This window comes from Eulemur rufifrons, chromosome 16 (assembly GCF_041146395.1).
Source record: "Eulemur rufifrons isolate Redbay chromosome 16, OSU_ERuf_1, whole genome shotgun sequence".
NCBI classification, from domain to species: Eukaryota; Metazoa; Chordata; class Mammalia; order Primates; family Lemuridae; genus Eulemur; species Eulemur rufifrons.
The window spans coordinates 42,410,273-42,480,118 of record NC_090998.1 but is presented as its reverse complement, the minus strand read 5'-3'; the positions used below and the strand labels follow the sequence as shown (position 1 = coordinate 42,480,118).

General features: G+C 52.5%; 1 protein-coding gene across 2 annotated transcripts; it reads left to right on the top strand.

Moving 5' to 3' along the window:
* Positions 1 to 17,043: 17,043 nt before the first annotated feature.
* Positions 17,044 to 23,602, top strand: SMUG1 (single-strand-selective monofunctional uracil-DNA glycosylase 1). Of its 2 annotated transcripts, none has more exons than XM_069489586.1 (3): positions 17,044 to 17,091; positions 20,856 to 21,157; positions 22,155 to 23,602. In XM_069489586.1, exons 2-3 carry the CDS (start codon positions 20,867 to 20,869, stop codon positions 22,680 to 22,682), a joined length of 819 nt encoding a protein of 272 aa, XP_069345687.1. In that variant the 5' UTR covers positions 17,044 to 17,091; positions 20,856 to 20,866; the 3' UTR covers positions 22,683 to 23,602. The 2 variants fall into 2 exon arrangements, with proteins under 2 accessions (XP_069345687.1, XP_069345688.1); XM_069489587.1 differs by lacking the exon at positions 17,044 to 17,091 and adding an exon at positions 17,838 to 17,858.
* Positions 23,603 to 69,846: the final 46,244 nt, after the last annotated feature.

Below are 69,846 nucleotides of genomic sequence, written 5' to 3'. Positions count from 1 at the left end.
ATGTTTCTGTAGCTGCGTCTATGTGTCTCCATGTCCACTTGGTCTCTCTGGGCCCCCTACTCTCTGAGGGGTGGTACAGTCCCCATTTGAGCCCACTGGCTGTGTAGCTTAGGAACTTCTCTGCCTCATTCCCCGTCTGTAGGATGGGGACTAATGCTAGTACCTATTTCAGAGGCCAGATGAGGCAATATCTGTAAATATCTTAGGACAGTGCCTGGCTCATATTAAGTACTACCTAATTGTCTGTTAATTTAATAAATATTAGCGTGTCTGTTTATTCCTGTTTCTCTTCCCTGCAGAGGGATCCAGGTCAGGTGATGGGCTTTCTTCTACTCATTCCTTCTCACAGCCTTCACGTGGGTCCAGGAAGGGAGGCGGCTGGGTGGGGGGACTCTAAGGCAGGGTGAACGCTGGACATCCCACCTCCCACGAGGCCGGGCCCCCAGCCCTCGCTTTGCCGGCCCGGCCGCCATCCCTTCTCTCGCCAGCAGGGGGCAGCAGATGCCCGGCCTGAGATGTACAGGGAGGGCCGCGCTGGCGCTCACCTGGCCCTGCCTGGAACAGGGGCGATGACAGCGCCCTGGTTGTGTTTGCCTCTGGCGAGGCCGGATCACTTCCCAGGTGCCTTGTTCCTGCCCCTGTGCCTCTATGTGTGTGAAGGTGAGGTTGTTACTCATGTTGTGGGGCAGTTGTGTGTTACTCATGTGTACGGGGCAGTTGTGTGTTTTAGAATGTACCAGAAGCACCAAACCAGCATCTTAACGGCCTAAAGGCACTCAGCGAGTCTAATGGTCCAATCCTCCTATCTCCAGATGGGGAGGCTGAGGCCCTGAGAGTCAGCTGCCTGTTCTGGCTTGCTCTTGCTGGTGTGTGTCTGCGTGTGCGTGCTGTTCCATTCAGAAACTCAGGCCTCACAAGTGCCTGCTCTGGCCCCACCACTGGGGCTGCCTCCTGGGAGGGGGCTTGTCCTCCCTTTCTCTGGCTTCCCTGTCTCTGCCCCAGCCTCTCCCTCATGGCCCAGCTGAGCAGCTGGATGAAGGATATTTACCTTCTTCACTAGAATCTAGGTGTCTGGAGATTGGGGCTCTTGTAATAATAGCAGTAAAAACTACTATTATTACTATTACGGCCAACATTTCTGGGTGGTTATTGCCACATTCATCAGATCATTTAATTAATCCTGCAACAATCTTACAAGAGAGGCGCTCTGGCTACTCTCATTCTACACGTGAGGAAATTGAGGCACAGAAAGGTCAAGGGCCTTGCCTGAGATTGCACAGCCGGCAGGTAACCAGGCTGTCCTAGCCAAGCAACACGTATGAAGCATAATGGATCCTATACAATGGTGCTAGCCATAGCCCCGATAACCACTTTGACTGCTTATGGAACACTCCCCACGTGCCCAGCACTGTGCCGAACACTTCTCGTTTGATCTTGGCTCTAATCCGTGTGATTGCCCTGTGACGCCGTTTTGTTATGTCCACCTCACAGATGAAAGAACAGAAGGGTATCGGTAAGCAGAGGAGCCAGGCCTCTATCTGAGCTCTGTGTGAAACCACGTGCTTCCCCAGCTGCTGGTGCGGCACTCTCAAACCTCACATCCTTGGCGATCTTGTCAAGATGCAGATTCGCACGCAGTAGGTCGGCGGCAGGGCCTGAGATGCTGCGTGTCTATGAGCACCTCCTGGGGTGCCAACACTGCTGGTGCGTGGACCACACTTTGAGCACTAAAGGTCTAAATCTTCTTCCAGTCCTGGCACCATGGGGCTTGTTCTGGCCTCAGTGTCCTCATCTGTAGAATAAGAGGATCCCTGGAGTCCAGGTTCTGTTTAGCCTTTTTCCATCTCCCTGCCGTCCCCAGCACCACCTTAGGCCATCTCTAAGTACTTGGCATTATGTTCTCTTAGAGTAGAGCAGATGGAGATGATTTAAAGGCCTCCTAGTGTGCTCCCAACATTTAACAGCTGGGAAAATCAAGGCCCTAGTGGGGTGGGTCCTTTTTCACAAAGCACATTAGGGGCAGATACAGATCTAGAACCCAGATTGCTGACTCCAGTCAGGTGCTCTGTGCGCCTCCTGAAAGGGCCCTGGGTGCTCTAGGAACCCACAGGGAAGCCCAGCCGCTGGGTTGGGGAGGGCTGGGGGCTCCCATGAGAGGCTGGATGACGGGGCCTTGTTGTGGGCAGTAGCTTTGAGGGGGAAATTAAAGCACATAGAAGCACATACTCTCCTTTCCTTGGCCTCATCCTATCTGCCTTGGTTTCTTCCTCCTTCCATACCTTCTCTGCTTCTTGCTATCTCTACTCTGAGTGCTGGCATCTCATCCTATCCTTGTTCTTCTCTGGTTGACTCTAAGCCACCTGTCCTCAGCCTGCCAGGACTCAAAGTGTGACTTCGAATAGTCATTGAGCAGTTTGCATGGCCAGCTCCACTCTCCCTTTCTGTGGCTCAATCTGCTCTTCCCATGGTCTGTGCCCTCCTGGCTTTCTGTATCAGGAGACCTTCAGGGCAGACACCCCCCGAGGCTGACAGAGGGGACCTCCCTGTCTGAAAGGGCTAGAGCAGGAAGAGGGTCTCATCCAGGCTGGGGGGATGGACCTCTCCCAGAATTGTACCCCTGTGTCCAGCATTCAGAATGATCCCTGCTGGCCTTCAGCTGGGCATGCAATGGAGTGTCCCTAACCCTTGGTCTCCTGATGCCACGGACACTGCCTGGCCTCCAGGGGCGTCTGCTGACCTCATGCATTTACCTGGAGAATGAGCTGCTCACCAAGGCCACCACACCACAGAGCCGGTGTGCAGAGCTGGGTCCTGTGGCTCTCCTGGCCCTGGGTGGGGCTCAGGTGGCTGAAGAACTTAGAACCAAGGTATCCTGGGTCCCAGTTCCCTACAGGACTCAGACTGGAGAAGACAGAAATGAGCTGCTCTTTTCCTTGCCTCTTCCCAGGGATTCTAGGCAAGTTCCTGCTCCCTGAGTTGTTCCTCCCACAAATGCCTACTGTGCACTTCCCATGTGTTAGACGCTGGGATGGACATCAGGTGCTTGGGCCTAACTCAAAATGACTGAAAGAAGAGGGGTCTGTACATGGGCCAGAGAGGGGGAGGGAGGCCCCAACAGCATCAGAGCCGAGAGGCAAGGTCGGGAAGACCTTTCCTGGAGTCAGGGGCTAAGGAGGCACGGAGGAGAAGTGAGACGCCCTCCCTGCCTGCATGTGTGGGGTCCAGCCTGCAGATGGTGACCTGGGAAGTTTGCTCTTCCTCTCCTGGCTTCATTTCCCTATGCTGAAAAGTGACAGCATGAGGCTAAGCCAGGAGTTCTCAAGAGATGACTTAGAATCAGCTGGCAATGCTAAAACCCCAATTCCTGAGGCTCTGGGATCCAGGAGCTCTGGGGCAGGACCAAGGGTTGTTTCCCTGAGTCCTGCTGGATTCTGGCAGGCAGCCCGGTGGGGGGTGCTAGAGGTAGAAGGCAGGGGACCTCCTGGAGCCTCTCCCAAAGGCTAGGGGGGCATCCAGGGCCCTTCCTGCTCTGATTTACTTGCCTGTGGTTTGGAGGAAGCCCCTGCGTTTGCCTTTCTACAGTGCTAGGCCCCGAGTTGTGCTCATTTAGACCCCAGACGAGAAGGAACAAGCCCAGAAAGGCAAGTGGAACAATCCAGAGCTTTTTCTATTTTAAGTCCCCACCACTTCACATCTACAGCTTTATTCTCTACTCTTCTCTTCTTTTGATGGGCAAGACACTTTCTTTTTTCATCTCCTGCCCTCTCACCTACCTCTTCCTCTCTCTCCCTATCATCTCCAGTTTCTAATCTAAAATCTTTTCAGAGATTGTTCTCATCCACCCTTTTCTGGGAGCCCTCCCTGTTATCTGTCCCAGGTTTTCCCTCCAAGGGAAGTCTGAATACCCTGGCCCTTCCTCCTAAGTGGGGAGGAGAGAAGGTCTTGAGCATCACCCTGTCACCTGTTCTACCTGTCTCCCCTTGCCTCCTGTCCCCTCCCTCTCACCCATCACCAGTTTTGGCCCTTCCTTCCTCTTCAGGGTATCAGAATTGTTTGTTTTACGACAGAGGTAAGAAGCCAGAGTAGTCCTCTGGGAGAAATCCTCTCCAATCCCAGCAAGAAGGCTTGAGGTTAGATGCCTGGAAAAACTTCTAAATAGCCAAAGAGTAGTCCTGAAAAAAGGCTGTGGTTCCAGGGGGTGAGACTAGTCCCCATCCAGGCTTATAACCCTCTTCCTCTCCCCAGTCCCTTCTGTTGATACCTCCAGCCCACCGCTGGGGTGATTTCGTGCCCATCCTCTGGCCTCTTCGTGAATGCTGGCAGAGGGGTCAGGGGTTCTGGGATCCTCAGGGCCCCACTGATGCTGAAGGATGGGCTGGGGTGCCTCCCACCCTGGCCCTGTGCATGGTCCCTGCTCTGGGACCTGTGCCCTCACTGGGCACTCCAGCCTTCCCTCATCTTCTCAGGATGGGGCTGACGGAGAGTCTAAGGGAGCCATGTTGTGCTGGGGGAGACCTGAGTGGGTGTTGGGCACATCTGGGGAGCCAGCTGTGTGTGCCTGTGCATGGGGGTGTATGCATGCCTGGGTGTCCCTTGGCCCTTGCCCAAGCCCCAGAAGGCCCCTCTGGTCTCTGTCCCGCCTCTGACCCTGGGGTCAGGGGGTAGGTATGTTGGGTTTGTGCCTGCACAAACCTGGAGGGGGAGCACTGGCACCAGGAGGTGGGCACACTGGCATCCTAGGCTTCCGTGACGTCCCGCTGTACACCCTGGGGTCCCAGGCCAGCTATGCTGTCCACTGTTTTTCTAAACTGGTCCTTACCAACCAGTCCCACCCTTCTGAAAGCAGGCATTGGTGAGAGGGTTCTACGTCGGGGACCTTTTCTCTCTTCCTTCTGAGGGCTCCTAGTCCCCTCCCTCTAGATCATGAGTGGCGGGTTTAGAGAGGGGCAGAACCCATCCGTTCCAACCACACCCGCCATTACAAATTTAGAATCCCCCTCTCCACCTATTTGAAGAAAAGTCTTAAGAATGATTCAGAATTGTTCACATGCTGAACATTATTATTGCATTTGGTTCTTACCATGCTCCTGTAAGGTAATAGTGGGCCAGGGGGAGTTTTTATTCCCTTTTAACAAATGAGGAAACTGAGGCTCAGCGCGGGGAGGTGTGCCCAGGGTCACGTAGCTGGAGAGTGGCAGAGGAGGAATGGAATGGGGTTAGCCTGCCTCCCCTTCTAGTGCTCCCTCCGGACCCTGCTGCTTCCTGACCGGGTGCTGCTCAGGCTGGGGCTGCGGATTGGGCCTCACGCAGAAGGGGGCCACCGGGGCTGCCTGGGCCGGGGACAGTGCCCTCGGGGACCCAGCTCTGATCGCTGGGGTGGTGAGACCAGAGCTGCCTGTCCTGCCTCTGCAAGGCCACAAGGGGGCTCTGGAACCAGGTTTTTCTCCTTTCAGCTGGAGCCCCAGGGATTCCCAGCAGTCCCAGCACACCGAGCCTTTCTGGAAGTGCTGGCCACCCTCCTGCAGCTGCCACCAAAGGGTCTCTGCCAGGCTGGGAGGCCGCCAGACGGGGCGCAGCATTTGCACTTTATGATCCTATTCCAGAAATCCCTCCCTTCTCTCAGTTAGGAAGTTCTTCCAGTTGTCTACCCTCCATTTCTACTGCTGCTAGAGGGGAGAGAAAGGGGCTGAGTGAACCACTCTTCTTTTATTGCATTACCACCCAAGGCTTGAAGTGAAGTGCTTTATCTCTTCCCTATTCCCTGACTGTTAGAGTTCAGATCCTGCTCTCCTGTCACTGCTGAGGACTGGATAGACAGCAGCAGGCAAGATGTAAGCTAGACATCAGGAAGGACTTCCTGCCAGAGCGGGGCATGGGCCACTGGGCTTGGGTCTGAGGGAGGCTGAACACAGGGAAGGTGACTGTTCCTCTGGGGTAAGGCTCTGGTTCTGTAGGGTTGGGGAAAGTCCTCTGTGGTCCACAGCCCTTACCTGTACTTCCCTGTGGGGGGAGAGGACCGGGTGCAGTTTCTTGCCACTGTGCATCTCTAAGCCTCAGAGAACCATGGGCATTGCTGGCTCCTTGGGCTTTGGGGATGGGCAAGAGATCTGTGTGGGGTCTTTCGGAGGGGAGGATGGTAAAATACCTGACCGGCTCCTGCTGGCTGCTGACCCGTGGCAGAGGGGAGGGTGAAACGGGGCATCAGTTTTCTGCGTCTGCTTACGTGTGTCTGCAGAGCCCCAGTGAGGTCTTCAGAGTCTCAGATCGAATATCATCAACCTGCAAGACAAAGACCGAGTAGGTGCAGGAGGGGCCCTTCCAGGAGCGGGAGGTGACACCACAATTTCACACGCCTCCACGGGGGTGGAGGGGTCTGGCCTCTCCCTGTTCTCTGCACCTTGGCTGTCCAAGTGGGACGGGAAATGTCCTCTGCCTCTCTTTCTTGCCTGTCTTCAGTGCTGAGAGGGGCTGGGGCCCCAGCAGGTGCAGGATTTGGGAGTCAGAGCCACCTCATGGAGGCAAATGGCTTTCTGGTGCCTGCGTCGGAAGGGAAGGTGGGAACGACGGGGCTGCTGGGAGACGGTGTATGTCAGAGGAACTCAGGGCACATGGCACAGCAGGTGCTCCCTGCCCAGCCTCGCTTGCTCCTGGATGTGTCCACTTTCCAGACAGGAAAATCGGGGCAGGAATGACACTGAGGCCCAAGGCCAGGACCTCTGCTGGACATGCTTGGAGTCAAAAGCTTGGCCTCTCTCCTTCCCCTGGCTTCCTCCTGTTTCTCCCCTCCCTCTCCCTCATGCCTTGCCGGCTCTTGTCCTTTCTGGCCTGCACCTACCTTGTTTCTGCCTTTTCTTTGTTCTCCCTCTCTTCCTTCCTCACTCATCCCCCTTAGGCTCTGTTTCCTGTTTCCTCTGTTCCTCCACCTTCCTCGCTCCACTCATGTGTTCATTTACTAAGCATTAAGTTAGGCAGGTATTACTTAGGGATGATATAGAAAATAAGTAATGGACATCCTGTACCCCTGGGTATCTCCTGAGCCTTCTTGCATATTTCCCCAGCATCTTGGTCTTCCTTTTCGACCCCAGTAGGTTGGTGCTTCTGTTCTGTGGGCCTGGGAAGGGGAAGGAAGGTGGTGAGGAAGGTTCCATTAAGTAACGTGTGCTATGTCTGTGCGTGTTCCGGGACAGAGCTGACCAGGACATGGTGGTCCCTGCTCTTCAAGTACTTGTGGCTGGTCCATCAGCAGCAGTGTGACAAGTGCTGCCTCAGAGGTTTAATATGGTGCTGGGGAACTGAGGAGGAAATCAGGAAAGGCTGCGCAGAGGAGGTGAGAGTTGAGATGGGTTTTGAGGGATGAGCTGAAGTTCATCAGGTTCATAGGAGGGTGGAGAGAAAGGCAGTCCTGTCAGAGGGACCGCCATGGTCAAAGACATGCTGCTAAGAAAGGGCAAGGAGAATTTAGGGAACTGCCAATAGTTCCGTATGGATGAAGCCCAGGGAGCTTATGGCAGACTAAAATCCCAATCCAGAAGTTGAGCCACGGTACCTAACGGTAAGCTCACCATGCAGAACAGGGCGTGGCTCTCTGCTGCATGAATGACAGGGGAGGGTGGGAGCTGGGGACGCAAAGAGTGCCCTGGGCCTTCATCTCCTCCCTCCCTGCTGGCTGTCCTGCCCTGCGAAACGTACATGACTGAGCCTGGGCCTCTGTTGCCTCATCTATAAAATGGCGATGGTGAAGCACCATGGTCCTGAAGACAGGTAAGGCAGACTGTGGTTTCTAGAGGTGCCTTCCAGCATTGAGAGCTATACTTTTATGATCACTCTGAGCTAGTGTGACCAGGGAAGGCTTCATGGACAAGAAGGGCTTGGTGCCTGCCCTTAAAAGATGGCTAATACTGAGCAAAAGAGAGAGGAGTCGGGAAGGTTAGGGGAACCAAGGGGACAAAGGGCAGAGGCAGGACAGTGAAAGTCATGCTTGCAGAACAGCGTGTCTAGCTGGCTCTTGGGGTTGAGAGGCTGGCTTTAAGGTAGGAGAGAAGGCACTGTTTGGCAGGGCGGAGTGTGACTTGTGCTATCAGGAGGTGCATGGCAGACACTCACGGGTGTCAGTGTGTGAACCCCCTCCCTACCCTGCCCTGTCCTCACTCCAAGCCTCCTGCGGCCAGACTGAGCTGGCAAGAGCCTGGAATTGGAGGGCCGGGGTCTGTGGAGATGACTGGTAGTCAGGAACATGCAAACAAGACGCAAACGGCATGTAAATCAGCCACACCCCTGCAGCCAGTGCTTGGAGGCTGTTTTGTCTGGGGCTGATCCACGGGGCCCCTTTACCTTCCCCACCAGGGCTCCTCTTGCCTGGTTGGCCGAGCCCGGCTAGACATGGGCACACGGTCCTGTACTGGTGTCTGCCTGCTCCAGGGCTGGGCACTGCCCCACAAGCCGGAGCCCTGCCCCTGCTGTCTGTCCCGGGGGGCCCGGCCCAGTTCTGGTGGGAGCTTCCCAAAGCCCACAGGAAGTGCCTGAATTTCCCTGAGAGAGAGAGTGAGGGACAGGTCGGAAAGGTGACCTGAGACAGAGGGAGTGACTGGGATGGGGCCACAGACATGGAGACCAAAGGGTAGGGGACAGCGTGTTGAGGGTCCTGAGGAAAACAGAGATTCCCATGCAAATGGATAGATGCAGATCCAGTGAGCGAAAAGCGTCCTGGAGACCCTGACAGGCACATTCCAGCAGAGACCCTGAGTGACAGAGACAGACGGAGCGAGCTGTTCTCACGTGTGCGGCCCCACCAGTGCCTCTGCCGGCTTCCTCTGCCTGTCGGCCTGTCCCCGGCTGATGGTCCCTTTGTCTGTCTAGCTCTTTGTTTGTTTGTCTCTTTGTTTGCCTGTCTCCCTCCCAGTTCCCCCTTCCTTTCTCCTCTGCTGTCTGTCTGTTGGTCCAGACCTCTCTATCTGTCATTGCCTCTGTCTGTCCATCTCTCCGTGCAGAGAAAACTGCCTCCTGGGAGCCTGGCCGGCTTCCTGGTTTTGGATGGGTTCCTGCCTTTCCTTCTCCTGACTTTGGGTCTCAATTTCCTCCTTTCTAGGATGGCTCCAGCCTCTGACTCCTATCGTGTTTATAAGTCTCAGGAGTGTGGAAGAGTGACTGTATTTATGATTGCTTGGACATCCTAACAAAGGGTTTAATGCATTTGAGGAATAATGTTGCCCATTAACCTTCTAAGCACAAAGCAAAAAGAAAATAATGACTGCAGCACGAGGCACAGTGGTTAGACATTCAGAGGGACTTCCCAAAAGGGAGGTGTTGAAAATATTAGAGCAGATCAGCAGAAAGGTTAAACAACCACTTTCATAATCTCCTGTGGAGGAGCCCCTTGGCAGGAGGATGGGCAACATGACCTTCCCTAGTCCGTGCAGTCTAAGAAAAGGTCTTTTGATGTTGTGAGGTAGCAGCAACTTCCCTAAGGAGGCTAGGGTACAACCCTTGCCGTCATCCATCCTAGGATCCCACCTGCACAAGCTCTCCGGTGGCTGGGGAGCGGGCCCTGAGGGTAGAGGGGTGTGGAGGAAGTGCTATCTATCTCTCCACCTCCACCCTGTTTCCTCACAATCTTCCAAGCTGAAGACCACCCCGCCCTCGCCCCCCGACAATCCATGAGAGATGGCTGCTGGGGACGGAGTGATGTATGTAATGCAGATAAAATGTCAGCAATTCTAAATGGGTCCGGAGATGCAGCCGTTGGGGGGTGGGGAGGGAGAGAGGGCGGAGCAGGGGGGAAGAGAGGAAGGGAAAATGAGATGTGGTCCTCACCAGGGATGGCAGCAGGGACAGACACCCTCCTCCCCCCAGCAAAGGCCAGAGGAGGGGTGGGCCCAGGAGGCAGGAGCCCAAATGAGATTTTGAAGAGGGAGCTAGAGGGTGGGGGGTGGAGGGGAGGAGGAGGCGGGCGGGGGCAGTGGGGCCGGAGCTGCTGATGTATAGCGGTTTCATAACTTCCTCAGTATTAAAGGCAGGTTCATGGGGAGGGCAGCGCCATTAATCACCAGGCTGAATGGGGCTGGGATTTGCTGAGAGGCGCGCTTGCTGTCTGCTGCGCCTGCCCGGCTCAGGCAGGGAGGGGGCAGGCAGGGATGCCCCTCCTGAACTATGGGGTGAGACCCCAGGACGCTATTTTGGGTGTTGGGCAAGTGGGTCCTTGCTGGTAGAGCGGGAAGCTGGGGTCTGGGGATGCTGGCAAGGAGAAAGAGGATAAGCAGGGTTGCGGCAGGGGCTGGGAGAAGAGGGTCAGGGGCTCAGGGGAGAGATGGGGGTGCAGAGGCTGAGGGGACCCTGGAGGAGAAAAACCGGGGAGGGAGAATTGTGCATTTGAACATGAAATTGATCACATGTAAATATAATGCAAATGACATGCAAACGAGCCCAGGATTTCTCTGGGTCCACCGCTCAGGCATTCTCTTTCCTGGACTGAGAATTCAGGCCAATTTGCATCCAGTTCTACACCCAGTGCCTTCTTTCTTTCTTATTAATATTTTCAGAGGGAGAACTCAGGTCTCACTTGTTAAGGGGGTGGTGGAGCCAAGGTGGGGCTGGTCCTCTGGGCTCCCTGGGAAACGTTGAGTGGGAACATCAGGAAGGTTGACATGTCTGAATGACAGTGAGGGAGCTGAACTCCTGGGCCATTTGTCTGAATTGACGAGGGTCAAAGAGGTAGAGGCTCAACAGTGAGGCAGAAAGATGGAGAGAGACAGACACATCCCCACAGCCTATGTGACAGACCTGAGCAGATAAGATGAGAACGTGTCACGTGTCCTGCAAGGTAGGCATTGCCATCCTCTCTGCCTGGTGAAGGACGGAAAGATTGGCCCAAGGTTCAGAGAGGTAATGATCTTCCTGAGGTCACACTGCTGCTAAATGCCACATCACCAACTCCAAGTTTCTTTGAAAGTTCCATGCTCCTTTCAGCCTGCTCTTAGGGCATCCCTGAGTGACACAAAGCAAAATAGAGCAGATATCGTGTTTTCCACAGGTATTATTGAGCACCTAACAGGTACAAGGCAGCCACCTGTGCTCAGGAGAGAGAAGTCCAAACACAGTCTAGTGGGGCCATAGGCATTTTAGCAAGTGAAACTCTTAACAGTTGGTGACAAGGGTCACCAGGGAGGTACAAGCAAAGGGAAGATCAGGGAATGCTTCCAAGCGAGGTGGCATTTGACGTGGCCTTGGGGAGGCATAGAATGTATTTGATGGCAGAGATAGGGTGGGAAGAATATTCCAGGCAAAGGGACAACGTGGGCCATTGTACAAAGGCAGGAGAGGATGAGTAAGTCCAGCTCAACAAGGTGCTCGGGAGTGTGTGGAGAGGTATGAGGGACAGCAAGCTGAGGTGGTCAGAACAGGGGAGGGCTAGGAGGTTGAGCCAGGGACGTGGTAATTACCAGGAGGCTGGTGGGAGTAGGGGATACGGTAAATCGTTCATTCAATCATTGATTCAGTCAACAGACATGGTACATCAGCCCTGCACCAGGGCTCTCCTGGCAGCTCGGATGCGAAGACCAGATGTGGTCCCTCTCTTCAGGAAGTCGTCAGTGGCAGTGTCCTCATCAGCAAAATGGGGATATACGAGTATGTTCCTCAAAGTGTTGCTGTAAGGATTAAATGACGGAATCTACACCACTTAGGGTGGCATCTGGTGTGGACGAAGCACCCAGTAAAGATCAGTTATTGTTGTCATCCTTATCACTGTTCTGGAAGGGTGGGAGAGGGGTCAGCAGTCCATTGCAAAACCTGGTGAGAGACGAGTGAGGCAGTGTGGGTGGGAAGGAGGGGACATGGGCTGCAGGAGCAAGAGAAGGCAAATGACAGAGCCAGGACAGGGGCAAGGGATGTTGTCTGGGCTAATTGCAGGGGGAGGAGCAGGGCTCAGAAAACTCATCCTTGGTTCAAGCTCCTGCTCTGTTGCTGGTTCCCTGGGGTGCAGGGCAGGGGAGGGCAGGGCAGGGCAGGGCCCGAGTGTTGAGCAGGTTGGAAGCTGGGATCTTTGGGTCTCCTTCCCACTCGTTTACTTGGCCCCTCTCCCAGACTCATCTTGATTTCTCTTCCTAGTTGCTTAATGCAGCTCAACCTGTGGGAGATGCTCCTCCCACTCTGCTAAAAGTCTACTTTCCATCCTTCCTGCTCCAGGTCTTGGGGATCAGTCCAGGCCCCTTGGCTGTCTGTTTGAGTCTGTGTGGTCCCCTCAGGATAATTGCTCTGGACAACTCTAACACCACTCAGACAGATTGTGTGGCCTCCTGGCCCCGACATCTCCCACCACTGCATCAAGCCAAATTACTCAGCACCCCCCCAGCCCCGGGCTCTGGTGAAATCCGATTAGCGAGAAGAGAGCTGCGCTGAGCTGACAGCTCCTCCGATAATTGCTTCCCAAGTAAGTGATGCAAATCAGCCCATCTAGCCTGTTCCTGCTCCTTTCCTGGGGACCCAGGCATCCAGGCCCCAGGAGAGGAAGGACACCTGAGTGGGGGAGACTTGGAGGCTATCACCTGTCTCTAGCTAAGTGGGCATCAGCCCATAAAGCTGGGCTGTGCTGCTCTGGAGCTGAGCCAGGTACCATTGGCTCTGCATTTCTGTCTCAACTGAGAGGGCATCGCTCTGCCTCCTGCTCAGCCCTTGGAGAAGAATCCTTTGTGCCCATTTCCCTGTAAGATAGAAGGCAGAGATAGAGACAGAGACTGGGAGATAGCGCAACCTGTTAAGGAACAAATGGGTGAACTCACAGCCTAGCTCCCCTGGTTCTCGGTTCTGGGAGGGAGATGGGAGTGGCACCTGTAGGACCTGCAGGTGGCTTTCTCTATTTGTGAGCCCCCTCCCCAGCTGGCTGCGGGAAAGACACGGGGGGTTTAGTCCCCACAGAGGTGGAATGTGGCTGTGATACATCTCTGGATGCTTGAAGAGTGTGATCAACCCTTGAGACTTGTGCCTGGGCAAATGACATGTCCTTGGGATGCAGTGGCCCTAACTCACCTCACACATCAAGAACCTCTCTCCCCTTCCCTAAATCAGAGCACTTTAAGGGGCCTGTTAATGCCTATTCCTTAATGCATTCTCTTCCTACATCTTTACCTCAGATCCTTTCTTTCTTTCTTTCCTTTTTTTTTTTTTTTTTTTTTTTTTTGACAAGGTCTTATTCTGTCACCTGGGCTGGAGTGCAGTGGCATCATCATCGCTCACTCCAACCTCAAACTCCCATGTTTGAGCAATCCTCTTGCCTCAGTCTCCCAAGTAGTTGGTACTACAGGTGTGCACCACCAAGCCCAGCTAATTGGCTAATTTTTTTTTTCTATTTTTTGTAGAGTTGGAGTCTCACTTTTGCTCAGGCTGGTCTCTAACTCTTGGCCTCAAGAAATCCTCCCACCTCAGCCTCCCTGAGTGCTAGGATTACAAGTGTGAGCCACTGTGTCTGGCCTCAAGCTCTTTCTTTCTCTAACCCTTCATCCCATCTCCTGCTGATCTTGGAGACTGAAAAGTACTTTCCTGGCAATCCTGAACTTCCAATCTCTAACCTAGCCCTGTATGCGGGTCATTGTCTTTGTTGAAATCTCCAGGGATAAGTCGCCCAATTTTGTCCTCTGTGCTTGTGTGTCTGATATGGCTCTACAGCCTGGATCTTGGGAACTCAGACTTGTATCTCTCTGAGACCCTGGCCATGGTCATAAAAACTACCCTTTATGGAACACAAATCCTGTGCTAGGCACTATATTAAGCACCTTATATAAATCATTCAATTATCACAAAAGAAGAAATAGATTGCAATGATTATCCCATTTTACAGCTGAGATAACTGAGGCACAGGAATTAAGTAACATGCCCTAGGCTGCTACTAGTAAGTGGCAGAGCTGGGAGTCACATCCAACAGCCTGATTCCAGAGCCCACACTGCAAAGTCCTCTGCTGTGCTGTCTTTTCTCTCCAGTGCTCTTTCTATGTTTGTTGGGCTGACTGAGACAGGGTCCAATGTAGTGGAGCTGGGGAAGGTGGCTGCACCAAAAGGTAAACACCAGAATCCCCTTTGGGGTTCCCCAGGTCGGAGGCAGTGAGTGGAAGCTGATCAGGTGACACCCGGTACCTAGAGAGAGGGAAACCTGGCCTTTACCTTCTCCACTTCCCAATCTTTGTTTTCCGAAGTTGGAGGCCTTGCAGCTAGACAGCCCTTCTCTAGGAGAAGCACAGAGGCAGGGGAAGGGCTGAAAGATCTGTCTAGAAGCCCAAGTGAGCTGGGAATCAGAGCTAGGACTGTCAGAGGCCGATAGATGGCGCTCATGGCCCAACACAGCCCCAGCAGCCGAAGGAAACCGAAGGAAAACAAGTGAGCAGGTTAACTCCTTCCCGCCCAGGCTCAGGTCAGAGGAGCAGGCTGGTGGGCAGCCCAGGGCCCCACCCCAGGCCAGGTGACCCAGATCTTAAGGGTCTTACCTAGGCCATAACCTGGGTCTGTTTCTGCTCCTGGCCCACAAGGCTCTATCCATAAATCACCGGCAGCCAGCACCTTGAAGACTTCCCAGAGGACCAGGACACTAAGAAATGGACAAGGCTGGTTGGGAGGGCTACACCCAATCCCGTGTTTCATCTCTCGGGCTCTTTCTTTTGACAGTCTCTGGGTCTCTGTTTCTAAGCATGCCCAGTTCAGGAGATCTCCTCAGCTCCATCTTTCCTGAGAGTGACTTACCAGTTGAGGAGGAGCAGCAGGGACTCTAGAAGGCACCTAAGTCCCTCTGGGGTCAGCTACAGGGACTCACTGCAGGCCACCTAAGCCTCAGTTTCTCCTCATATCTGGACTCCCTCTCTCTGGGATTCCTGGGATAGGTGGACTTATAGGCATAGAAACAGCTATCCAATTCTTCCAGGAAGTTGAGCTTGGAGGGTAGGAGTCCTGCTTGCTTGCCACTCATATCACTCATTGCTGCCCTGTCAGAAGCAGACATGGAGTGCAGAGGTGCTGCTGAGATGAGAAACTGGAAGTGCTGGGCAAGCAAGGGCAGAGGGGTGGGGTGGCCAGGAGGTTGTTCATGGAATGGTGGAGATCCTAGAATTTGTAAGCAATGAGTTGACACCACAGTGAGGTCTCCCTCCATCTTATTTTTGGTCAGAAACACACAAAGATACATGGAGATGGGGGAGCCTGTTCTAGAAGCTCAGATGTTCTCATTTCAATCATTCCAGGGCAAGAAGCAGAAAAAAAGAAATGTACACAGAGGGAGACACAGATACAGAGAGAAAGCTGTACAAGAGATTAGAGATAGAGATAAATTTACATAGGCAGAGAGAGGCAAATTAAATAGGCAGAGAGAGACACAGAGAGGGAGAGAGTCTGGTATGAATTAAAGCTCAGGAAATAATGGGCTTCATGAGGTGGATGATTAATTCAGTTTCCAAAGTCTTGGAAGCATAGGGGTGGTTCTCACCTTCGATGTCAGAGGGTCACTGCTCACAGGTCCCTGAAACTCTTGTTGTACCCATTAAGTTTTTGTTGATAAGAGACCAGGCAGGCTGGGGAAAGGGATGGCATCCTTGTTCCCTCACTTCTTCCTGTTCTGGGGTTCATTAGTCTCACTCCCTATCACCTACAGAGAGACCTTACTTCTTGCTTATGCCCTGGCTGTGCTCAGTGTTTGTGCAGGGGGTAGGGGTGGGATGAATCTAGAAGATAATTAGCCTTAAGGGTTTTCCAGTCTAGTGAATGTCTTAGAGTCAGGACATAGAAACAGATCCAGATGGAGAACAAGAACAAAACTAGGAATAGGACAGCTTTGAACATAGGTATTGGGATGGGGTGGGGTGGGGGAATGGACTGTTAAGTGTAGCCATGGGTTTAGGATTGGTCAGGGAAGACTTCCTGGATAGAGTATTTGAGGGGGAAGATTTGGAAGGATGGGAGGTGTGATGGTTAATTTTATGTGTCCACTTGAGTGGGCTGAGGGACACCCAGACAGCTGGTAAAACATTATTTCTGGATGTGTTTGTGAGGGTGTTTCTGGGAGAGTTTAGCATTTGAATTGATCCACTGAGTTAAGAATATTGCTCTCACCAATGTGAGTGGGTATTATCCAATCCCTTGAGGCCCCAAGAGAACAAAAATGTGGAAGAAGGGCAAATTCTCTCTCTTTTCGTGAGCCAGCACTTGCATCTTCGGCTTTCAGACATCATTGGAGACCTGGTCTTTCAGGCTTTAGGACTCATAGCAGTCAGCCCCCGGCGCCCCTTTGGACTGGGACTGAATTACACCACCTGCTTTCCTGTTTCTCCAGTTTACAGACAGAAGATCAAGCAAAGTGTGAGCCTTCTCAGCCTCCATAATCCTGTGAGCCAATTCCCACAATAAATCTCCTATAATAGATAGATAAGTAGATACCCTGTTGATTCTGTTTCTCTGGAGACCCCTGACTAATACAGGAGGTTATAGGGCTGGGCAGATAGTAAGGCAGACGAGGGAGAGAGGTCAAAATGGTGAAGATGTCAGACGGGCTTGGACAGAAATAGGGGGATGCTCTTGCTAAAGGGTTGTTAGGAGATGTCAGAAATGCCTTCATGGATGTTCTATACACAGTAATGGCCCTTGGAGGGATGCAAAGGAGAGCTCTTTTATACCTGGGGCAGTCTCAGTTTCATATCTAAGAAGGTTCTCTTGAGCAAGTCATTTAACTCTCTAGAGTTAAATGGTTTTACCCTCAGATGGGGAGGGATTGGAGGTGGTTGAGGCCTCCTGATTAGCAATCCCTTTGGGAAAAGTGTTGTAAATGAACTTCGGGAAGGGTCATACCTTTTAGGGCTAGAACCTAGGGTTTTCCAGGTCTTTAACAGACTCTGGCCTCTCACTTCTCCAGATTTCTTGATTTAGCACTGATGGAAAAAACAAACTACAACCCCCAGCGTCACTTACGGCAAACTCAGCACGCCTTCTGGGGATTTGAGCATTTCCGGCGGAAGTGGCCACGGCTGCGCCAATCTCTTTCCTTAAATAATGTAGACTACGACTCCCACTGCCCTTCGCGCCGGGGGCGGGGAAAGGAACCGGAAACAAGATGGGGAGCTGGACCAGGTGAGGAAGTAGAAGGCTGGGAACCTGGGGGCACTGGGGCGAGCTGAGGGATCCCGGGGCTCTCGGGGCTGAGCCGAGCGCGTAGTCAGAGTGGCTGTGTGCGGGTCCCCTTGTTCCGTCTGGAGCTAGAGCCAGTGCGGGGGTGGCTCAGCCTACGGAACCGCCGGCGTGGCCTGCGGGATCAAAGCTTTCCCGTTGGGCGGAGCCAGCGGGCGCAGGCGGAGATTTTGTGTGGTGCCTTAGTCGTCGGCCCCCTCGGAACCAGGAGAAGGGATGAAATGATCTTTTTGAGTCCGCGCCCTATTGTTACTATTATCATTAGTTTAAGGTTTTTTTTTTTTTTTTTTTTTTTTTTTTTTTTTTTTTTTTTTTGTTGAGACAGAGTCTCACTTTGTTGCCCAGGCTAGAGTGAGTGCCGTGGCGTCAGCTTAGCTCACAGCAACCTCAGACTCCTCGGCTTAAGCGATCCTACTGCCTCAGCCTCCCGAGTAGCTGGGACTACAGGCATGCGCCACTATGCCCGGCTAATTTTTTCTATATAGATTTTTAGTTGTCCATATAATGTCGTTCTATTTTTAGTAGAGACGGGGTCTCGCTCAGGCTGGTCTCGAACTCCCGACCTTGAGCAATCCACCCGCCTCGGCCTCCCAGAGTGCTAGGATTACAGGCGTGAGCCACCGCGCCCGGCCGGTTTTTTTTTTTTTTTTTTTTTTTTTTTTTTTTTTTTTTTAATTGGCTAGGCGCGATGGCTCACACCCGTAATCCGGGTGCTTTGGGAGGCCAAGGCGGGAGGATCACTTGAGGCCAGGAGTTGGAGGTTACAGTTAGCTATGATTGGCCACTGCATTCCAGCCTGGGCGACAGAGCGAGACCCTGCCTCAAAAACAAACAAACAAACAAACAAACGAAAAACAAAAAGAAGAAGAAGAAAAAGGATTTTGTGGATGCCTCCAAGGAGCAAGGGAATGGATAGAGTGTTTTCAGTTCCTTCTTCACTTACTAGATTTGATGTCAGACTTTGGTGGCCAGACTTATCTTTAGGTCATACTGTGGTGCCCTTGTGCTTAATGTTATATGACACTGTATTTTATAAAGTATCTACATTTCTTAAGCATCTGGCTCTTGGTGACTTTAGGTAGAACTTCCAAGTTCCTCCTCCTTTGGGCTCCCGTAGTGTTCAGGATATTAAATCTGCAAGCACACTGTATTACAGTTAGTTGTGTATCAGTGCTCTCACAGTAGTTTATGAGCTTACTGAAAGCCTGGCCTACATTTTATTCATCTTGCATTTCTTCCCCACCAAGAGACTCATAAATATTGAAGAAAATAAATGAGTTAACAGCTGGTAGTAGGTTGGATGGGATATGTGATTTTCATAAAGAGGAGAGTTAAATGACTTGCTCAAGAGAACTTTCTTAGAGATGAAACTGGGACTAGAATTAAAGTCAATTGTCTTCTAGCCTGTAGCTCTTGTTGTCAGATCAGGCACTCTGAACTCTGGAACACTGAAAGTAAGACCTTGTCACTCTTCACGTACCCCAACCTTGCTGTCTCCAGCACAGGTCTCTAAATGTCAGAAGTGACCCAACTTAGAACTTGAGAGAGATCCTGGAACTGGAGCAGCCAATCTCCTAATGTTGGTGCTACATGGGGTAATGCAAAGCGAGGTTCCTTGAAACATCTGAGTTCTCCACAGCTCCCTTCTCAGCTTTCATATGAGCCCAGCTGGTCCTGGGTAGCCACCTGGACAGATTAGTTAAAACTTCTGAGATCAGTCTGGGGAAGGACTTCCTAAGTTTGGCCTTGGATTTTTTTGTTTTTTCTCTCCCACTTCCCCTAGGCTAAAGTTAGAGAATAGTTTAATTGATTAAGCTGTTGTGTTAACACTGAGGTCTCCTTTGGGGGAAGAGGTCACTCTTGACCTGTGCAAGTAATTGAGAGGGAGGAAGAACACTGGTCCCTGCCCCGTGGGAGGCTCAGAGGTGATGGAAACACACTCAGAGCCTGCCAAGCCCTGGAAAGCAAGCAGAGTGCAAAGTAGGCAGCTGAACCTTGAGTGAACTCAGGATACAGAAGTGGAGAGGAATCCTGATCAGGAATGACTCCTTGGTAGAAGAGTAGTTTTAAACAAGATTGAGAGGCCAGGTGTGGTGGCTCACACCTGTAATCCTAGCACTCTGGGAGGCCAAGGTGGGAGTATTGCTTGAGGTCAGGAGTTAGAGACCAAGCCTGAACAAGAACGAGACCCCGTCTCTACCAAAAATAGAAAAACTTAGCCAGGTGTGGTACATGCCTGCAGTCTCAGCTACTCAGGAGGCTGAGGCAGGAGGATTGCTTGAGCCCAGGAGTGTGAGATTGCAGTGAGCTATGATCGTGACATTGCACTCTACCCGGGGCGACAGAGCGAGACTCTTTAAAAACAAAAAACAAAAAACAAGATTGAAAAAGAAGAGATGGACAGAGCTGAGCAGGTGTTTGTTGAGTAGTTAACAATAGCCAGGGCCTTGGGCTTATGGAGGGAAATTGAACAGGGCTGGCCCCTGATCTGCCCAAGTCTAGTTGGGGAGGCAAGGTGTCAATTCATGAAGAAGTCACAACCAACCATGGTGACAGGCAGTGCTTCTCAGCTTTCACCAACCATCGGAATCACCCGAGGAAGCTTGCTTAAAATGCAGATTCCCTTCCCCCTTCCTCTCCCCTTCCTCTCCCCTGTTCCTTTCCACTTCCCCTCCTATTTCTTCCCTTTCCCCTCTTCTTGCCCTCACTGACACATAACATCTCATTCCATCCTTATATCAACATTATGAAGTGGGTATTATTATTGTTAGTATTTGGGTGAGGAAACCTGAGACTCTGGCCATGGTTGCATAACTTGCAAGAGTATTCTGAGTCTGGTGTTATCTTACTAATCCTTTTTTTTTTGTTTGTTTGTTTGTTTTTTGTTTTTTTTCTTTTTGCTAATTGACTTTTTATTCACTATTCTTGAATGTCAGGAAGAAGCAGGGCTGGGGTTAGGGGATTGTAAAATTAGTGGGGTGGCTGATCAAACCATCTAAGGCAAGATGGTGTGGGTGACTAAGAGCATAGCCTTGGGCCAGATAGATTGGGTTCAAATGCAGACCTTCATTGCTTGCTAACTTATGACCCTGGACGGGTTGCTTAATCTTGCTAAGCCTCAGTGTCCTTACTTGTAGCATGGGAGCAGTAATACCCACCTCATGGGGTTGTTGTGAGGATCAATGAGGTGTACTTGGTGCAGAGCAATTGCTCACCACCTGGAAGCTATTGTAATTAGTCGTCCGAGGTCCCTGAGCTGTGGCTGTGCACCTGTGTTATTCTTTAGCACTGTGGTTTCCGGGACACACCCCATCCTGGCTAGGCTCTTTTTTTCTTTTAAATAAGGATGACATTAAAGGTGCTGAAAGGATGCCACCAGTAAATGTTTATGGAGAACCTACTATGTGCTTGGCATGGCCTAGGAACTCGTGACTCAGACCTATGCCTGATGGAAAGGAGGTTTGGAGTTGGGGGTGTTTGGTGGTTATGGCTTGTCATCTCCAGGTCATATGTGAAGAGCAAGTATACTAGAAGTGGGGAGGGGAAGGACCTTCATTATCAAGAACTGAGATGAGTTCAGTCCTACTTGGCAGTTGGTGGATGACTGACATGGTCTCTCAGGGTCCTTCCTCAGCCCAGGAGATGGAAGTAGGGGTACTGGGTCTGTGGCTGAGGGCTGATGAAGTCTCTGTCTGTCTCTTTTCCAGGTGACAGCGGCATGGCTGTGCCCCAGGCTTTCCCACTGGGGTCCCTCCAGGAGCCTACAGGTGCCTCGATGGAGCCCCAGCCCTGCCCTCGAAGCTTGGCTGAGGGCTTCCTGGAGGAGGAGCTTCGGCTCAATGCTGAGCTGAGCCAGTTGCAGTTTTCAGAGCCAGTGGGCATCATCTACAATCCTGTGGAGTATGCGTGGGAGCCACATCGCAACTATGTGACTCGCTACTGCCAGGGCCCCAAGCAAGTGCTCTTCCTGGGGATGAACCCAGGACCTTTTGGCATGGCCCAGACTGGGGTAAAGGGCTTGGCTTCTCCAGTGGGTATAGTGTGAGGCTGCAAGGTGGATGCTTGGCTGGGTGTGATGTGGAGGAGGAGCACGTGGACATGTGTGGGTCTCCCCGCCCTAGCTTCTCCCAATACGTACTGGCTCCTGTGGTCTCAGACTTTCTCCTGGCTTCTCTCCCCATAATTAACCAAGCACATTAATGGTAGTTCCGTTTTCCCTGTGAGCTGTCCACTAATTGCCTCTGAGAGCCCTTCCTTCCGCCAGCTCCATCTTTACCTTACCTTGCCGGATCTCCCCTGTCCCTAGGGTGTGGTTGGGGTCAGAAGAGGGACTGGGACTGCTGGAACGTCAGAGACTGGTTGACAGGGGTGGGTATGTAGGAGATGCAGGGCATTTTGGCAACCTTAGCTCTGTTTCAAACCAGAGCCAGCCTCCAGGGCCTGCCTGCTTTCCTTTCAGAGCTCGGATGAGTGACTGACCCTCAGTGGGGGTGCTTGGCAGGGGGGAGGGGAAGAGGCTTCAGGGCAGGAGGCTCAATCGCTTTTATTGACCCCGACTGGGTGATGAAAGGTGATCAATAATGATCGATGGAAATGACAGCCTGAGGCCTGGGGCTGAGAGGGCACCCAGAGAGCAGTGGTCAGCCCTGCCCTCGAACCTCCTTTAATTCCGGCTGCCTTTCTGTCTCAGGCCATCTGTCTGTCCCTAATATTAACCATGAAGCCCTATGTAGGGCTAGATGTCTCGATGTACTCCCTGTACTTGGTCCCAAATGCTAGTGAAGATAGAGGTAAACAGAGATTCTTTTGGACTACAGTCCATAATGAAACACTGGAGAAAGATGGACAGGCTCAAACCACAGGGCCAGGAATCCTCGTCTCAGGTGGAGGTGTGGGTGGATGGGTCCCGGCTGGATCCTCAGTGAAGGTGCGTAGCGGTCAGTTGGTCCAGAGCCCAGGCATCAGTTCTCCGGTATGAAGACTCATGCTTCTCTCCTTCCTCACAGGTGCCCTTTGGGGAAGTGAGCATGGTCCGGGACTGGTTGGGCATTGGGGGGCCTGTGCTGACCCCTCCCCAGGAGCACCCTAAACGACCAGTGCTGGGACTGGAGTGCCCACAATCAGAGGTGAGCGGTGCCCGATTTTGGGGCTTTTTCCAGAACCTTTGTGGACAGCCTGAGGTCTTCTTCCGTCACTGCTTTGTCCACAATCTATGTCCTCTGCTCTTCCTGACTCCCAGTGGGCGCAACCTCACCCCTGCTGAGCTGCCTGCCAAGCAGCGAGAACAGCTTCTTGGGACCTGTGACACAGCCCTCTGCCGGCAGGTGCAGCTGCTGGGGGTGCGGCTGGTGGTGGGAGTGGGGCGACTGGCGGAGCAGCGGGCACGGCGGGCTCTGTCAGGCCTGATGCCAGAGGTCCAGGTGGAGGGGCTGCTGCATCCCTCTCCCCGTAACCCACAGGCCAACAAGGGCTGGGAGGCAGTGGCCAAGGAAAGACTGAATGAGTTGGGGCTGCTGCCCCTGCTATCGAAATGAATACCCCTGGGGCCTGGCATAGGACATATTCAAAGCTTCCCAGTCATTCTTGGGCAAGCAGATGACAAGACACGTCCTGGATGAGAGCCAAAAGGTCCTGGGCTCCCCGGTTGCTGGGAAACATGTTCTTTGATCTGTTGACTGTCTTCCAACCTGCCGTGGCAGTTTTGACACTACTCCTGTTCGCCCTCCCCACTCCTGCTTTCTTCACCTTCCTTTGAGCATTGCCCCTTTTGTGGTATCTGACTCCACAGAGAATCGGCGGAAGGTGGGCTCTGTTGCACTTGCGGACTGCTCTACCTCATTGTTTCCTTGGGAAACGCTCTGCAGCGGAGAGTGATCTAGTCAGTAACTTCTAAGGTCATATTTGCTGTTTCAGAGGAAATATCTTGCCAGGATCCCTACCCATCCTTATAGAACAGCTTCCTGCTGCTGACGCCTTTCCTCATAGGGCCAGGACAAAGCATGGGACATGATATTAAAAGTGAACTTCTTATGGGAGCTGAGGCTGGACCAGAGGGAGAATTCAGTGTGGCGGAGTGGGAAAGTCAGAAGACCTGGATTTTCATCCCAGCTTTGACAGACTTGTGAACTTTATGATGGACAAATTGATTAGCCTCTCTAAGCCGCAGGATTCCTCGTCTGTAAAATGGGGATGCCTACTCTTGGGGTTGGTGTGAGGATCAACTGAGATAACACTGGAGGGTGCCTTGCATAGGCCTGGCATATGGGTGCTCATTATATATTCTTCTCTTTGCATTCTTGCCTCTGGGTTGGGGTGTCACTGCACTGCACTACAAGGGAAGCCCCTGTCCACTCTGAAGACCTTGCTGTGTGGGAGTCTGGGTTTCCACCTGTGGCCAGGGCGAGGGGCAAATTCTTGCCCTGCCAGAAATGGACCAATGACTTTATGAAAACACAGCTTGGCCGGGCGCGGTGGCTCACGCCTGTAATCCTAGCACTCTGGGAGGCCGAGGTGGGCGGATCGTTTGAGCTCAGGAGTTCGAGACCAGCCTGAGCAAGAGCGAGACCCCACCTCTACTAAAAATAGAAAGAAATTATATGGACAGCTAAAAATATATAGAAAAAATTAGCCGGGCATGGTGGCGCATGCCTGTAGTCCCAGCTACTCGGGAGGCTGAGACAGGAGGATCGCTTGAGCTCAGGAGTTTGAGGTTGCTGTGAGCTAGGTTGACGCCACGGCACTCACTCTAGCCTGGGCAACAGAGTGAGACTCTGTCTCAAAAAAAAAAAAGAAAACACAGCTTGTGATTTTTTTCAATTTAAGCATTAAAAGCTCCTAAACCCTTTTGTCTTGGTACTTTTTTCCCCGCTCCTGCATGTCAGGGGTGGGAGGTGGTTTAGATTTTCCCCTCTTACCTCTTCATTGTTTGCAAAGGGTTCTTTTGGGTAGCTGGGATAAGGATGTAGCAGATATCTAGTTGCCTTACCAAAGCTGCATGGTCTCTGTTAGGGGCCTGCCCAGTAATTTGTATGATACGCAGGACACTATGAGGAGCAGGTGATGAGGCGGATGGGTGCCTGTTTCTAGCTCATTTTTTATGTCTGCTAAATGGCTAGCTGGGTGTGCCGTTGGTAGGGACTGGGAAAGTGGACCAAGTTGGGAGCAGAACAGGTCTTGAGACCACCTCAATGAGGAACACATGGTCTACTTTCCATCTCCTAGGACACAGATGATCTATAGTTTTCAAAATTAATAAGATTTTTAGTATAAACTCTCTCCCCCTTCATTGTATAATAAAGAATTTGCTTGGCCTTTGTCCTCAGTTACTGAGAGGGAAACTCTACTTGGAACTTCCCAAGTGACAAGAGTGTCTTTCTTATTCATGGTGGATCCCTCAAACCACACCTGAATTTATGTTGAGATTTGACCTTAAACCACACCTAAGTTTATACTGAAATTTGATCTCAGACTACACTTGAGTTTGTGCAGAGATTTGACTGACGGTGGAGGCTGACCATGCCAGAAAGACCAGCCATGTGATTAGACCTTGAGCTGGGTGATGTCAGCTTGATCTCCAGGGAGGGAAGAGGGGTTAGAGATTGAGTTCAACCACATGTCCCGTGATTTTAATCAATCATGCCTATGTAGTGAAACCCTAATAAAAACTCTAGACACTGAGATTTTGGTCAGCTTCCTGGTTGGTGAGCACATGGATGTGTGGGGAGGGTGACCTGTTCTGATTCTATGGGCAAAGGACACATATCTCAATTTGGGACACTCCCAGACCTCACCTTAATTTCATGTGGCTGGTCCTGATTTGTATCTTTTATAATAAAACTCTAATCGTAAGTATAATGTTTCCTAGTCATTCTAGCAAGTTATTTATTGAACCTGAGGGGGTTGTGGGAACCCCTGAATTTGTAGCCAGTTGGTCAGAAGTTCAAGTGGCCTGGGGACCCTGAGGCTTATGACTGGCATCCGAACTGAGGGCAGTCTTGGGGACTATGCCCTTAAACCTGTAGAGTGTGCATTAACTCTGGCTGGCATCAGAATTGCATTACAGTATTGTACTTTTGCGTGCCTGAGACTCCTTTTCCTCTCTGCTGTCAGTGCTACATGCTAAGTAGGGAATCATAAGTACAGAGCACTGGATTAGACACTGGAGTAATTGCACAGAGATAAAAGCCATTGTCCTATTACATACTGAACTGAGGTAGTCAGGGAAAGCTCTCTCGAAGAGGTGGTATTTTAGGTGGCCTTAAAGACTGGGAAGGTTTTGGAGAACTTAGAGAACAGTATTGTTGTATTCAAGGGGGTGTCCAATAGATTAGTATTGGCCCAGTTGGGAGAAAAAGCTGGAGAGGTAAGTCGAGGCTAGCTTGTGAAGGGTCTTGATTGCTAGAATAATCTTTGAGAATTTAAAGCTCAGTGGGGGAAGTGAGATGCACAGAACACACACTGAAAACACCCAAGAGGAAGAAGCCCACAGGAGATGAAGGGGCAGGCCACGCAGGAGGCAGTGTGGATGCAACAGGGAAAGAAATGGGAAGGGAGGGGATCAGCTTATAGGGAGGACACCCTAGGGCCGTGGCAGGGTCTGTTTAAAAGCCTACAGTTGGGGTCTCTAGGTCATGCACAGAAGTGCTTGGACAGTAGTGACAAGGATGGTGACTTGAAGGCCTGGGTATGGCAGAGTCACTGCTGGGTCTGGCTTCTAGTGGGGCTGTTGCCATCAATTGCCGAGGTGCATCTTGTCAGGGAGGGCCTGATTAGGGTCCTGGGCCAGCCTTTTCCCAAGGGCACTATATTAGTCTGCCAAGGCTGCCATAACAAAACTACCACAGACTGGGTGGCTTAAGCAACAGAAATTTATTTTCTCACAGTTCTGGAGCCTGGAAGTCCAAGATCAAGACAGGTTTGTTTTCTCCTAAGGCATCTGTCCTTGGCTTACAAACAGCTGCCTTTTTGCTGTGTCGTCCCATAGCCTTTTTTCTGTGTGTGGACCTTCCTGGTATCTCTCTCGTCTTAGAAGGACACCAGTCACATGGATTCAGGCCCCACTCTTATGACTTCATTTAACCCTAAGTACCTCTTTAAAGGCCCTATTTCCAAATATAGTCATACTAGGGCTTCAACATGTGAGTTTTGGGGGGACATAATCTATTACAGGTACCCAAAGTCATGTCACTGTTTTTTTTGTCCTCCCCCAGTGCCAACCTCAGACAAACTTAGGAGTGCCTTCTTTCCAGTCCAGAGGATTGGAAACTGGTCTTTAGCTAGCTGATGGGACTTAATCCCACCAGATTGGCCTTTACCCCTAGTTCATTCTAGAGTAGTTTCTTCAGTGCAAATGAAGTGTCCTTGGCGAAAGGAAGTTCCTAGTTTCTCCTGAGCAGAAGGAAATGGAGACTTAGCAGCTACAGTATTGTGAAAAGTATTCTAAAGCCAAATTGAAATAATTTGGAGACATTTAGAGTTTTGCAGACCAATATAGTAGTCACTAGCATGTGTGGGTGTTTTAAATTAATTAAAATTAAGTAAAATAAAAAATTCAATCCCTTAGTTTACTAGCCTTATTTCAGGTGCTCAATAGCCACACATGGCTAGTGGATACGGAACATTTCCATTATCACAGAAAGTTCTCTTGGACAGCACTGACCTAGAGATCAGTGGCTTACAACTCTGCCTGTGAATCAAAATTAACCTGTGGAACTTTAAAAAAATGCAGGTGTCTAAGCTCCACTTCAAGAGATTTTTGATTTGCGAGGTCTGAAGTGCATCCTGGTATTTTTCTTTAACAACATCTCTTGGTGCTACTGGAAGGCAGTCAAGGTTAAGGCAAGATTGCCCTCAGTGCCTTGAAGGCAAGGAGAGGGTCTCTTACCTTCCTTTCCTCAGGATGTAACCCTACACCTGGCACAAAGTACGTGTTTGGGGTAAACATACAAGTAATGCATGAGTCTTGTTTGCGAGCTACCCCAATGTGCCCATCCAGGAACATTAGTTTCTCTGGAGTTTGTTGCTTTTGCCTGGTGATGGTGATTTCAAGTTCTGGTTCAGAGGAGTGATGGAATCTCATCCCAACACACACAAACTCACCTTGGTAGAGACCAAGGCTGTGCTTGGGTGGGGACACTTCCTTCTGAGAGGTAGAGTGTGTTGGGGAAGAAAGAGAATATTCTTACCTCTTTTTTCCTCCTTACTCAAACAGGATGGCTTAGAGGAAGATAGAATCTTGAATTAGACCACTGTGTGGTTTCTCACTTTCATTTTTCAATTCAATAAACATTTATTGATGTCTGCTGTGTGTCATTCCCTGTGCTAGGCACTGTAGGGAGGGACAGAGGTGAATTAAATGATTCTTTGCCCTCATGTTGTTCACTGTCTAGTGCTGGGAGATACAGGCATATAATTATAGTATAAATCAAACTGAAAGCATGTTGTGAACAAGTTACAAATACAGCACTCCCGGCACACTGAAGAGGAAGTGATTAGCTCTCAGAGTTTGAGTAGGAGGTGTGTACCTTTGAGAGAGGGCGGTGATGTGAGATTTCTTATCAGTTGCTAAATCTTACCACCTCCATGGAGTGAATATTCGAAAAATGAGACTACTATGTCAGATATGTCCAAGAATTTCTCAGCCCCAAATGCAAGGGGCTCTGAGGCCAGGAATTAGGCAGTAGCCAAGGGTTGGGCGGGGTTCTGTGGGAGATGGGAAGTGGAACTTCCTCTCAGAATAGACCTATAGTCTGTTAACTTCCAGGATGGAAAACTGTAGCATATTATTTCAGGGAAGGCCTAGGTACTAGATCAAAAAAGACTGGAAATGCAGCCTGGGCATAGCTGGGGCGGAGAGGCTAGTGGTGGAATGGAAGAAGGGAATAGAGATTGTGGCCTATCCCAGGTTAAGTTTTGGCTCTTTGAATATTCTTGTTTAGGAGAATACAGGGGAGCTCTTTTCCATTTTTTCCTAGTGTCCCAAAGAAGTAAATAACTTCAACTGGAGCATGAGACATTGAGGTTAGACACACGGATAAACTTCCCAGCTTTGACCACCAGGTGATACAGAAATTACTTTTGCGGAAGACGAATTGCTTTTTTCTTCAGGGGCCTTAATGCCAGGCTGGCCTGAGCCCAAGCTGACCAGTCAAGGTTGAATTATAATGTATTTGGGGAAGCTTTCTCTCCCTCCTTGTTTTGGCTCTCACACTCTCACAAACAAGACAGAACAAACAAAACAGCTGCAGTAGAATTTTCCTGCGTGTCTTCTTGCCCCTTTTTCTGCCCGTACATCCTGCTTAAGGATCTTCAGCCTGATGTCAGTCTCCAGGCTGGGATTGCAGAGGGGATGGCCGAGAGCCCAGAACAGTCTTCCATGGTGGCCTGTGCCAAGCCAGGTTGCCATTTCCATTTTCATTAATTGAAGCAGCTTGACCCTGATCATTTCAGGCCAGCAATTTCCTGTCTGCTGGTTGGGAGTGTGTGGAGGACATGCCTTTGCAGGTCATTCTGTCCTTCCATCTACCTTGATGGTGCTAACTCCTCAACCAGGCTGCAAAAATGAGCATCCTATTGCAGTTCATGGGGAGAAGTCCAACCTCATACAAATGCCCAGCCTCACCTCTTGGGATCTCACACTTTTTGTCTTCTTAGGGAGGCCTTGGTGTCTACCCTCCAGCCTACCTGTTGTAATTTTGGCTTAGTTTTGGTTTTTTCTTCAGGTTTTAGGAACTTGCTGACTAATGCAGTTGCCTCTCAAAACCTCATGTGATGATACTTTCTGGTGTGGCCTGGGAGAAGAACAAGATGTCTTTGAGGGAAAGGTTTTGCTTTGGAACCCTGGAAAGCCACACAGTTGAGGGATCGGGGCATGAAGGCGTTGCTCTGAGCATGAAAGTGAATGTGTTTTGCTCCTTATCTAGCTGTAAGGAAGGTCCATGTGTCACCCTGTGAGTCACTGAGTTAGCATCATTTTGTTCCTCTATTTGGTAGTGTCACTTTGTAAGTACTATTCCAAGCAGTAGGGTAGTGTGTGCAGGTCTCAGTGTATTACATGCATTTGTGTACTTTTGTGATTCATGGGATCTTTTTTGTCTTTACATGTTTTATTCTTCCAGATGGACACTTGTGTAATTGAATGTGACCCATTTTTGCTGCTGTGTGTCTTTGTGTGTCTGTGGTATTCTTGTGTAGCCTCAATGTTTTCGTGCATTTTCAGGGGGCTCGTGCCTTTCTGAGTGTCCTCTGGCTCTGTTTGGGCGGGGGGAACAGGAGAAGGAGCCCATGGGGGGAGTGTGTTGGGAGGGGGTGTGCTGCAATCTGTGACTCGGAAAACAGATTTACAGAGGAGGCGAGCAGCCCGGGCGTGCGGAGCGTGCGGGGCGGGGGCGGGGGGCCGCTCTGGCCCCCAGCTCCTCCGCAATCCAATTAAATAACATTTAAATGCATAACCAGCCCGCGCGGCGATGAGGCTGGAGATTGGAGCGGGCTCGGCGGCGGGCCGCGCGGGCGGCGTTTTGTGGAGCTCAGCGATTCTGGCGGCAATTTCCCCGCTCGACGCGGCTTTTACGAGCCCGCTCCCGGCGCCGCGCCCGCTCCGCTGCGCCCCCCCCCCGCTCCCGCCGCTTCCCGCCACTCCCCGCCTCACACTTTCCCTCCCTCGCCTTCTCTGCAGCCTTCTGCTCTGGCCCTGTGCGTGTCTCTCCCTCTGCGACTCTGTGTCTCCATCTCGTTGGGGACACCTGTCTCCCTCCCTCCCTAACTGGCTGCTCCTGTGTCTCTAGGCCTCTTCCTTTTGGTCTGTCTCTCCGACTCCCTCTCCGTCCATTTATGCGTCTCTCTCTGGGTGTCTGACTCTCTCTTGCGCTGCCTGTCTCGGGCTCCTGCCATCTGTCAGCTTTTGCTTGCCTCGTTGCTGTTGCTGCCTCTGACTTTGACCCCCTTTTTCTGCCTGATGCTATCTCCACTTCTCTCCGGATCACCGTCTCATTACAGCTTCTGTTTCTCTTTGCTGCATCCTCCCACCCCCAAACCCTTTTCCCATGACCCAAAGACCTCGCCACACCAGTCCACCCCGCCACCACCCCCAAATCCTCAGCCTCCTTCCATGCAGGTGCCGGTGCGGGAGGCTTGCAGACTGGGAACAGGAGGAAGGGCGCAGGAAGGAAAGGAAGCTTAGATTAAGAAGACGTGGAGGCCGGGCGCGGTGGCTCACGCCTGTAATCCTAGCACTCTGGGAGGCCGAGGCGGGTGGATCGCTCAAGGTCAGGAGTTCAAGACCAGCCTGAGCAAGAGTGAGACCCCGTCTCTACTAAAAATAGAAAGAAATTATATGGACAACTAAAATATATATATATATATACAAAAAATTAGCCGGGCATGGTGGCGCATGCCTGTAGTCCCAGCTACTCGGGAGGCTGAGGCAGTAGGATCGCTTAAGCCCAGGAGTTTGAGGTTGCTGTGAGCTAGACTGACGCCACGGCACTCACTCTGGCCCGGGCAACAGAGTGAGACTCTGTCTCAAAAAAAAAAAAAAAAAAAAAAAGAAGACGTGGAGAGGGTGCACTTACTGTGGGTGGCCCTAGGCCCAGGAACAAATGTGTCATGAGTGAATGACGATGACAGACCCATTCTTCCTTACATCCTTTAAGAGTAGAGCAGGGGGCCGGGCGTGGTGGCTCACGCCTGTAATCCTAGCACTCTGGGAGGCCGAGGCGGGTGGATCGCTCAAGGTCAGGAGTTCGAGACCAGCCTGAGCGAGACCCCGTCTCTACTAAAAATAGAAAGACATTATATGGACAACTAAAAATCTATATAGAAAAAATTAGCCGGGCATGGTGGCACATGCCTGTAGTCCCAGCTACTCGGGAGGCTGAGGCAGTAGGATCGCTTAAGCCGAGGAGTCTGAGGTTGCTGTGAGCTAAGCTGACGCCACGGCACTCACTCTAGCCTGGGCAACAAAGTGAGACTCTGTCTCAACAAAAAAAAAAAAAAAAAAAAAAAAAAAAAAGAGTAGAGCAGGGGATTATCGACAGAGTGGAGTGATTTTTTTCAGGAGGTCCACAGGAGTGCTAGGGAGATGTGATTCCATCAGGGCTTAAGGCTTTTTGGAGGTTAGGATGGAGAGGGGTATTTTCTGCAGGCCCCCAGAAGGAGATCCCCTGAACTCCTGACACCAGGTGCAGAGGAAGACTGAGGACGCAAGCCATTTTGTGGCTTGTGCGGGACCTGACTCCCTTGTCTCCTCTTCCCTTCACTCCCTTTCTTATCCCTGCTCAGGCCCCCCAACATATGGAGCCTGCCATTTACCAGATGCTACATGCCCGTGCAGATTTCTGGAGGAAAAGCTTTCCTAGCAAAGAGAACAGCAAGGGCAGAGGCCCGCACGTGAGCACGGCTGCTGGTTGGAGCAACAGCGATGAGGCCGATATGGCTGGAGCAGAGAAAGTAAGGGAAGAGAATAAGCGATGAGGTCGGAGAGGTTACGGGGAGCCAGATCATGCAGGGTAGTAAGTTGCAGTACAGCTCTAGCTTACACTGCGAGTGAAACGGGGAGCTACTGGAGGGTTTCCAACAGGGGAATGACACAATCTGCCTTGCATTTTTACAGAAAACTCTTACTGCTGCATTGAGAACAGATTGAGAAAACAAGGGCAGAAGCAGGGAGACCAGTTAGACGCCTATTTCAGTACCAGATAAGAGGAGATGGGGGCCTGGTACCTGCGGCACCAGGGAGATGGCAGTGGAGGTGGTGACAAATTCTGGATAGACTTTGCAGAGAAAACCAAGGGATTTGCCGATGGGTCAGATAGAGGGTGTGAGAGAAACAGAGGAGCCAAGAGTAAGACCAAGGATTTTTGGCCTGAGTGACCAGAGCAATGGATTTGCTATTAATTGATACAGGGGAATACTGCAAGGGGAGCTAGTTTTGGGAGTAGTATCAGTTTGGACATGTTAGATGCCTGTTAAGCATCCAGGTAGAGGTGGTTAGTAGGCAAATAGATGCACAAATCTGTAGTTTAATGGTCCAGGCTGGAGATCGGAATTTGGGCATCATTAGTGCCACTGGATGAGAGTCCCCAAGGAGTGAATGCAGATAGAAAATGAAGGACATCCAGTAACAGAGTCTAGGCACTTCAATATTTAGAAGTTGTGGGGGTGCATTAATCTGTCATGGGATTAAAAAGAAAAAATAAAGAAGTCATGAGGGTACATATATGTGAAAATGCTGGGACATCAAGGGAGGAGGATTTGAGGAAAAGATGTGGCTTGATCATTCTTCTTCATTGCCAGCTGCCCTGGTGGCTAGGCCCTCAATGGCTGGTAACTAGATGGTCCCAGTTCACTCACAGGGCCACCGCCTCATTCCACTCCAAACTCCACACAAAGGCCAGGCTGACCCCATCATGCCACCCCTGTGCAAGAACCTACAGGGATTCCTGAAGCTCAGCATTCTGGTCTTAGGGCCAGGGAAAGAGAATTGGGGTTTGAGGAGACCTGAAGATCTTGGTTCACCTTTACTGCTTTGTCAGTAGGGGAACTGAGGTCTTGAGAAATAGTGAATTTGTCCCAGGTCCCTCTACCAGGGCTCCTAAAACAGTTGAGTGCTATTTATACCACACCACACTGCCTTTTATATTGCCAACCAGCAGCAAATGCTTACTGAGCACCTGATTGTACCCACCATGTACAGAATGGCAAGGGAGGACTCTAGGGTGGCCAACAGAAATGGAAGATATGCTATTCTTGCCCTCAAGAAACTCGAACTAAGTACTCTTAAATAATGTTCCTATTCTTTTCCCATCTCTTTGCTTTCATTCGTTATGACTTCCCAACATGGACATTCCTCTTTCCCACTCTATGCCCTAGGTATTTCCTTCACTGCAAACCTTACTCTGACCCATCCTTCCAGAACCCCTTCCCAGATCACCTTTTGTTACCCTAATCCACCAGGTAGCTCAGGCCCCAACCCAAGCCTCAGTTGTCATCTTTTCCTCTCTCCCTTGTCTCATGCCCAGTTCATATACAAGTTCTCCTGGCCTTATCATCAAATATATCCCAGCTCTGACCACACCATCTCACAGTCCTGGCCAGGTCATTGTTTCTCTTGCCTGTGCTGCTGACCACTGTAGCCCCCTAACTTGTTTCCTCTGTTTGTCCCCCGACAGTCCATTCTCCACACTGTCGTCATGTCCGCCTGAAGCCTCAGCATTGAATCCAGAGTCTAGGTGCTTCTGACCACTCTTATGTCCTCTATGCAAGTCCCTCTGCTTTTTGGTCACTCTTCCCCCAGGTGTGACCTATCTTCTCCCCTCTCAGACCCTGGGGTGGAGGATGCTGGAGGGGCCTGGGTTGTCCTTTGTTGATAGAGGATGGCTGAGGACCGCTGTCATGGGAGGCATCCCAGTGGGAGTTGGGGGGGGGGGACATTGGGCTATCCTGGAGGTGGCACTTAATGAGGAAGTCCAGAAGTAAGGTTGACTAGGTTTCTGAAATGGGGGGACATTCGGGGAGTCTGTCTTAGACTCACTCTTCCTCGTTTCCATCTTCTGTTTCTTTCTGTTCAGCATTCTCCCTTGTTCTCATTGCTTTTTCTCTTCTGTCTCCCTGACTGTCTTTGCACGGGGCGTGGGGTGGGTGGGAGTAGAAAGGATCCCTCACCAGCCTCAGGGGCTTGAGAGATTCTCCAGCCAAATGCACCCCTGTTCCTGACCCAAACCTCCGTCCCGCTCTGGCAGCTGGGCTGAGACAGCCCAGGTGGGGAACATTCATCTCATCCTCTCCAGCCTGGGCACCTTGTCTGAATTATTTCCCATTTTATCCCTAATGCCTAGTATAGCACTTTGCACACACCAGGTACTTATTAAATATTGAGCCAGGTAGAGTGGCTCACCTGTAATCCCAGCATTTTGGGAGGCCAAGGCAGGAGGATCACTTGAGGCCAGGAGTTGGCACCAGCTTGGACAACTCGGTGAGACCCTGACTCTACAAAAAATAAAAAATGAGCCAGGCATGGTGGCACGTGCCTGTAGTCCCAGCTACTCAGAAGGCTGAGGCAGGAGACTCTCTTAAGTCCAGGAGTTCGAGGCTGCAGTAAGCTATGATCGCACCATGGTACTCCAGCCTGCGTGAAAGAATGAGATCCTGTCTACATTAAAAAAAAAAAAAAAAAAAAGGAAGAAAGAAAAAAAATACCCAGCTCTATGGTATCAGGAAGCCTAGAAGCACCTGCAGCGTCTCCCATGACAGTCTCTCTCTCAAAGGCCCCATCCCTGACTTGGGGAAGTGGGACTCTGAAGGTGTCAGCCATCTCCCTATCCCTGATTGGCTCCTTACTCCTGGGAACATGTGAGTCACACAAGAGAAAGCTTGGCAGAGAACAGGTTGGGAGTTTTCATTCAATTCATGAAACTATCCAGACTGCCTTTCAGCACACAGGTGAACAAGAGCCAGGGGGCCCATCTGGTGGCGGGGAGACAACTTGCATGAGTGAGAGAAGTTAGAATTTCAGTTTGACCCTGGAGGAGGATGGAGAGAGCTTTGAGAAGTATAGAGGGCCCTGGAAGTGGTTGAGAGAGCATTCCAGGCAAAATGGGCTGGAAGCAGGATGGTTCAAGGCATTTTCCTTGAACCATAAAGGGACCAGTAGCTGGGGAGAGGGGGTGTGACAGAGGAAGGAGAAAGGGTAGGAGCTCAGTGTAGGTCTGTGTTAAGGAGGGCTTCACATGCCAGTTTGAGCAGTCAGTACTTTGGTGTGGATGCAGGTTTGTTTTGTGTGCATTGGGGAGCCATGGGAGGGAGTTCCTTGGAGAAATACTTGTATTTGGAAGAGGTGCTTCTGGGGAGGTCTCTGCCATCTGTTAGTTTACCTGCCTATAGGTGGGGCCCTTCTCTGGGTTGTCTTGTCAGTCTGTCTCTACTCACTGGCAGCTCGATCAGGCTTTGAAAGTGAAAGAATGTTCCCTGGGTTGGGGAGGAGCTGGGGTGGTGGTTTTGGTTACTGTTTGTTTTCCCTGTGGGAGAGAGCTAGAATAATTTTATTCCATGGAAAGTTTTGTGAGCTTCTGCTCACAGGTTCTTTTGCCTCCAGGTTCTTTTGCCTAGAAGCCCCTGATGAGAGCAACCTATGCTTCAGGTAAGGGAGAGGGAGGGAAAAATAAGGAGGTTGTTTTTTCATGGTGGAGGAGCAGGTAACAGCATCACTGGTCCATGCTGGTGCACTTCGACCTCCCTGCCCAGGACTGTGCTCCAGTCTGATGTCCCACCAACCACTCAAACCCCCCTCAATGTCAGTGTTTCCAGATCTGGGAGTGGGTGCCCCTGGGCATATCACCAATGCCAGGTGCTTCATGGCTTTTCCTGCTTAGATACCTCTAGTGCTGGCCAGACCCGGTGTCAGCCTTCCTAAGAACTAGCTTAAGTTTGATACCTATGTATTTCACACACAGGCATGTATGGGTGTAGACTTTTTTTGCTGGCCGCTGGGGAAGGGGCAGCATTTTTGTGACTATCTGTGGGAGGGAGCCTGGCTTACAAGTCTGGGGTTTTCTCTGGCAAGGGTCCATCCCTTTCCTCCTTGTATGTCCCCCGTCCCTGGTGTCTGAGGTCGCTCTCTTACTTGTGCTCGTTCTTCCTGCAGCCTTGACATTGTGCCAACAGGGAGGGCAGATTTTGTTTCTGTGGGAGAGTGTGGGATATTATTTTCATTTGATTTATTTTGGTTCCTGATGATCCCCGTGCTGATGTGCTAACGAGCAGAAGCAGCCAGGCGCGGCCATCACCAGCATTGCGTGGAAGGTGGGTAGACTGGCTGGCAGGGACTCAGTCCCAGACAGGTGACTTAGGAGTGGGAGCAGGGCTGAAAACAGGCCCAGGGCTGTCACTGACACCTCAGAGTCGGTTTCTCAGCTCTGGGACAACGTTGTGTGGGCCCTTCCTTTCCCTGGGTCTCATGGCCTCTGACTTTGATATTCTTCGGTGCCCATAAGCTCTTTCAGCCTGGAGTCCTTCCAGTTTTTCTGTAGCAAGCACATCTCAGGCAAAGTCTTCTCAAACTTGTAGAGCAAATAGAAAAGTCTGTGTCCTTAATATTGATCACGTCTTTTTTTTAAATTTTAATTTTAATATTTAGCTGTTTATTTTGAGCATCTGTGTGCAGATGGGTGGAGGCCGAAAAAGGCATCCGCCTTGCTCATGTCTTTGCTGCATGACACATAGTAGGTGCACAGTGCCCTTTTGCTGTAGGTGAGGTTTTTAGCTACTGCCTGGTTTCATTATTTTCAGTGTTAGGAAGCCGAGGGCTAAGTTGTAGCTTCCCCTGCAGTAACCGTCCATTCTTAGGTTTCCTTTCCAGGGACATTTGCTCACCCCCACTTCTTTGTTCCTGTTATTTTATAGGTATTTTAATGGTTCTGTTATATCTGTGTCTTATATAGTAGGTCATTTCAGATCTTTTTGGCAGGAGTGTGGGAAAAAACAGCAGCTCTGAAGATATCGTCACATTTCACATCAGCTCCTGGCTGATTTCTTTCGGGTTGCTACCTGCCAACTGGCCCCTGGGTGAAGGTGCAGCTGGTCATACGCAATCACACTAGGTCCCGTTGGTCACTGGGCCGGGTGGGGGTGGAGGTGAGTGTGCCTGGAGAGCGAACCAAAAGCCAGCTTGAAGTTTGATGAGGCAGCAGGGCTGAAAGAGAGGAATTAGGGAGGACTTGAGCAGATGAGAGGATAGAAACAGAGTCAAGGCAAGACAGCAGGGATCAGAGAAGGGGCGAGGAGGGCGGGGCATAGGAGCTAACGTACCTGCCATTCTGGGCCTCAGCTTGTCATCTGGAAAATGGGGATAATGGGGTTGTTGTTAGGAATGAGAGCGTTAAGACACGTGAAGTGCTTAGCAGGTAATAAATATACAACTTTGGTAATAATGAGTGGGGGTGATACTGCCTACTGCACAAGGGTTGTGTTGAGACTGGGGCTTCTCAAACACTTCGTAGACTGCAAAATGCTTTCGCTGCTGTTATGATTATTCCACTCTTGCGGTTCTTTCAGCCACTGTCCTGTCTTCATGCGGATGAAGGGGGAGCTGCCAAAAGGAGGTGTGGACCCCTGGGTTTCCTTCCTCCTCCTCTCACCGCCTGGTGAACGGAGTCCAAACCCCTCACCCTCCCTGCTGCCTCGTGTGCCCTCGGGCTTGCCCGAGAGAAGGTAGAGGCTGGCAGGAGTGGCGCAGGAGGGAGGCCAGGGGGAAGCCAAGCTGCAAATGAAAGCTGGGGAGAGAGCAGCAGAGCGCGCCTGGAATCGCATTTGCATAACGAGCCCAGCCTTGCAGCTCTGGCTCGCTGTTCTTCCAGACAGGGATCTTCCCCTTTGTCTCTCAGTCTGTGCTCAGGACTCTTGCCTTCTTTTTCTCTCCTGGCCGCTGCCTCTTATTTCTTTTGCCCCTTAATACTCCCTGCATCCCCCTGGGCTCCCTTCTCCCTCTTCCACATCCCTGACTTCTGCTCTGAGCTTCATTCATTTTTCCTCTTGTGTCCTGCGTCCTCCGTCTCCTTGCATGTCCCCTTCTCTGCCGTCCATTTCTGCCCCAGTAGGTTCCCCTCCACCCCTCTCCCCAGCTCCCCCTTTGCCTCATTTCCATGCTATCCCCCTTTCCTCTTTTTTTTTTTTTTTTTTGGCTGCAATTCTCCCATCTTTTCTCTTCCCGCAGCTTCTAGGTTCCTCTTAACATGTTCTGGCTCCCTTTCTCCTCACTGACCCCTCTGTCTCCCCGGGGCAGCCTTCGCCCTGCCCTCCTCCCCTCCTGCCTGTGTTTGGAGATAGACTTGCCTGTCAGCTGCCCTGCTCCGATTCCGAGGGCTTAGTGCCTAGATCCAGGGTCCGCTGCACAGCCCTTGTTGGTTCACTTGATGAAATAACAGTAATAATGAGATTAAAATTTAATGAGTGCTTCCTGTGAACAAGGCACCACTAAATACTTTATCTATGTACGCTCTCATGTTATTCTCTCAATAGACCTGTGAGGTGAATATTATTATCCCCATTTTACAGATGATGAGGAGAGTCAGGCTTAGAGAAGTTAAATGATTTGCTGAAGGTCTCTGGGTTAATCAGCGCTGGGACTCGAATGCGGGCCTTCCTGCTAAGAAGCCTGCGCTGTTAACCACAGGGATCCACACTGGCCCTGGGAGAAACAGGGTCCCCCTGTTTCTTTAAACATCATCTTGGTACCCCCAGATTCCTCCAAAGGTCATTTGGTCCCTTCTCCTTTCTCTGCACGAGACCAGATCCAACCTAGCCTCGAGAGCTCATTCTGTGTGACAGTGCTACCGATTACATATTGCCAGGAATGGATTTAAGCACTTTATTTATATTATCTCATTTAATCATCTTAATAACTGTATGAGGTAGCTACTGTTCTCATCCCCATTTTACAGATGAAAAAACTGAGGCACAGGGAAGTCAAGCAACTTGCCCATAGTCACACAGTTAATAAGTGGGAGAGCCAGGATTTGAGCCCAGGCATTTTGGCTCCAGGGAGCCTGCCCTCCTGTGAGTGACACTGATTCCCACAGCTCCTGGGAAAACAGGTTTTGGTCTGTCACCCATGGTTACTAGCCCAGTTGCTTTGAGCCACTCTTGTGGGCCATTCTCAAGCCCTTGGCTGTAGCCTATTTTTGTGGGCACAGCCACTGTGGTATAAACTCTGCCACCAGCACTGACAGCCCTCAAGATCTGGTCAGGCCACCGGCCCTAATCGGTGCCTGAGGGGATTTATAGGCGGCTGCCCCCCGGGAGCAGGGACAAGTGTTTTCCTCTCCAGCTCTGCTGTGCAGCCTTCCAGCCCGACAGCTCCCTCGTTCCGGCCCATCACAGCAGCTGATTTACCTCCGTGGCTGGGGGATTTAGCTGCTGTGTCCTGGCTCCTACTATAAATTCCCGGGCAAATAACTGAGCTCTGCATCAAAGCTGCCGACAGGGGAGCGAGTAGAAGCAGATGGCCACTTTGGCCGTGGGGTGGGAAGGGCAGGGGCAGTTGGGGAAGGCTCCAAGGCTTTCTTGTCCTCCCTGGCCACAAAGCCAGGCTGCACCTTGTTCAGGCCCATGGAGTTCCCCCTCACCTTTCAGAGGATTTATTATAACTGCCTCGTCCCGGCATCTCCCAACCCTAGGCACCAGCAGGTTCTGGTAGATGTCAAGACTTTTTTTTAGTTTTTTATTTTATTCTTTTGAGACAGAGTCTCACTCTGTCCCCCTGGGTAGAGTGCAGTGGCATCATTGTTGCTCACTGAAACCTCAGAATCCTGGTCTCAAGGGATCCTCCTGCCTCAGCCTCCCGAGTAGCTGGGACTACAGCTGGCCACTATGCCTGGCTAATTTTTCTATTTTTAGTAGAGACGGGGTTTTGCTCTTGCTCAGGCTGCTCTCAAACTCCTGAGCTCAAGCGATCCTGCCTCGGCCTCCCAGAGTGCTAGGATTACAGGCGTGAGCCACCACCCCACCTTGGATGTAGTCTCATCCCTGCTACCCCATTTGAAGTCTATTTGCCTCTGACAGCACCAGAGAGGAGAGAACTGACTGCTATCCTGGGTTTGAGCAAGTTTCCAAGAGTTGAGCACTGCTCGGTTTTCCGGGAACCTGCACTGCACATATTGGACATGGGTAGGTTCTGCTCTCCTGAGAGACGGTCAGATGGAAGCAGGAAGTACTAAGGACTTCTCAGTGGAAAGGATTAGAGGACCCTAGAATGTAGGAGGCCTGGAGTGAGGGCTGAAGAAAACCTCCAGAGTCAGGGTGAATGAACCCCAAAGGATAGCAGTGCTACTTCCTAGAAGTGAAGGAAGGAGGGTTGTGGTAGCCATGGTTGGACTCCAAAGCCTTTCACATGTGGCTCAGGGGCAGGATATGGCTGCTCAAGGGTCCACACTAGATCTGAGGGTGAGATGGGGCTGGCGGGGGGGGGGGGGGTCATTGTCCTGTCACTGCTCCCTGTTTCCCTGACCCCCTGCCACACCCTCTTTGACTCCTTCAAGGCTTCTCCTGCCGCCGCCCGCCCGCCGGTCCCCTCTGCTCCTTTCTGTTTGCTGTGCCGTCCCCCACAGTGCTGTCTCCCCGTACCCAGAGAGCACTTCCTTCACTCCACTGATCAGCCAGCGGTGGTGGGATTGGGCTGAAGCTCGGGGCTCTAGTTCTGCTCCCCAGAACCTCACTTGGCCTGGAGCCTGTCCCTAGTGTCCGTGCCATTTTGTTCTTCTACTCCTCATTTATCTTCCCCATTCCCCCCACCCCCACGGCTGCCTCCGCCTGGGAGATTACAGACACTGAGTCAGCAGCCAGCTCCTGCGTTCTGCTGACAGGGGACTTTCTGCCTCCGAGGGCTCCTTGGTGGGACCAGGGCCCTTCTTGGGGCCTGAGGATTTGGGGTGGGGGAAAGTCAGGGCTGGGGAGAAGAACAGGTAAATGGAGAGGGAGATGAAGGCAGAAGGTAAAGGAGAGAGGAGGCAATATGGAGAGGTAAAGGGCAAGGTGCAGGGGGGAATCAGAAGAAGACCATATAGGAAAGATGGAAGAACAGTGAGGGAAGTGGAGAGAAGAGCAGAGGGCAGGGAGATGGGAAGGAGCACAAGGGTTTGTACAAGGCAAACCCAGGCCGCGGCCCTGTTCTCTTCCCTCCCCTGTGCCCGGGCAGGCCCCTTGGAGGCCCAAGTTCACTGGGACTCGGCTGAGGGGTGCAGGCTGGGCCCTCTGGCCCTGGGTCTGGGGCTCTGCCTTGCGCCCCCCTCTCTGCCTCTCACGTGGTGGTTTGTACTTCATCTTGTTTGCGGGGCGGCTGGGCCTGCTCTCGGGGTTTAATGATCTGTGCCATTATTTATAGCTTTGCGCGCCGAGAAACACACTGAATTTATCGCTTGCTTCTATAAATAACCCTGGCAAACGGGTGCCCAGGGAGGAGGGTGGGAGGAGGAGGGAGAAGGGAAGAAAGGAGAGGTGGGGGGGAGGGCAGGGGAGGTCTCTGTGGACGCTGTCCCCAAAATGGGGTGATGTGGTGCACAAGGACAGTGGAGGCTGGCAGGACTGTTTCAGTGTTGGTGTGTGTCTAAGTACAAGTTAATATAAACAGGACAGGATGTGCTCCTGTGAGGAGGAGCATGAGTGTTTGCTTGTTTCTGAGGGCATGTGTGAGTTGACTTTGTGCTACTGTTTGTATTTGTCTCTGGTGCCACGTTGGTGGCAGTGAGATTGAGAAAGAAATGGCTAGTCTGTGTAAATGGATGTCCGGGGGGCTGGGAGGCAGAGGTGAGGGAGGGGACTTGGCTAGAGTCCAGGGTCCTTTCTCTGTTGTTGGGGTGACGGACAAAGACTACAGTGAGACTGTTTTTCTGGGTGTTTGATGACAGAGGTGACAAGATGAAGAAATGAGGCCTGAGGAAGCAGGCTGTGAGTAAGTCTGTCTGTCTGTGTGTCAGCTGGGCCAGTGGCAGTGAAAAGGCTCCCAGCCGTCTTGGAGCAGGGGTCAGGGTCACCTGCTCCGGGATCCAAAGGGACCTTGGCTTTTGGGCTTGGTGGATGGATGGGCAGTGGCGGGGGGTGGGGTATGCAGTTGTCCTCAGCACTCCTCACAGGACCCTGAGCTGGGGTGGGAGTGGCGGCTCCCCTAGGCCTGTCTGCCCAGCGCTGTGGCCTGCTGATTGCACTGTGCCTGCCCTTGGCAGGCCTTTGTCCCCGCCATAGGCTCCTCACCCACTCCCCCAGCACTGTCCAGGGCAGGTCTTGGGGAATGGGCTCTGCCCGGCCAGAGGGCAGTGGCCCTGCCTCCTCCCTGTCCCTCTGCCCGCAGCCTCCTGCTGCTCAGTGCACCACACAGAGCCCGGAAGTGCTCTGCATCTATAATGAGGGCATTTGCATAGATAACGAAGAACCTTCACAGGTGTTGGCAAAGCCACCCTCCTCTTTTCCCTTTCTTCTCTCCAGCCAGCTGCTACCCTGACCTGTGGCTCTGGGGGTGGAGGGGTCCCTGCCTACCCAGCTGGGAGATGTGCTGAGGGGTCCTAGGCACAGGTGAGTTGCAAGGCTCCCCTCCCTGGGTCAGAAACAGTCAAGGTGAAAGCCCATTGTGTCAGCGTGCACGGACTAGCCCAGCAATATGTGCACACGTGTGACCATGAGCCTGTGCACACGCACAGAAAGAAGGCACAAGGTCAACACGCTCACCTCTGCCCAAATGCACTGCAGCACGTGGTAGCACACCCTGGTCAGTGCAAGTATGCAAAACACGTCCCAGGCTGCACCCACGCTGACGCTCGAATGCGCCATGCACACGGCTGCCAGCACATGCTCCTTCACGCTTACATCCTGGCACTGGTGCAGGCAATTAGAGAAAAATGCACCTGCACCAACTCCTCCTCCCTCCAAACAGGGTGGCCTCCCTCCCTCCTTCCCTTTCTTCCTCATGGAGTCATCAGCCCTTATCCAGGCTAGAGAACTCCCCCTACCCTACCTTCCCCGCATTCAGACCTATTGAGTACACAAGAGGCCATTTTCCCTTTTAAAAAAGAGTTAGAGGGGCGCTTACACCCAGATAAATGACATTGAAGGGGAAGAGAAAGTGCCAAGGCCAGGGTGGCAGGCAGGGCTCAGGTTAGGAACTGAGGGCAGGTGGAGAGATGTCTGGGGAGGAGCAGCGCCAGGGGCGCTGAAGTCCCCACAAGGTCATTCTCAGGTTATCCCCAGCCCTGGACTCTCCTGCTGCAGACCAGCCAATCCCCGGCCCTGAGGCCTCCCCACACCCTCCTGTTGGTCCTGCTGAGCCATGTGACTCTCCCCCTCTCTGGCAGCTGCCCCGATGATGGATGCAGCTGCTCAGCTGTACCTGTTGGGGGACAGGGACTGCGCAGCTCCTAATTACCTTCTTCTCCAGTGGGGGCTGCGGGCTGGGGGCTGGGCACTGGGCTGTGTGAGGCCCCCTCTCCTCCACTGGGGCTGGGGCTGACATCCTGAGCTGCAGCCGGGCCTGGAGGCAGGCATCCCCTGAGCTGCCATGGGGTGATGGGGATGTGGGGCACTGGCCTGGGTGTGGAGTGGGCGGCACGCTTCTGGAAGGCTGAGGGAGGGAATGAAAGCACAGCACAGCCACAATACCAGTGACCTAGGAAGCTGGGATAGGACATTAGATAAATGACCTTTCTCTAAGTTCTTCCCACAGAGGGCAAGATTCAGCTTAAATATCATGGAGAACTTCCTAGCAGTCAGGATGAGATACACTTGAGCAGAAATTTGGGGATAGAGGTTTGGAAGGCTGCTTAGAAGGTGAATCAGATCACCCTTTTTCTGCCCAGTTGTTGGCTCATGGCAAACAGCTGCAGAAGCAGCAGGCTGGAGTTAGAGCAGGGGGGCTGGAGGTAGAACTTGGAATGATTTCTTCGAGAGGTGGGTTGGGTGACATTGAAATGGACATTTGAGGAGGTTGTCACATATCAGTGTGGGATGCTCCAGATCTGGGCTGGCTTGGGGAGGGATGGGGAAGACCTTGGGATTGTAAAGATGACAGAACTCCTCCAGACTCCTCCGCGGGGGCACCAGGGTCTCTGAGGGCAGAGGCATGTGTTCAACAGTTCCCCAGTGCAATGGGATGCCCCGGGGGGAGAGTGTGCTGGGCTGCAGGTGAGCAGACAGGTGATTTGGGAATGGGAAGGGGACCCCCACAAGATTTGTTCTGATTCTGAGATCCTTTGAACCCCCCAAATTAGGATTCTCCACAGGTTTCAAGAAGGGAAACCAGCAAACAATAGGCAGGGAGCTGGCGAACAGTGCCAGGCATCCCGGCTGCCAGTCCCTTCTCCCTGGGTGGCAGTGGATACAATGACGTAGCTATGATCTTGCTAATCACCATTAATTGATACTGTATGTCACAGTAGTGACAACCCCACCAAGATTCCTTAGTGACAGTTTTCCCATTCTGAGGGGTCTCTTGGCTGGGGGAAGAGGGAGGAGGGGTGGCCTGAGCCCCTTTGCACCCCTGGTCCCAACAGAGGAAAAGTAAAACAGCTGTCCAGGTAAGGCAGGTCTCCCTTGACTTCAGACAGTATCTCTGGTGAGGAGGGCAGTGAGCAGGAAGGCAGGACAGGTAGACTCCCAGTGCTCCCCAGCAAGTCCTCTTCTGAATGGCCCCCCTCTCCCATCTCTACTTATGTCTCTCCAGGGCCTTTTCCCCAGTTAGCCCCCTCTCTGAGTTTACATGGGTCTCAACTGGTTGGGCTGTCCTCCCCAGCAGTGTCCCTTCTGTCCCCCATTACCTGACTCCTCTGTGCCCTTCTGAGCTCACCAGGCCATGGGATGGTCAGCCCTTGCCCCAGTGCCCCTCATGCTTGCCTTGGGTGTCCTTCACTATTGCCATGAGAGTTGGGGCAAGTGTCGGGTAGAGAGATGCTCACTCTGCTCCCAGGTGTGTGGACGTGTCCCTGCCTCTGCTTCTAGGACGGTTTCTCCGTGTGCGTGCCGGGGGTGCCGGGCATACGGAGTGTCTGAGGGAGGTGGCTGTGCTCTTGCCCGCTCAGGATGGTTATGAGGGAGAGACAGAAGGGGTGGGGAACTGGTGATCCATCATCTCCCCACCAGCGCGGACCAGGGCAGTTCTGTGAAACCAGGCTTTCCTGGTCTTAGTGCCACGCTCACACGTGCAGGCATGAGCCCATACAACACACACGCACCCCTAGAGACAACACACACATACTGACGCTGATGTGCTTGGTGCCCCAGGTTTTCTCCCAGGCAGTCTGCTCCGTGAGCTGCTCCCGGGATAAATTTCCTAACGAATCCTTTCGCATGGATCCCCCGTTGCCCCAGACAGAAACCTTCCATAACTCTCCAGTGCCCGTGTAACGAAGCTCAGACTCCCCAGCCAGCACTCAGGGCCTTCCCCGATCTAGTCTCAACTGCCTTTCCAGCCTTGTCTTCCACAATCCTCCAACAGGAGTGTCTTCCTCAAGAAGACAGTTCATGTGCACTTACACTTCCTCCTCCTGCCCCGGTCGCCAGAGCAAGTGCCCTCCCTCCTCCCGCTCGCATCTCTAATGGTGCAGCCCCACCACCTCCAGGAGACCTTTCTGACTGCCCCGGCCTATAGCAACTTCTTCCTTAGCATGGCGCCTACCTGTGGCATTTGGAGGATAAGTCTTTCTACGGGTTGGGGTGGGAGGGCACTGTCTCCTCACTTCTGGGCCTCCCAAGGCAGGGCCTGTATTTATCCATCTTTATTTTTCCGGTGCCTAAGATGGTGCCCGGCATCTGCGTGAGTAAGTAGCTGAGCACCTGGCTCCAGGGAACAGTATCCTTCTGAACTGGAGTAAGTCCCTGCTCTGGTTCTTCCTGGCTCTGTGACCCTGAGCAAGCAGCTTCCCTTCTCTGGGCATCCGTTCCTTAATTGCACCATGAGGAGGTTGGACCTCCCTACTCTAAGATCCTGCTTCTGTGGGGTAAGGGTGGAGACAGACACTCAGACACAGGGAGATGCACAGACAAGCCCCTTTCAACACAGGGTAAGGAGGCTGGGGGTGGGGACTAGAGCAGTGGCCACTGAGCTCAAGCGTTTGAAGAGTTCCCGACTCAGGGAGAAAGCAGACTGGTGTCGGGTCAGGCTGATCTATGTGATCTTGGCTACTTCCTTTACCTCTTACACCCTCCGTTTATTTATATGAAAAGTGGGATTAAGGTTACAGGCTTCTTTTGGACTTTAGAGAAGGTTAAGTAGGTGGAAGATTAATTCACACATAGTACATAAAAGGACTCGATTATTTGGGGGGTTATGTATGGGCCCTTCTCATTTCTCCTCTTGTGGGCTCTGCTGTTTCTTTTCCTCTTGATGATTGCTGGGGAGAACCCATACTTACTGCCCCTCACGTCAGCCCTGGTGGCTTGGCTTTAGACCCAAGTGGGGTCCCTGACTGGCAGCCTACGGGGGCGGGGGGTCTGGGCTGCAGAGCACTCAGTGAGCTTCCAGGCAGCTCCTCCGGTGGAGTCTCCTTTGCAAATGCCACTCCTGCAGTAATCACGGGGTTTCCCACCGCCCCAGATTCCCGTATTTCTGCCTCCCCTGCCTCCCATGTTACTGCCTTCCATCTGACCCTGACCTCTGGGATCTCTCCCAGCCTGAGAAACATCCCCCTTGCCTCATTACCTTACCCTGGGAATACTGAGGCTGGACTTGCCCAGAGAGGCCAGGAAAATTCCTCAGAAATGTGAGGAATGGGGAGGGGTGGTCTTGAGTGAGGGAAGACTCCTGTCCTACATTAGGGACTCTGACTCAGCCTCACTTCCCACATCACCCTTGGGAGAGGGTTGGATGGAGGCCCCAGAGTGCGCCCCCACACCCCTGTGTCCCAGCCTCCACAGGACTGCAGGGCAGGAAGCTGTCTTTGCAGGGAGCTGAAGGGGAGCTTCCCAGTGCCCACTCGGTGATCTCCAAGGACCTGGGGTGCAGCCAAACCTGGGAGCAGCTGCTCTGTTCACAGTGTGGGAGGTTTGTCCCCACTGACACCTCTCTGCCTAGGGCTCTGGAGGGGAGTGGGGAAGGACTGTGGGAAAATCGAGGAAGAGGAAACCACGTGAGATTTGGAAGGAGGAGGCCTTGGTGACTTTTCCCCTCCTTGGAGCGGCTGGGAGGATCTTGTAAAATTTAGCCTTTTCTCCTAGGGAAGAAGGACCCAAGAGAAAACAAGTGAAGAAACCAAGAGGGGGAAATTGAGGCCAGAGAGGGGTCGGCAGTTTGCTGGGGGCTGAAGCTGCTGTGGGAGAGAGCTAGAGACATCCAAAGGCAGAGAACGCAGGTCAAGACGCATTGAGACTGTTCGGCTGTGAGCATGGGTCTCTGGATCATTGTGAGTAAGTGTGAGGGTCCCAGAGGCTGGGACTGAGTCACAGGTTTCATTTTTGTGCCCGGGACTGGCCTTTGCTTGCAGGAGGCCCAGAGAGGGGGTAAGGTCTGGGCAAAGTCACACAGCACTTAACTCAAGCAGGGGCTGGTGGTACTGGCCTGGCCTTCTCTTGCTCTTATTTTCTCACCATTGACCTGACTTAAAAAACATATGTATTCTCCACTCTCCACAATCTCCCATGCTCCCTCTTCCCCCTAAATAGTTATGTGTGAACTTTGACCCAGGGAATCTGCTTTGAGGGGAGCACTTTGGGAAAACATGATAGAGCCTCATAAAGAACTCCGACAGCTTGCAAATGGCCTGTGCTAAATTGCCCCTTCAAGTGAAAATTAAAGCAAATGTCTGTTTTATGGCCATGTTTTCTTGGGCTGCAGCTATGGTGGGAGTGTGGGCGGCTCAGAACTGGGAAGTGGAGAGAAGGTGGAGGCATGTCGGGGTGGGATACCGAGACAGACAGAGCAGGCTGCGCTACCCACGGGCCCTGTGGTCCATTCCCCTCCACGCCACCCTCCTCCACCCCTTTTCCATGTACAGAGGGTGTCACAATAATCCTGTCCCCAGGAAGTCTTCCTTAAGGCTTTTCTTCTTCTCCTAATGTGGCGTTGGAGAGTTCTTGCTCTTTTGGGGACACCAGCCTCCTAGAGTGCCAGTGGTGGAAGCCCTGAGATCATCCCAGGGCTTGATCTGGGGGTCTTTGTACCCCTGGGGTTGCTCTGACAGGCTGCTGAGGTTGCTGCTGGGCTAGAGGAAGGGGGGCTGCTGCGCAGGGTCCAGACCACCCCACCCTGCCCTTGCACTGTTTTCTCCAGACCTCGTCCACCTTTGCGTAGTGGGGCTCTGAGTGAGGATTGTTTGAAAAGAGGTTCCAAGGCAATAACAATGATGATAAAGAGAGAAGCCACTGATCTACTCTAATCTCTTTATTGGACAGTTGAAGAAACTGTGGCCCAGAGGGGACCCCTTGGGGGAAGATCCTTGGATTGGGTCAAAGTGAGTCTGGTTCTGATCCAAGTCACTTCCCTTCTCTGGGCCTCAGTTTCCTCATGTGTAGAACCAGATGACCAGATTCTGTGAACTCCAAAGGTCCTTTGCAGGCCTGTGAAACCCTAGATACATAAGCCCATAATAATACAGCAACAGCTCGTGGGTTTGGGCCCTAGCACGTGCCAGGTCCTAAGCGCTACTCCTTTTCCACTGGTCATCCCATTTAAAACTCGGCAACTTTGTGAGATATGGTTATTCCCATGAGGAAACTAAGGCTCAGGGATGTTAAAAAGCTTGGTTAGGTCCTTAAATGGCAGAGGCAGTATTGGAACCCTGGCAGTCCCTCTTCAGGGTCTGAGCACTTAGTCACTACTCACATAAGGGGACTGGGAACTCAGGCCTGCTGACCTGTGGCCCCGTGCTCCTTCTACTGCACCAGGCCACGTGCCCAGCCAGGACAGTGCTGGTCTGGGGCTCGCTGGAGCCTGCTGGGGTCTTCTGTACTCGGGGCTGTGAGGCATAATGCTCAGCGCACACTTGCAGAAGGGTAGAACAGGGCTCTTTGAAGGGGGCCTGGAAAGGGTGGGGAGAGCTTTTACCTTTGTTATGAGGGACTCCAGGAAGCTATGAGGGTTTTTAATCTGGGCAGCAACTATACAATATTATATAAAATCCCCTCCTTGCCCCTGCCCACCTAGGAGACCCTGCAACAGGCAGCTTGACCGGCCCAGCCTGCAAGCCCTCTCAGTGACAACCCCTCCCACCCCCTCACACACACACAGTGTCCCTTCCACTTTGGTTATTCCAGCTCCTCTCAGAGGCTTTGCTACTGGAACTTGATGTTGGATCTGGCTTCCTCCTCAGAAGACAATTTATGGCAACATGTCGGAGACTCTGTTTTAATGAAGTTGCAAAAGTAGGTTAATGGCCTGTGGGTGTTTTTCATTCCCCGCCCCCTGCCCCGTCTCCACCCCTGGGTGGATGAATGATGCCTCTTCCAGCAAGATGCAAAGTCGGGCTGAGGATCTTGGGCCTGGACTCATAAGCCCACACCCCTTCCTTGGCCTCCTGCTGGGCTCCTCAGCACCGCTCCTCCCCGCCACTAGGGAGGTGGTCCAATCTTTCCTGCTGTAGCTGTGGCCCAGAAGATGCTCCAATGTTGGCCTAGAGAGGAGGAGCATGGCATAGGGGATCCTGGGGAAGAAAGCAGCTAGAATTATGGAGAATAGATTTCTTTGGATTGGAGAGGCAGGGAGGCAGCAGCTCCGCTAGCATGGACCCAGAGAACTCTGAAACCGATGCTAGTATTTTAGAGGAGGAACTGAGCTTCTGGAAGTCTCTCCAGTGGCTGTCCCTGCCTCTCTAATTCCTCTCTGTGTTTCCTGGTACCATGCCTGATACATAGCTGCCCTCGCAGCTGTTTGCTAAGTGAATGGTGGATACGAGAGGGAATGATTCTTCTTCCCCTACCCCCAAGTCTGGGGCTAGAACTCACCCTCATCCTTGCTCACCTCTGAAACTGCCCGCAGCCTCTTCCTATTTCTGACCCCTTCCCTTCCCACCTCTCTGCCCAATCCTGGCCCCATACTTCTGACTCTCAGGAAGTTTTCCCGGATTAAGCTGCAAGAAGAGTTCTCTATTTACTCACCTGGGTCCAAGATGAGGGTCTGTCATCCCTGTAACTTTGGGGTTTCCAGGGAGAAAAGTCTGTATTTTTTTCCTCTAGACTCTCCCCTGCCTCTGCAACACCCAGGGCAGGGCTCTAAGGATGAGGTGGGGGCTCAGAGCTTGGTTGTTGTGGAGGACACACACCCAGGAGAACCACTGGGGACCACTCTTCTTGGTCCATCCTCCTATAGAAAGCTGGGAGCATGTACAGTGTCTGGCCTGCAATCCCTCTCCATTCCCACCCCGTTGTCACCAACAAATGAGGCTGCTGGCCAGGGTTTGGGACTTGAATACCAAGATGGGATAGAGAAGGACCTCGCTGTCCTGCAACCTTGAAATATCCCATCTTCTGGGAACCTGGGCCACCTCTGTCCTTCCCCCTCCAAACTCCCTAGCTCTCTTTTACAGACTTAGCTCCCTCCCTTCCTCTGGACCCAGGCAGTAGCACAGGCTTGCAGCCTTTTAGAGTAAACTTGTAGAAACCCCAGAACAACCCCAGTGTGAAACCCGGAAAAACTCCACCATAATCTCCAGGGCAACTCCAGTTATGCCCCAAACTCTGTAACACCGTCCAGAATAACACCCCCAAAACTGCATAGTAACATCCAGAACTACCCGGCCCAGGTAGTGCTACCCCAAACTTGGCACAGGAACCATAACATAGGCCCCTACAGGAGCATCTGAGCCTTCCAGGTTGGTCTTCGAGCTCCCCCAGCCCGTGATTTCTTTCCTGGCCCAGCCAGAATGTTCTTCTCAAAGACTCCAAAGCTCTCATTGGACCTTGCTCTCTGCTAAGCTTTGCTGCGATAGAGGGAAGGGTGGATGCACAGGGCATGGCTCTGGGTTGGGTGGAGCATGGGGGACTTCAGCTGGGGTCCATAGTAGGACCCAGTTGTCTGCCACCTCATCAGAATGTCTGAGGAGCTTGAGCAGGAATTGATTGGGTTCGAGTTTTATTTAGAATTGGGTAAGCAGAATGAGGATGAGACTTCTCTTTCGCTGGGTCCCAGCTGAGGGCTCCCCTCACCTGAGATGCTGAAGGGAGGGGACCGGGAGGACAAGAAGCCAGATGGCCGCTGGAAGACCATGCAAACCAAGAGGCCACAGCAGTTTGCACCTGAAATAGGGGTCCTGGGGCTTCTGTGGCTGAGCCTGGCGGGGCAGGAGATGGTATGAGGATGGTGGGTGGGGCGCAGGGTTACGAGGTGGCAGGACAGAGGGAAGAGACACAGGCCCATTCCCCTGGTCTGCTGAGAGAGAAGAGACACACACACAGGAACTGATTTCGGAATAGCTGGAGGGGGTTGTTCAGGGCAGGGAGAAACAGAGAAAGTGGAACCAAGGCTTTCAGATCAGGAGGGCTTTATGGAGGAGGAACGTGGGCAGTGGGTTGGGAGGGGTAGTGTTGGGGAGGGAGCTGGGTGAGGACTCTGTGGCCCTCATGTGGAGGGTTCCAGGCCAGGCTGAGTTCAACCTGGGGAGCCACGGAGGTTGGACTTTCGGGTGTAACATTCTGAGAAGGGAAGAGTGTAAACGCGGAGTCGGGAGGCTGAGGGACCCGAGGCTCTGCCCGTAGCCCTCGACCTTGAGAAATTCACACACATTTCTAATGTCATCTTTCTCTAATTTGTAAAGAAGGCTAAGAACATTGAGCATTCTTGATTTTTTAAAAGCTTCTCTGGTGGGTGAGAAAAGCACTTGGGAGGAGGCTCATGACTGAATAGATTTAAAGAGTGTCAGCCCCTCCCTGGTGAATGAAAAGTCAAGTTCTGATGGGGCTAGTTCCAGCTCTGCCACCAGCAAATCTCTTTTATAGACCTCAGTTTCCCCATCTGTAAAACAAGGGGAGTTGCACTGGTTCATTTCTTGTGGTCTCTCCCCGCATCTGGTAACTGTTTAATAATTTTCAAGGTCCTTACAAGAATCAAATGAGATAATAAATGCCAAGAAGCTTTGTAAAGTGTAAAGCATGTTCTCAGCGTGAGGGGTTGAGGGGCTCCCTGGGCAGGGGAAGGAGGGGAAGGAGATGGGTCATGGGCTGTGCTCTGTCTTAGGCTTGGACCTCTGGAAGGAAACGCAGGGAGCCCTGCTCAAGTCTGTCCACCCCCTTCCCACAGCCTTGCCCATGCCAGCAACATTCCCTTCCCCCTTCCCAGCCCACCCCCAGGCTCTGGGGACCAAGTCCTGCTCAGGTTGGGGGTGGGGCTCCCCAGGGCAGGGGCAGAGGGGGTGGGAGCCTCCCTTCCAAGTGGCTCAGAGCTGGAGCACAGCAATTACGCGAGAGGATTTATGTCCCCTTGCCTTTAATCGGAAACTCCATGTCAAGAAGAAAAATCTGCACTGTCCTCCGGCCCGGCTTCCTGCTTTATCATTATTATTGGAGGAAGGTTGATTTGGAAACTTAAAGAAAAGTGGGGTTGGGGGTGGGAGCCACCAGGGAAGGGGAGGCGTGGGGCAGAAGGATGGCCTTCCTACTGTTTGTCCTGGTTTGTCACAAGAAGGGGGTAAAGGACAGGCAGAGGCTGGGGGATCCTGGAGGGCAAGTGAGAAGAGACAGGGGGGACAGGATAGATGGGGAGGGTGGGACCAGGGGGTCATGAAAGGAAGGGGATTCAGGAGCTGGGGGCTGCTGGGAGGCAGGGAAGGGGTGGGCACGCAGAGGGGACAGCTGGGGCTTGAAGGGGAGAGAAGAGAACCAGGGCTGATGAAGGAGGGAAGGGACGGCCAGGCGCTGGAAGGACTTCAGGGGGGGTGTTGGCCAGGGGGTGCTGTGGGAAGGAGGGAGAGTGTGGGGAAGCAGAGGGGTGCGGGGTCACAGAGGGAAGGGGCAGGAGAGAGAAGGTGACTAGAAGGGATAGTGGGGGCTGAGGTTTGTCAGGGGTTGGACCAGGGACCCAGGAACTGTGACCTTCTCAGTCTGTACTTTCTCCCACGAGTGCCTCTCCTCCTCTGGCCCACCCAGGACCCGTGTCTCCTGCTGTCTGGGGTGGAGGGCTCTGGCCTCCCACAAAGCCCCAGGTGTTTGCCTTCCACTCTGGGAGCCATTTCCCTGGGTGATCGGGTATAGTGATTGGGAATATGCTAAGGGGACCCCCCTGACTATTAGAGCCCTTCAGGGACTGGAACAGAAGTGTCAGAGGGAGAGACAGTCCTGTACTCTGGGGACGGGGAGGGATCCAAGACAGGAGGCCTCCTTCAGCCTCCTGCCCTTTTTGGAAGTCCCCCTAGTGTCTTACCTGTTATCCGTCCTGTTGCCAGGATTTCATTTCTGAGGTATGGAAAGGGCACCAGCTCTGGAATCAGGCCTGAATCCCATGTCTGGCACTGACTACCTGTGCACACCTCTCCGAACCTCAGGTTTTGCATCTGCAACACGATGATGGTACTATCTGCATGGCAGGGTGTTGTCAGGATTAGAGATTATTAAGTATGCAGCACATAGTAGGCCTTCAAAATACACCGTGCCCATCTGAGGGTAGCACCCATTACGTGCAACCTCTCTACCTTACAAAGCATTGATGAATCCTTTGTATGTTTCCTTATTTGATACTCGTGACAACTTAATAAGGGAGCCTGGGTACGTGTCATTATCCTCACGCTAGTGATGGAAACCATGGTGCAGAGCATGACTTGTGACTCCCCCAAGGCCACACAGCACATCCCTGGAGCAGCCGGGTGAGACAGCTCCATAATGTCACATGAGGAGATTGAAGATCTTCCTTTGGGTCTTCTTCCTCCACCCTCCACCCAGCCCCACACCCAGCCGCTCGTGCCTGGGATCCAGGGTCGAGTTGGGCTGCTCAGCGCAGTGGCTCAGCTTCCGATCCTCCTGCAGCCTGGGCCGTGCCCACCCTCATGCACCTCCTCCCCAGCTCAACTAAGAGGTTTTATAGCCGTTTATGAGCAATTTCTGTCCATATATCACCGGAGATATATAGCCAGGCAAATATTAGGGACCCAAACGGAGGTTTTAAGAGCGAGTTTTATTGCTGCTGAAAGAAGGCGTGATGGACAGCCCGCGGAGACCCACCTTCCCTCTCGCCGCGCGGCCGGGCGGTGGCAGCACGGACTGGGCTTCGGCTGGGAAAAGCCCTGTGTGGAGCTTGAGTGTCATGCTGGCACCCAGGGGTGCACTGGGGAGGGTGGTGACCAAAGGGTGGGGCTCTGTTCCTCAGAGAGCTATGTGAGTGGGCGGGTGGGGGCTGCCAGGGAGGCCAGAGGTCACGGGCTGGCATGGACAGGACACCCTCTCCCAACCGGAGCAGGAAGTCTCAGCGTTCCCATGGATTCCATACACGGAAACATGGATTGAAATGAGACAAACTTGGGAACGAACTGCTCCCCATGGACCGCTGGAAGAGACTGTGGCATTGCCTTTCCCTGGAAGTCCTTAAAAACTGCATTTGAACAGGGAGACCCCTGCCCAGAGACAGAGAGCTGGACGACATGACCTACCCCCCGGCGGTGCTGGAGAAAACCCTGCAGGGGAGGTCATCCCTGATCTCCTTTCCAGCTCTGTCCCAAGTCCCCAGTCCACGTGTCCCTGCCCTGTGTGGGCTGCTGGGTATGGGTGAGCGGCAGAGGGGCGAGGAGAGCCTTCCTGGCTTGCGGCATATGGAGAGAAGATGTCCCGGGGAATCCTCGCTCCTGATTTAAGCAGCTCCGACAGCTTTATGGCGCCTCCTCGAGTGAGCCCCCAACGTTGGCTGTTTAACTTTTTAGCGTCGTTTAACGCTTAGACTCTGGCGGACAGGCAGGCCCCTCGGCCCCAGAGGCAGCAGCACTAAATCAGGACACTCTGAGGCCCCGATAAATAATTTTTACACGGCACGCAGCCCATAGATCACCAGTGGGGGTGGGGGGAGAGTGGCTGTGATATTTCAACCGATTGTCATATGTGACTACCCCGTGCTCCAACTCCGGGTCGCCCACGTGGCAGCTGGCTTCATAACCACAGCCGACTCCGGGGCCCTCCACGTGGGGCATGGAGTGGGGTGGGAGATGGTGCCTCCAGTATCCCCCAGCCCGCAGATGACCCGTCACCTCCCGTGGCCTGGGAACAATGCGGGGTCTGCTCAACTTGCCGCTGTCTGCGGAGCATCGGTGCCCCAATCCAAGCCTCCACTGGCACTGGGAGAAGGGACAGCTGAGGGCAGGGTGGCAGAGAGGAAGAGAAAGAACTTTCTGTAGCCAAAAAGTCACTTTTCAGACTACCTTCCCTGTTCTCCCAACCACCTCCCAACCCGAGGACCCCATGAGAAAACAGCCAGAGGGAGGGCCGTGTTCGCCTGACCTTGGAGCAGAGGGCAGAGCTGAGGCTGGTTAATAGAGACTGGGCCGCGTCCCTGTGCCATTTATGCCTCTGGGGAAAGAGACAGAGCCGTGGGAGCAGTATGGAAGGAGAGAGACAGAAACCCAGGGAGAAGGCTGGGTAACAAGAGGGACAGAAACGTGAAGGTGGGAAGACATATGGAGACATAGAAAGAGAGAGACACAGGCAAGGGGAGACAGAAACTCACTCGGAAAGGACACCCCAACACACAGGGCTCGGTGCGGAGGCCTGTCCTGAGGCCTGGCACCAAGCAAGAGGAGAGTGGAATAGGAGTGGTGGTCTCGACAGACGGGAGGGCTGGGTCTGTGCCCGGCTGACCTGCCCTGTGCCCCCTGAGGTGCCCCTCCGCAGGCTCCAGGCCTGCGTTTCTTTGCGCCTGCTCCACGCTGCCCCACTCCCTCTCTCCCCTCCCCTCAGTGCCCTTGCCCCGTCCCCTCATCTGTAAGATCCTGGGATTTGCAGGGACACTTAATCCATATGGAGCTGATTCATTCCCATCTAAATCATCTCCATGAGCTTCCCTAAGAGCCCTCTGATGTGCCAGCCGCCATTCCTCTCCCCCGGGCGATTGCGGGCTGGGGGCTGCCGGTAAACAAACCTCAGCCGCCATCCATCCATCGTGGCCTCGTCCATCAGTTCAGCCAGGACCACCCATCTCTCCAGCCCTGCTTCCCCCAGCCCCCCATCCCTCCATCCATCCGTCTGTCCCTCGGTGTGCACCCTCCTCCTCATACCCCTCTCCTGGAAACTCCACCTCTCTGCCTTGTCCTGGGTAGGATCTTGAGGGGTCATCTCAGCCATCCCTCTGCCTTTCGACAGGAGCCTTCCCTTACCCCTGGCTCAGCAAGGTGGGGCCTGTCTTGGTTCATCACCTTCCAGGAAGAGAGGCCTTCAAGCCTGATGATTTCACTAAATCCCGGGGAAGTTCTTTCTCCTGTCTAGCTTGTGTGCTTGAGTGCACATGTGATCACCTGTCTGAATGGGACTGAGGGTAAGGTTACAGGATTCTGCTCCAGCGTGAGTCTCCAGCACTTGCAATATGTATCTCTTGGGCTAATGTTGCGTGTGGGGTGCAAGAGCAGTGAAGTGGTCCTTTCCCTGACTCTCCCAGCCGAGGCCAGCGCAGCGCAAAGCACGCAGTGGGTGCGCGCCCCCGGTGTTGACTGCTTGCTGGCCGTGACCTTATTTGTCAGCTCCAACGAGTCCAGTGGCCTCACATACATCCTGGGGAGGTTTGGGTGGAATGACCCTGTGGATCTGATACAGGGCTCAGAAAGGCCCGATCACGGCCCCTCTAGCCTGGCAGGGTTTGCAGGAGACACTAAGGAAGTGTCTTTCACTTCTGTTCTCCCACCTAAACGTCTTAACCCCCACCTGGGGGCAGAGCTTGCCCAAACAAGTCTGGTAATTGTGGGGTGGAGGAGGAGGAGCAGCGGTGCTGGTGGAGCCCTCCTGGCACTGAAGCAGACCCCTCACATTTGGGGGAACCTTATGTTTGCATGCACCGACAAGGAGAGGGTGTGGCTGCCCCCGCCCCAGCCCTGTGCACCATGGCCCTTCCCCGTGGGCTCCTCATCTCAGCCTGGCAGTGGGGCTTCTGAGAAAGGGCTGGGCAGCGGCGAGCCCTCAGAATGGAAGATGGGAGCGGTTCTTCTGTCCCGTCTCAGTGTCTTCACACACAGCACCAGCAGGAGGTGGAGAACAGGGCTGCCTCTGGAGCAGAGAATTTGGGTCAGACTCTAGTAACCCTGAAGGGGGATGGATAACTTGTGACAGGTGTGTCCTTACCTGGATTCCACAGTAATGGCGAGTGGGAGAGGAAGAGGAGACGGAAGGGGGAACAGGAGCCTTCAGACACCCTGAGTGGGCTGGGGCCTCGCCACCGGCCAGCCCCTCCCTGAGACCTAGGACACCTTGTTGAGCATCCGCTCTGCCCCCAGACCAGACTGGACCAGGTAGACAATCCTGATGCAATTCTTCCCTCTCCCCACACAGTTTCCCGGCACCTTTCCCCCTTCTCGGTGGCCCCCTCCAGGGAGTCAGTGTGAGTGCACAGAATAGTTGGGGCTCTTCCAGCTGCTCTCCAGCTGTGAAGATCCCTGACCTTGCCCTTCCCACCCCCTACAGAGAGAGAAGGCTCTAACTGTAGTCAGAAAGCTGAGAAGGGTGGGGTGGAGGGGAGCAGGGCCAGAGGGGCTGCGGGGAAGCTAACCACTCACCCCAGTTGTGTGAACATATGTGTGGGAGGGGAGGGGCCTGCAGGTGGCAAGGCCCAGCTTAAGAATGATGGAGTGTTTCTTAGTTCTCTGAGCTATAGACATATGGGGTATACAAGACCAGGCAAAATGAGGAATTATTACCTAAGAAACAGAGGACGTAGGGGAATAAGAAAAAATTCAAGCCAAGGAGACCCAATGCCACCCCTCTGCCATCACCATCATGGCCTGACTCCATCTGTGCTGGCCTGGATTAAAGTCTGCAGGGAGGGGGAGGCCTGAGAACTGGCCCTCAGGCCTTCAGAGGAAAAGCTAATCCCCAAAACGTGCATTTGCCCGATGTTACACAGAGCGAGGAGAGCTGGGAACAGCTGCTCAAAATCTTGAGGTGCGACAGCCACATGGTGCTTTTTCTCCTTCCTTCCTTGTGCCCGCCTCTCTCTGCAACTCTTCCTTCTAGCCAGTCCACTGAGGGACCCAGCCCCTTATCCTCCCATTGCCCTGCCTCTCATGGCTCTCCCCAGCCTCTTGAGCCTCTCAGACCCGAGGCTCCCAGCTTCTCTTTTTTTTTTTGGAGACAGAGTGTCGCTTTGTTGCCCTGGCTAGAGTGAGTGCCGTGGCGTCAGCCTACCTCACAGCAACCTCAAACTCCTGGGCTTAAGCGATCCTACTGCCTCAGCCTCCCGAGTAGCTGGGACTACAGGCATGCGCCACTATGCCCGGCTAATTTTTTCTATATATATTTTAGTTGGCCAGATAATTTCTTTCTATTTTTAGTAGAGATGGGGGTCTCGCTCTTGCTCAGGCTGGCCTCGAACTCCTGACCTTGAGCGATCCACCCGCCTCGGCCTCCCAGAGTGCTAGGATTACAGGCGTGAGCCACCGCGCCCGGCCCCAGCTTCTCTTTTATCCTCTGAAACTGCCCTTCCTGCAAGAAGCAACCCTGGTTTCTTCTATCCCCATGCAGGCCCTTCCCCCTAAAAAAAGTCCACTTACCCACACTTGTGGCTGATGAAAGTCCTTTAGGATCCACTGGTGGGCTGGTGCCTTGGTCTTGCAGGGTTTGGAGATTGTTTTGTCTATCTGTCCTCTATTGCTCAACGTCCACATGTCCAATTCAGGCTGTGACGTCCACAATGCAGGCGAGTAGAGAATTTGGGTCAGAATCTAGAAACCCAACTGTCTAGGCGTCAACAGCACAGCTCTAGGAGCAATCTGATTTTTTATATAGTTGACAGCCCTGACTTCATGGAGCAGAAGTGTCTTGAGAGAGGCCGAGAGGCCTCAGACGCAGTAAGTGGGACTGAAGCACTTGCCCCGGGAAGCCACCTCATGCTCCAGCAAGAAGTGACAGGAAGCCAGACTACAGAAAGGACTGGAGTCCCTTGAAGTTAAAGGAAAGATTTCCAGGATTTTAGTGAAGACCTTGAAGAGGGATGACCTTGACCTTTCCAAGTTCTGAGAGCAGAGAGGCCTGTGAGTCTGGAAAGGTTTACTTTCACCTGTACAGGAGTGACTCAAAAGAGGGACAACTACTTTCTTTTTCAGGAGCCCAGACTCATCCACTTCCAGTCCAATTCCATTCACAATTTCAGAAATCTGGTTCTTGAACTCCCTCTCCTATTCTTCCCGTGATCTGGGAACCATCTTTGGGAACCAAATCCAGCTCCATCTTATGGTGCCAGAAGAACAGAGAGGTAGAGCTATTTCCGGACAGTCACACAGCAAACCAGCAAGGAGCTGGGAATGCCCCCTTATGGATCCTCTTCTCTTCTTGAGGTGTGCTCCTAGGGGGAAGGGCAGGGTCGGCGAGACCTGGAAGAGCACCCCTGCCCAGCAGGCTGGGATCCAAATGTGCACATGATGGAAACGTCTTCACAGCCAAGGGCCCCTCCCTCCCAGTGAGAAAATCCCACAACTGGGGAACATCTGGAACAAACCACAGCCATGAAAGCGCAACATCAAACGAGGGTTTCCAGGCGACCCTCCCCACAGGCCCTGGTTCAAGAGAAATTGCAGATCTTCCTGCTTGAAGCTTTTAAGTGTCACAGAACCCCCGAGTTTGTGATTGCTTCTTATTCGCCAGAGACAGATGTCCCTGAGTGAGCGTGGTTGGGCTTGATTACCCCTGAGGGGGGGTGGCGTGGGTAGAGTGTGTGACCCGATCCTACCCCCACCTGATCCAGGCAGGGGTAGCCTGGGATTTAAAGCTGTGGTGAGGGGCTCCAGCAGTTCAGGCTGGGGGCTGGGGAGAGAGGGGACAGGTGGGCCTTTTAAAACGTGCCTACATCAAAGGTTTGAGTATGCTCCCTTCCAGCTTTGGCGCCTCTGGGGGAGGAAAGCGGTGATTTCACCACATAACTGCACGTAGGGCGGATCTCAGTCTGAGAACTTGTGGGGAATGCGGAGAGGGGAGGGAGGGTGCTCCCCAGAGGGGAGGAAAGGGCAAGGAGGTTTCTCATTTCCAAAGTAGCCTACCCAGGCCAAGGAAAATGGGGCCATATGCGGCCCCCTCCCACTCTGCCCCCTGTGGAGGGAAAGCTGGAGGGGTGGGTATATTCTTCCAAGGTGGGGGGGGAGGGAGCAGCTGCAGCAGTGGGAGGGTGGGAGCCGGATTGGGGATGGAGAATGGGGGCAGCAGGGGCATTTTCCCCACAGGCATGAGAGAGGAAGGAGGTAGAGTTTGTGAATCCTAGGAGACAGTGAACTCCCTCCTGCCGGTCCCCCAGGCTGTGTCTGGTCTCAGGAATCAGAGAGCACGTGGTGATCATGGTGGCACAGTGGGATGGGCTGTGGGGCAGGTGAGGTAGGGAGGCACCTAGATCCAGCTGGAATCCCAGCTCGGATTGGGATCATCTGCCCCAAGGATGAGCAAGTGTGGGCTGGGATGTTGACACCCCCACTGGGACCTTGGTTTATTCCTGGAGGAGAAGGTGACCTTCAGGTGGGAGGGGTATGGGGGGGAGGAAAGGGTACCATTTGCATGCCATTTGGCTTACAGTTTTCATACGCCCCCCCCTTCAGGAAGTCTTCCTGACCCTTTCCTTTCTCCTTTCCCCCAGAGAGGTCTAGGTGTGTACAGGTGCTCCCAGGGTGCCTGGGTGTACCCCCAGTGTTGGCCCTTCCCACGTTGCTTTATAAACATCTACTTACAGTTTTTTTCCCCATCTAAACTGTCAGTGCCTTGACACGGACAGTTACTCTTCTCCGTGTTCCTAGTGCCTGGCACAGTGCCTAGCAGCGAATAGGTGCTCCGAGATGCTACCCTGCTGGAGCCCGTTCTCCCACGACCAGTGTTCTGGGGAAACAAAGGACAACCCACGTGATGATTCTTCAGCAGCCCGGAGGCCCGTGGTGGGCTCTCAGCTTTCTAAAACCGCAAGGGTAGCTCCTATCAGACCTCTTCTGGGAGTCCTTTGGGAGGACCCTAGACTGACAGCACTTTCTCCTGCCCTTGAAACTTATTGTCCATAAGGCTCACTTTCATGGTCGAGTTTATTATTACTGTTTTCAAATCTGGGATGAATGCAGGGTTTTTGTTTTGTTTTTGCTTTGTTTTTTGGTCACTTGAGACCAAATGCTCTTTGGGGCCAGACCACCCCATTCGTTATACAGCCCACAGCGCTGGCACAAAGGGAGGGCTCAGTCAGGGCAGGCCGGCTGCGGACGGCTGACCCCTCGCGAGTGCTAGTGTCTCAGCCTCTGGTGTGGGAGCTTTGTCTGGGGCTCTTCCAAGAGCTACTGAGTCAGGGACGTCCCGATATAACGGGGTGAATAGGACACACGAGGAGGCCCTTGTCACAGTGAGGTAAGGAAGGACACAGGGGCCTGCATGGCTCTGTAAGCCGAGAGTCCGGGCTCGAGGGGAATGTTGAGGGGATTACAGAGGTCAGTGGGTTTTATTCAGTCGTTGGGAGAGGAAAGTATGGCCGGGGTTGAGAGGAGGGGAAGGGAGGGCTGGGTGGAGGATGGAGATTGTCCAGTTGGGATAGACCTCAGAGGTTTTTGTCTGCCAGTGAGGAGCCATGTGTGAGCCTGGCAGACCTCGTGTCTAGGAGGGGTCTGGGCGGCTGTACACATTCCCTCTGCACTCTGAGGAGATTGTACCCGCCCCTCCATTACCCGATCCCATCCCTCCCCAAACTCTAGGCCAGATGGGGCCTGATGTCTCCCGGTGATAGGCCCGGCCGGACCTGTGCTCTGGCAACATCACTCAACACCAAGCTAGGTCAAACCAGCTTTGCCTCATACCCTCGGGGTCCTCCCTGAGGCTGGAGCTGCTTTTGAAGTTGCTGGAGAGAAGACTGGTGAGCTGTGTGCTGAGCTGAGATCTCTCGGCTGTCAATGAGGTGGAGAGGACCTCTACTTTGAGCCCTTTCTGGGGGCCTGAGGTGTTGATGCCTTAGTCGTCAAGACTTAGCGTTCTTGTCTTTGAGTGCTAGTGAGGCCGACTGCATTGCCAGGCATGTCGGGGTGGCAGGGTGGCAGCCCTGCTCGGCTCCAGACAGCACCAGTCACTGCACTCCTGGAGCACAACTCTAGGTGGTGCCATCCACGTAGAATTCAATATGCAAGATGCCCCCTCTCCGCCTGGAGTTGTGTGACAGTGAGGTGTCATGATGATGGCCTTTTTGGGGATCAGGGCTTCGTCTGTGAGCCCAAGCTGGTCAACCTGAGAACTAGCAATACGCAAGTGAGGCTTTGCCCAAAGACAGAGAGAGGCGGACAAAATGATTTCCAAAGTTTAGTCCTCATGAGAAGCGGGCACCAGGAAGGGGAGCTCTCCCGGAACATCAGGACTATGGGGCAGTGTGTGACCTTAGACCACATAGGCAGGGAAAAGAAATGATAAAGGCCACCATCAAGGAAGGAAAACTGGGTGAACACCCCCAAATTGTAAAGGACAACCCATGTGTCAGCAGCCAGTGGGGCCTGACGCTTAGTATGTATGCAGTTAACGCGAGGTGAACCAGGACCAGAGTCTACATTCCAGTCTCTAGGTCTGGAGTTCTTAGAAGCAGAACGGCCCAGCCACGCTGGTTACCTTGTGCGTGGGAATGTGCTGATTTGCTGAAGTAAGAGATGGGATTCTGACCCAGATGGGGATCAGGAATTTGTTTCCTTCCCTTTTTATCCTTCTTAGGGAACGCTTAGTTTATTGTTTGAGATGAAAAATAACAACCAGATGAACGAAAGAAGGGTCATCAGGAATGATAAATAACACACTCCAGATGTGGCCCTGAATGAGCACCGTTCCTCTGAGTAGTCACCTGGTGGGGAAATCCCCTCATTCCAACAAGGCTGCGGTAACACAACAATTTTTTGTAGCTCTTTTTTGGAATTGTCTTCAGGGTATGTGACTCAGTTTTTTGATTGTCCTTATTGGTGACAAATCTTTATCCTTTGCTTTTTGGGGATCAGCCAAAAAAAAAAAAAAAAAAGTTCAGTTAACGGTTGTCTTGAATATTTCATAAACTGACTCCTAAGTCAATTAAAAAAAATTTTTGGTAGAGACAGGGTCTTGCTATATTGCTCAGGTTGGTCTCAAACTCCTGGGCTCAAGTGATCCTCCTGTCTCAGCCTCCCAAAGTATTAGAATTACAGGCATGAGCCACTGTGCCTGGCCTAAAGTCAATATTTTTTCTGAGACAGAGTCTCACTCTGATGCCCAGGCTACAATGCAGTGGCATCAGCCTACCTCACAGTAACCTCAAACTCCTGGGCTCAAGTGATCCTCCCACCTCGGCCTCCCAGAGTCCTAGGATTACAGGTGTGAGCCACCTCGCCCAGCCCCTTGAGTCAATTTTGAATGGAGACTTTGCAGAAATGTTTTAATCAACAGAGGTACAGTGTGGAATGAATGTGTGTCCTCCTCAGGGGACTATTTTGAAGGACAACCCTTGTTTGTTCTGCCATGTTTGTTTAAAGAAGCTGATCACAGATACAGGTTCTATATTGGGGCCAGGTGTGATGACTCATGCCTGTAATCTCAGTGCTTTGGGAGGCCGAGGCAAGGGGATTGCTTGAGCCCAGGAGTTTGAGTCCAGCCTTGGCAATATAGCAAAACCCCATCTCCACAAAAAAAAAAAAAAAAAAAAAATAGCCAGGCATAATGGTGTTTGCCTGTAGTCCTAGCTATGGGAGGCTGAGCCAGGAGGATCGCTTGAGCCCAGAAGTTCGAGGTTGCAGTGAACTATAATTGCAAAACCTGGGCAATAGAGCGAGAGCCCTGTCTCTTACAAAAAAAAGTTTCCATGTTGTATTCTATCTAATAGAGTAATGTAATATGATGTTAAAGGTGTTATGCTAACCACCTCCTCCTCCTGCTATTATGGATTGCTACCTCTGATCGTGTATAAGGCATTTGGTTTTGCCAAGGAAGGGAGGGGATGAATAGAGGCATGGTCTACACAGACCATGTGTAGAGGCTGTGTCTACACAGGCAGACCCAAGTGAAGGAATGGTACAGTTATCCAGGGAGAAGGTTTGGGCCTCCATCTACACTTGAGAGTTGCCTAACACTGCATTCCTTTCTGAACTAGCTCTGTGTTCCTCCTTCCAGAGGATTTGGTCAACTGAGCAGCTCTTTTTTTAGGGGGAGATTAATTTCTTAGCTTGGTTCTCTGCTATTGACCTGCAAGAATCAGTACTAAGTGTAAGAGGGAATCTGTAATCATGTATTTTTCACAAAAATGGAGAGGGTGAGGTCAAAATGAACCTACACAGCAAACTCGTTTATATAATACAGTTATTAGTTAACCTATATGAAGAACTCTCCAGTTGAGGAAGTTTCCAGAACTTTCCTTTCCTGAGGAAAGACCAGGAAGAAATGGGTGAGCATCAGATCAGGGAGACTGAGGTTCAGTCCCAGGAACATTGGCTGCCTTGAGTAGTGGCTTCTCTGTCTCTTTTGGGGAAACTCTGTCTCAGTTTGAGTCAGGTGTTTGTTGGGGGTGGGTGTAACGGCTTGGTCTAGGGGCAGAGGGAGGGGTGTAATGACCTCCAGGAGGCCTAGCCAGGCGGAACACTCACTGCTCCTTTGCCGATAGACCAAGCTGCAAATCAGGAATTTATTAGGAGCTGAGACTCATTTTCCCACCCTTTATAGCCCTGACGACTCAGAGCCAAACTCTGGCAAGGGGCTTCCTCATGGTTTTAATTAGACAATTAATTTTTTATTGGGTCGTTTGATTTCCAGAGCCGATTCCACTCTCCCTCTTGTCCCCCACCTGCCTCCAGCTGTGAACAGCCGAGGGGAGATGGGGATTCAGGAGAGGTGCAGAGAAAAAAATCCCCTGTCTGCCTTTGAGCTGATTTAGGAGTCAGGCGGGGGGGGGGGGGGGCTGCGGGAATCCCTCTGCCACCCTCAGCTTGTCTAGCACCAGAGACACTGTCCAGAGCTCAGACCTGGGCTCGCGCGGAGCCTGCACAGGGGCATTCTTAGCTACTCCTCCCAAGCTTCTCGCAAGCTGCTGCGCTAATTAGTAACACAGGATGGGAGTAGGGCAGGGAACGGTGCCCCCAAATACATTAGCAGCATTTCTATGGTTAATCCTGGCCGTGCTGGGGAGCTGTTTACCCTCTCCCAGGGATTAGGAACCTGTTTGAGTTAGAAGGGCAGAGAGAGGCCAGGGCTCCACTCTGCTCTCCACCTGCTTTCAGGAGCTGGGTGGGGGCTCTGAGCCAGCAGGGGTGGGGGGGAATGAGAGAAGCCTGTCTCCAAAGGTCTCCCCTGATTGATCTCCTGCCTTCAGCTGCTTGGCCTGCTTTTGAATCTAGATCCTCTCCACCTGTGCTTCACCCTGCACCACCACCCTTGTCAAAATCACCCTGGCTGGAAGGGTGGGGAGGAAGAAACGAGGGAGGCGATGCAGCGTTTTAGCAGTGGGGATGGGCCTGGGTATGGAAGGGGACCCTATATGTCACGTATGTTCTCTAGGAAGGGGGGTCTTCTCCCAAGATTCCCGACCATGCTTGTGTCCCACCCTGAAAGGAAAGGAAGGCGAGACTCCAGGAAGAACTTACTTTCTGTAGCAGAAACAGGTAGCTCCTCCTTTAGAGTTCGATGCTATGGCAAGTCCAATATTTTATTGAGAGCAACTGTTCAGAGGACTTAAAATGGAATGGAGGAAGAGGGCTGTTTCCTCAGGTGTCCTGTTGGTGGGGACATTGTCACTTGTTGTTTCAGCACAGGGCTCTTTCTGGAAGTGTGTGAGTGCGTGCGTACACACACACACATGCACACACATGCTGGGGGCCCTGGTGTATGTGTGCAGGCATGCACACCACCACGCATGCCCCCTCGCTATGCCAGCGCTCCAGGTCATCCACAGAAAGGGATGCGAGCATGCACACACACCCCAACAGAATCAAACGCAATCACAGTTAGAACCAAACCAAGGAGCGTCTGCCGATACAGAAGTAGGCTCTGAGGAGTCCTTGCGGGTAAAGCCAGCCCACCAAAAGAATAAAGGAGGATGTCATTCAAAGAGGGGCTCTGGGGACCCTCCTTGCCGCCTACATTCTCCTCTAGAGTCAAGGCAACATCGGCACTGGTGGATGCGTGGCCCTCCTCCTGCCGTGGCAGGTCTGGGAGAGCATACATTGCCAGTGGGGTCCAGGACTGCAAGAGATAGTGGCCCATATTTACACTGGACTGTGAGGGACACAAAGATAAAAGGGCCCAAAGATCAAAGGGCCCCCCAGGTGCTCGGTGTGTAGACCTCTGGAGGAAGGATTTGTTCTGTAAACAGGGTTTCAGCTCTTTCTGGGAAAGCTCGCACTGAGCAATCTCTCTGCTGGGGCTTGAGGTGGTTCCATGCTGGGAGTGAGGGGACAGCCCAGGGATGGGCCTTCTTGGGACAAAGTCCTGCCTCAGTGGTGGGGGCCACACCTCTGACAGTCTGTCCACTCCTCCCAAGTTGTACAAAGTGGTATTTGCAAATCCACAGAAGAAAGGGACAGAAAGGTTGTGTGTATGGGGCCTGAGCTTGGCACCTCTGGGACAGTGAGGGCAAAGGGGCCAGGAAAACAGGCAAAACTCCATCGCAGAGGCCATGTGCGGGGTCAGTGTCCATCTGTAGGGAAGGGAGAGGAAGAGAAATGGTGAAAGGAATAGAAGAAAGAGAAGTAAAAATGAAGGCACTGAAACAGAAAGAGAGACAGAGCTAACAGAGAGATCCACACAAAAGCCGAGAAACACCGCCTGAGTTTGCAGCGAGGGTGGTGGGCAGTGGGAGGCGGGAAAGCCTCAGGGGGGCCCAGCAGCCAAAGCAGTTGGCTCAGCTCCTGCCTGGAAAGGTGGGCAGGGTGGTGGGGAGGGGACGGAGCTGCAGAGAAAGAGCCTGCACTCTGGGCAGAGGAGAGCGCGGAGGTTGAACCTGCTTCTCCCAGCTCACAGGCTCACCCCCACCCCTTTTTCTCCCTGAGCCCAGGGCTGAGATTGACAGGACTGCAGCTTCTCTGGGTCCGGGGTGGATTTGAATAATTAAGTCATCTGGATTCTTATGATTTACCATTTTCAATGATAAATAGACAGCGCCCAAGCCAGCCAGTTGGCAAAACTCTGGCTGCTAGTTATAATTTGTCAAGCTGCCAGCAGATTCATGTTTTATGCTAATGGAGAGAGACTCATTGACTAGGGGGAGGCAGTGACCGGGTCAGCTCTTTCCTCAGGCACCCCAGAGGTCGAGAGGTCAGGGGAGAAAGGCCGAGGCTGGTATGGATTTTCTGTAAGGGTCAGTGTAATTTTATAATAATTCAGAGGGTACACACACTCCTGCATACACAGAGGGTCATGTATGCAGAGACATGTTCAGATTTGCATGCACCGCATCCCCCTCCATACATACACACCCCCGCACCTGTGCAGGCTTCGGGCCCAGTGCACACAGCCCAGCACAGGCACACTTGTCCACTCCCCTTCAGCTCCCTCGCACATGCACACCCTTGCTGTCACCTTTAGGCACACGATTGCGCCAATGCAGACTCACAGACATGCTCAGCAACCTGGAGAAAGGTATCGTATCACCCCTGCCTCCCAACCTCCCCGAGCAAGCTTTGGAGGGTCCTCCTGCCAATCGCCCCAAACCCTTTATTGCAGGGCTTGCATGGCTGCCGGTCCCAGTGCATGTCTCTTGCTCCCATCCAAACATTTTTCCAGGAGGGAAAACAAATGCGCCCCAGGACAGTCCTGCCTTGTGGATAGACTGGGGCTGGGGAGCTGGAGCTGGGAAGTCAGGGGTGAAAATCAACTGAATGCAAAACAAACTTTTTTTCCACTGGTTTATTTGTGTATTTGTCCACAATACATTGACGCCTCAGTGGCAAAAATCTTCCTTCGATAGCCAAGGCAAACTGAGTTAGAGACAATGCTTCACACATGGTGGGAACTAAATAAATATTAGTGGAATAAACAGCTGAAGATACTGACTAATAAATGGAACAAATTGCCCTTTTTCCACCTCAACAAACCTTTACATCACTGGTTTGAGAGCCCAGAGAACAAGTATGGATCTGGGTGAAGATGTCCTATTCCTTGATGTGAGCAATCTGGGCTGGTGTAATACGAAATGCTAATGTTATACCAATGGAAACAATCTGGCCTCAATTTTGATCCCCAAATGCCCTCAATATGGATCAATGAGCAAGGGAGGATTGAGGAAGGAGCATCTGCCCTTTCCTCCTGCCCAGAAGAGAATTTGAATTTGCTTTGAATGGTTTATGGGCAGGGCTGGAAGCTACAGTTCATTACTATCAGCAGCTTTGAGGTTGGTGGGAGCATGCAGAAGGGTTAGGGGAATGGGAGACACATTTCATTTCTCTGTCCCCCGCCACTCCCAAGTGGGGGAGAGAAACACGACAGCAAACTGAACAGAGCAGAGGCCTAGGCAGCAAGGAGAAACCGAAGACGAGGCTGCTTCTGGTGTCAGGCTCCAGGATGCAGCCGTGGCTGTCAGCTCTGCCCACTTAGATTCCGGATCCTGCAAAGTGAGTTGGGTTCCCTGCTTCCCCGCCAGGTTGGGCCAAGAAGGCTGTTTTGGGCAGACAGTCTGCAACCCCTCACCAAGGCCTGGAACAAGCTGCCTTCCTTGTTTACCGAGCAGATGTGGATGGCGGTGGGCCTGGCTAATCAGGGGTGTTCCGTGGAGAGATGGCCAAGAGCCAGAGGGGACTGGCTTCTCCATTCCAACGGAGAAAAGATCCCTAAATGCATCAAGATTAGGGAAATGTGCTTTGCTTATTTGAGTGTTTGAGACTTGGACCTGGCATCACTGACCTCCCTCTCACTCACCCTGGGAGAGCAACAGTCCTAGGGCCACCAGCCATTCCACTTTCAGGAGCAGGGACAGGCTGACTGTGGCTTGCAGATGACTGAGGGTGGGAAGGATTGTCTGGAGTGAGCCAAAGGGATACGAAGGTCATAATCATGACTGATATAGAAAACAAGTGGATTCATCCCACAACTGGTTAGCAGAGCTTACTCCCCATCTCAGCCCTCATCTTGTCATCCCAATATTATGCAAATATACACCACATAATGAACCCTTGAGGGCAGCGTGCGTGGTAGCTGGCCTACAGGCCTCAGAGCAGAGCCTTGCAGGATGCAGTGATAGTACGAGAGCCTCGGCTTGGACTAGATGAAAAAGGAGAGAGAAATCAGGAAGGCAGGAAGGGAGATAAAGAAGGAGAAGTGAAGGAAAGGTGAAGGTAGAGAAAGAGGGAAGGAAAAGCTTAAAGAGCAATGCTGGGCAGTGCTGGACAGAGGCCTCTCAGAGAGGGCATTACAAAGTGTACATGAATATGCCTTTCTAGCTTTTTTTTTTTTTTTTTTTTTTTTTGAGACAGAGTCTCACTCTGTTGCCCGGGCTAGAGTGAGTGCCGTGGCGTCAGCCTAGCTCACAGCAACCTCAAACTCCTGGGCTTAAGCGATCCTACTGCCTCAGCCTCCCGAGTAGCTGGGACTACAGGCATGCGCCACCATGCCCGGCTAATTTTTTGTATATATATATTTTAGTTGTCCATATAATTTCTTTCTATTTTTAGTAGAGACGGGGTCTCACTCTTGCTCAGGCTGGTCTCGAACTCCTGACCTCGAGCGATCCACCCGCCTCGGCCTCCCAGAGTGCTAGGATTACAGGCGTGAGCCACCGCACCCGGCCGAATATGCCTTTCTAGCCAGTGTTTGGGGGTGCTCCAGCCCATCCCCAAAGCTTGCACTACTCTTGGAAGACCTGGCTGACCTTAGTGACCTGCCCCATCCCACTTTTGGGAGACAAGGGAATTATTTAGTTAGCTCCAAGAAACCTTCTGAATCAAACTGAGCAGTTGCCACCCGAGCACATGAGCAGGGCACAGGGAGTTCAGGCCCCACAGGCTGCAGATAGCCTACAACCCCAGCGAGGGGATCGGCCCAAGTTGATGCCCCTCTACAGGCTGACTCTAAGGTAACCTTACCAATTCATCTCTTTGTGTGTGTGAGTTCAGTGAAATGTACTGTAAACTTAAGGTCCACTTGCCCGGCAGGGAATGTCTTCATTCTCTTTCACATACGAGGTTTTTTTCCCTGGCTCCT

Bases quoted from the DNA above. Each gene is read 5' to 3' on its own strand.
- SMUG1 (XM_069489586.1), top strand. From the start codon at position 20,867: ATGGCTGTGCCCCAGGCTTTCCCACTGGGGTCCCTCCAGGAGCCTACA. The intron at 21,158-22,154 runs GTAAAGGGCTTG...CCTTCCTCACAG, and splicing joins TTGGCATGGCCCAGACTGGG to GTGCCCTTTGGGGAAGTGAG.